Consider the following 72,089-nt stretch of genomic DNA (forward strand, 5'->3'; position numbering starts at 1 on the left):
GGAGAACGACACCCCCCACGCGCGCGCCTTCACTACAATGACGAGCGCCCTCTAGCGCTCCCTCTTCGCTCCAGCGCCCACTCCATTATAGTACCCTCCCGTCTCCAGTTTGGCGCTCTCCTCCCGCTCCCATTGGCTGTCCTCGCCTTGGCGCCCAACACAAGTTCATGTCGGGCTGAACCAATTCCTACGAGGCGGGGGGAGGAAACGCGTTATTAGCTCGCGGGCCTACCTCTCCGACTCCTAAAATGCTGACGCGAAAACCGCCGATAGAACAGCACCTTCAAGACGTGAGAAGGGACGTGCTCTTCCTCCGCTACCTCTTGGTGCTTTCCTTTCCCGGGTGTCCTCCCAACCCTCCTATTTCCAGAGATTAAGTGGTGCGTTCCGCGGCGAACGGGATCGGGGAGGCTTCGCCGCCATTTTGTCCGTGGTTTGCGAGCGGGGCGGGCTCAGCGCTGAGGAGAGGCCGCCGCCAACATGTATATCAAGCAGGTAAACGGAGTGATGGGGCCCCTTTTTGTGATGAGGTGGCTCCGCTGCCGCGGGGGAGGGTAGCTTCATTAAAGTATCTGGCCGATGAGGCCTGGTTTGGAGGGGCGATGCTGGCAACGATGTTTCGCTGGGGGTTGGGAGAGCTGGTTTGGGAAGGGAGAAGAGGGGCTTCGGCAGCTTTTTGCTCGGGAGGCTTTTTCTCCTCACGGAGGGAGGGGGGCGGCCGGAACTGTCATCGCCGAAAGGGCCTTTCTGACGGATCCCACTTTCGAATGAGGGGCGGGGGGTCCTCTTTCTCAGACTGGCGGGGGGAGGAGGAGGTGGTGGTTTCGCCCATGGCCTGCGTATTGCAGTGAATGGCGGGGAGAGATGTAAACACTGGAGAGACCATCTGGAGCGGACGTTCAGAATACTGTACCGTATTGGTAGCGGTGTGTCCTTGCAGGGGTGGACTTGTCTCCTCAAATTCCGGAAGGATCCAGTTAAAAGACAGGATTATGTGAATGCTAGAAATCAGAAATGCTTTTCTTTCTTTCTTTTTAAAGTATGTATTCCCTTCTCAGGCCTCTCTGAGTTTGTTAAAGGAAGGCCCCTGCCTTGTGCTTAAAAACAATCGTCTTCCCAACAGGTAGTAGGTGAGGGGGGCAAACCTGGATTGCAACACTTCAGATTGCAGGTGGGCTTGCATGGTTGGATAGTCCCCCCTCCACCACAGAAGAAAGGCCCCATGCACGTAGTTGTGCATCTGTCTCAGGGAGAGTGAAGTCAAATGGTTGGAAGGTTGCAGCGCCTGCTGTGGCTGTAGAGACCAGTAGGGGAGAGACATGTTTTGTTGCCGCTAGGGCAGATGAAGGCATCCAGTTGTACTGCTGCAGATGCACCATGGCATTTCTTCTCTTGGTGCTGTCATTCCTCCTATGGTCACTGCTGTGGATGCACAGCCAGACTGTTTTGTCTCCAGGCACTGCATTTGTCTGCAAAGGACATCCCACATGGTGGGGTTGATGTTGCCAGCCTTCATGTCATGTTTGCAAACATCTTTGTATTACAAGAGCTGGTCTGCCAATCGGCTGGTGCTGGAAGCCCACTACCCATAGAGCACATCCTTGGGGATCCTGCCATCTTCCATTCTGTGGACATGACCAAGCCAACATAGATTTTGCTGAGACAAAAGTTCAAATGTGCTGGGAATGTGGGCTTGGGGAGAGCACATCTTTGTTTGAAACTCCGTCCTGCCATGTGATGCCCAAAATCCTCCTAATGCAGCACATGTGAAAGGCATTGAGGCAGTGCTCCTGACAGTTGTACATAGGACAGCTCTCTGCCTGCCTGCCTGCCTGCCTATTGTGAAAAGCTGCATCTCCCAAGGGCACTTTGAGTCTCTGATTTGCATTCTCCTTGGAGCTAAGAGAGATAAAAACATAATAATCTAACTGGTTTAAAAACCTAGCCAAAGCTCAACTTTTAACTTTACCTTCAGCCCACTCTTCAGCTTATCAGTTAAACATTGCAACTGAAATGTGAAACTTACACTTAACTTAAGCTGAAAGCTAAACCTGCAATATTGAATTTAAAGATGACCTCTCAACTTTCTCAATCTGCACCATATGGAACTACTCTTGCAAACTGTGGGGTTTTGTTTTTTGTTTCTGCATTTTATTGACCCTTGACTTATTCTAGCTACCGGTAGGTGTTCATGGTTTCTTTCAAACCACAAGCTGGGTGCACACAACACAATGCTAGCACATCAAGAAAAAGCAGGGGTAGCTCATTCATGTTGAACCATAGTTCAAAACAAAATAGGGTTTAGCATCATGTGTGAATGTGGCCATTTGGACGGTAACATGCATCACTGTCAAAAACCAGCACAAAAAGAGATGCAAGGAACCATTTTTCAGCTTACAACTCTCTGTCTAATTTTCAAAGGACGTGGACATTTTATACCCTATTGTGCAGTTTCTTCAGATTTCTTATCAAAACTCTATTTTGAATCTTCTCTGGATGCTATCCACAGATCTTTCCTATATGGGTTCCTTCTCTCCCCACTACCCCTGGGTAATTTTTTTTTTTTTAAATGCAGACAGTTTATACAGGCAGTGTATTTTCCCATCATGAAAGCTATTCATACATACCTTTCCTGTGTGGATTTGCTTCAGTGTTTTCCACTGTTTGGGGAGGCATGGCCTGTCTACAAAGTTTGTGATATAGGGGTTTTCAAGGTTTAGCATGATTTTGTTGGTGTCATATGTGGACTTTCTGATAGATCAAAAGATGTCCGTACTGACTAAAACATTTCTTACACTCGGGACATTTATATGGTTTTTCTCTTGTGTGCAAGCTGCAATGAGTCCTGAGGTGTGTTCTCAGACTGATACATTTCCCACACTCAAAGGCACTTGTGAGGTTTTTCTCCAGTACTGTATGCACTCTTTGATGACTAGCAAGGAGGGATATGTAAGAAAAATATTTCCCACACTGTAGGCATATGCACTTTTTTTGTCCAGAGTGGGTCGTCTGGTGACTTCTGAGTATGTCATTTCCCACAATCTGGATGTTCATAAGGTTTCTCTCCTGTGTGCATTCTTGTGCATTCTTAGGTGTGAGTGCTGAGTGAGGTATTTCACACACTTCAAACATTGATAGGCTTTCTCCTCTGTGCGGATTCTCTTTAAGTGCTGAAAATGTGGCTGTCAAGCAAAACTTTCCCCACATTCCAAGCATTGATAAGGCTTCACTCCTGTGTGGCTTCTTTGCAGGCTGAACTCATGTACTTAAATTACTGAGTTGGGTGTGAAATCTTTTTTTTTTTAATTATTGTATTAGCAGAATTGCAAACATTATATATATGATGCTAGCTGTTTAGTAATTAGTGGTATTGTTTCATGTTTACATGTCACACTGGCAAGATCTGGCTTTTTAAAGAGTTTATTGATTTAATATGATTTGGCTAAATGTAAAAAAGTAAAAGCATGTCTTAATCACCTATAGAATTTGGGTTGAAGGGCCAAAAGTGAGAGGGCCAGTGCAATGCCATGTAAAGGGTATGATTTGATGCAGCAAAACCAGGTTTTATTTTCTGCATACCTTTGATGAGATTGATTTGGGGTAACTTTATAGGATTGTAATAATTAGGAACTGTATAAATTAACATTATTAATAATAATTAATATTTGCAAAGTTTTCTTGATGGTATAAAAAGTTTGTAAAAAAGAAAACCCTGGAGAGATGATAATAGACAATGTCTTTTTTAGGGCATTGGATGTTGCTGCTTCTGCTGTTCTAGCTGCTCATCCATTAATGCTTCCTAGTGACTATAGTTCCAGCAGACTGGAGGAGGGCAAATGTTGTCCCTATTTTCAAAAAGGGGAAAAGAGAGGACCCAAACAATTACCGCCCAGTCAGCCTGACATCAATACCAGGAAAGATTCTAGAGCAGATCATTAAGCAAACAGTCTGTGAGCACCTAGAAAGAAACTCTGTGATCACTAAAAGTCAGCATGGGTTCCTGAAAAATAAGTCATGTCAGACTAATCTGATCTCATTTTTTGACAGAATTACAAGCCTGGTAGATGAAGGGAACGCTGTGGATGTAGCCTATCTTGATTTCAGCAAGGCCTTTGACAAAGTGCCCCATGGTATTCTTGTAAAGAAGCTGGTAAAATGTGGGCTAGACAATGCTACCATTCAGTGGATTTGTAGCTGGCTTACTGACCGAACCCAAAGGGTGCTCATCAATGGCTCCTCCTCATCCTGGAGAGTAGTGACTAGTGGGGTGCCACAGGGTTCTGTCTTGGGCCCAGTCTTGTTCAACATCTTTATCAATGACTTGGATGATGGGCTTGAGGGAATCCTGAGCAAGTTTGCAGATGACACCAAATTGGGAGGGGTGGCTAACACCCCAGAGGACAGGATCACACTTCAGAATGACCTTAACAGATTAGACAACTGGGCCAAAGCAAACAAGATGAATTTTAACAAGGAGAAATGTAAAGTACTACACTTGGGCAAAAAAAATGAAAGGCACAAATACAGGATGGGAGACACCTGGCTTGAGAGCAGTACATGTGAAAAGGATCTAGGAGTTTTGGTTGACCACAAACTTGACATGAGTCAGCAGTGTGATGCAGCAGCTAAAAAAGCCAATGCAATTCTGGGCTGCATCAATAGGAGTATAGCATCTAGATCAAGGGAAGTAATATTACCACTGTATTCTGCTCTGGTCAGACCTCACCTGGAGTATTGTGTCCAGTTCTGGGCACCACAGTTCAAGAAGGATACTGATAAGCTGGAACGTGTCCAGAAGAGGGCAACCAAAATGGTCAAAGGCCTGGAAACGATGCCTTATGAGGAACGGCTTAGGGAGCTGGGTATGTTTAGCCTGGAGAAGAGAAGGTTAAGGGGTGATATGATAACCATGTTCAAATATATAAAAGGATGTCATATAGAGGAGGGAGAACGGTTGTTTTCTGCTGCTCCAGAGAAGCGGACACGGAGCAACGGATTCAAACTACAAGAAAGAAAATTCCACCTAAACATTAGGAAGAACTTCCTGACAGTAAGAGCTGTTCGGCAGTGGAATTTGCTGCCAAGGAGTGTGGTGGAGTCTCCTTCTTTGGAGGTCTTTAAGCAGAGGCTTGACAGCCATCTGTCAGGAATGCTTTGATGGTGTTTCCTGCTTGGCAGGGGGTTGGACTGGATGGCCCTTGTGGTCTCTTCCAACTCTATGATTCTATGATTCTATGATTCTATGATTCTATAGAGAATAGTCCTTCCCCAAGTATGCTTCCTGCTAATTCTCAAATAACTTGTAGCTTAGAAAGTACAACAATGAATACTGTAGCTTTTAAAGATGTTATTCTCTTTTAAAACGTGTACAGTAGTTATAAAAGGTGCAGGTGATAGCAAATAATGATGGTATTGTTGGTCACTTTAAAAACTTACTTGTTTATTTCAGGTGATCATCCAGGGGTTCCGAAGCTACCGAGATCAGACTATAGTAGATCCCTTCAGTTCAAAGCATAATGTCATTGGTAAGTTTTTCTAGGACAATGACTATAATATTAAATGTGTATCGTTTAAGTGAGCCTTTTCATGGAGGTGATAGAAATATTATTTGTTCTTCATAGTGAGGTGGTTGCTATTCCTTGAGTGTATATATAGTTTTTCCCTGAAGGGCTTGAAGGTTTCTGCATTGCCCCGTAAGTTTCAAAAGGGGATTCCTTCTAATAAACACAGGTTTCTTCACAAATATTGTTGCAAGGAAAATGGAACCTTTTCACAGCATAACCTAGAAAGAGATAACATTTCTTCTTGCCTCTTTTATCTGTCAGTTACTAGTTCAGAATGTTCTTGTATCTTGACCAGAATTTATGCCATGCCAAGAGAGAGAAATACCACATAATTAAGAAAGCAATCCAGAACTGTATCGAAAGGTTATTCACCAGTGGTGAACTGAGGAGACCAGATTCAAGTTACTATGGATGTTACTGGAAGATCCCATTAGGAGTCAGTGTTTCTCAGGTTGTTGTGCTAGTAAAATGTAGGTGAGTGGGAGAGCACTATGTTAGTATAAACTCTTAGGAAGAAAGTAACAAAATAAAAACCCATCTCAAACTTGAAACCATCCATTCATATGACCAAGTCATGGAATAGTTCTCTTCTGGAGAGGGAAGAAGTCCCTATTATAGCTTATCCTAGTTCAGTTCTTTTCCATTCACCCACAAGCAGGGCTTTAGCCTTCCCACATGACTCCCTCTGTCATGGCCAGAATCCAAAACTGCAGTGGAAGCTCACACAAAAACTTTGTTAGTATATGACCTAGGAAGGACAGGCTATTTCTTTTAAAAGAATTTCTCTCACCAGGAGAATGAAAAGAACCAAAATGCTCACAGTCTGGCCTCTAGTCCTTAGGGGATTCTGTGAGCCCGCTAGGTAAAAGGATTCCCTGCGGTCGGAGGTTTGAAAGAAATCAGGCTAGACCAAGGCAAAACTTAAAGCAAAGTGGCTAAGAAGCCTGACCTTTATTTGTATAAGCAAAACTGCTATAGCAGGGTCCATACTCCTCTTGCAAAGAGAAGAGTCAAACCCCTCCCAGAGGGCGCTCCCAACTTTTATTAGTTCCCCCACTTTCCAGTCCCCCTTCTATTTTTCATCATCACCCACGTCATCTCTACATCATCAGAGGGGAGGTGTGTGGGCAGTACCTGGGTGTTAGGTAGCCATCCTTCCCACCTTTTACCCATCACCTGACACCCAATAATACAATACAATAAACTATTAAACACTTCCTGACCCAACTGGTCAAGTTGCTCCTGATCCTCGGGAGTCAGAATCCATTCCTGGGCTGCCTTTCTTTGTGATCTTGATGGCTACCTGTCTGGCAATTGAGTTAAGTGTCACCTCTGGGGTGAGGTGTTTTCTGCCTACCTGACTCTATGCTTTTTGGTAAATGGCTGTCTACTCTTTAGTGGATTCCTAAGGCTCTGCACAGTGCATCTTTATACAGTGACTTAGACAGGATACAATTACTTCTAGGCTAGACACATAGTGACATTATAATGGCTGGGATGATAGCTGTCAATTGAAGGGGAAACATTTCAGATGGCTGCAGTACCAGTGTTTCATACTCTAGATGGCGCTGTTAGATAACATTCATTAGCTGGAGCGCAACACGTTATTAAATACCTACAGTACAGACAGTTCCTGCTGATCAGATCTGCCCCAAGCCATGGGGGTCTTCTGGAGTTGGGCATATGCATGCATAATTGCTGGCTAATCTGTCAGCTCTTTCCCCCAACAGGAACAGCTTTGCTAAAAGAATGTAACAGCTACTTGACTCAGGACATCTATGGATGTCCGCTGGAATGTTTGTGGCCTCTTGGAGTCTCATCTCCTCATGCACATTCCCTTGTAGTCTCAATGTTTGCATCTAATGAATAAACTGTGAATCTATTGTCAGTTACCTAGCCTGGTGTAATTTCTTTCACTGAATGTGTGAGGTATGTCAGTGTAGTGTATCAGGAGGCCTGTGGAGTCACCTTTTTGCAATTGTTGCTTTTTTCAGGAATAAAGTACAGTTCATGATGTACAGGATTCCCTCATAGTAATATCTCATATAACATACAAGGTTGCCCCCCCCCCCATTCACTGCGTTTAGCACAAGAACATTGCAAGATATGATTAGCAGTAGAATGATTAGCTATTCTCCTGTATAATCTTAGGGGACTGCTGAAAATTTGGTGACAAGTAGTCAAACTCTTGAAAGTTAGAGAATGTCATCATACAGATTGTTTTTATTGAAAATTGGCTAGTTTTCATAAACCATAATAACTATTGGGATTATTTTTTACTTATTATGTTCATAGTTCACCTTTCCTTTCCATCAGAAAAGATGGCTAACAAAAGAAATATAAAATACAGTACTAAAAATAGGCAAATGAATTGGTCTCCTCCTTCTCGCTCTCCCTTGCAGAGTGACTGGCTATATGTTAAAGAGTCTTTCTTACTCTGCTGAGCTGCAAAGTTGATAACACACAATGGAGTTCCATGGGGATGGGTCAGGTGGCAGTTCGGCCAGCCTTATAATTTATTTTCATTGATCTTCCACTCTTTACATACATTTGTCTATCTGTTTTACAGCTTGTCTATAATCCTCAATTTAAAAACATTTAGTTACTGAAAATACGCAATTTAACCTGACTGTTATGTGCAACTTACTTTTTTCTTTTTAGTGGGCAGAAATGGTTCTGGAAAAAGCAACTTTTTCTATGGTAAGTGAAAGCTTATGTATAATAGTCAAAAATGTATTCTCCAATTCCTTCCATATCCCTATGTGCCTTGCCTGAGAAGTGCATTGCTTGGGGAATGTTAATTGCAAGACAGATGAGTTTATTTTAATCCCCTTCTCTTGCAATCTCCTTCACTTGCTGAGTGGGTGGCATGTTTAGTGGTTGATATCCATGGCCGGAAGCTGGCTAATGCCTGGCAGTGGACCTAGTGGAGTGTGTGTTTTGCGGGGAGAGGGTAGATGAAAGCAGGAAATTGTCTCTCTCCCAGCGTTGTTATTATTATTTAGTTGGTCACTGTGGGGCAGGCATCTGGGTTCTGCTTCAGACTGAAGTAACTGAAAAATTCCTGAAGAGATCCTTGCTTTAACATTTGTCCAAATTTTGCAACACATTGAATGCAACCTATGCTGTTATTTATAAGAGATTCATAAAAACTGTTGATTGTTTTGAATACTTCTGAACAGAATCCTACCAATTAGCATCTTACTTTATTTTCTTCATTATAGCAATTCAGTTCGTTCTCAGTGATGAATTCAGTCATCTTCGTCCTGAGCAAAGGTTGGCTTTGTTGCACGTAAGTGAAGATAAGAGTTACATGTGAACATGTTATTGTTGTAAAATAGTTAGCTGGAATAATGGTGCATGTTACTTGCATTTGTTGAAATGATAAGTAGGGGATGCTATTATTTATACTTTTTGGGTTTAATCTTGATCTTTCTATCCCCTATCTTGGGCACTCTTTGAGGGGAAAGATGGAATAAAATTCACTCAATAAACAGTAGGCATTCCACTGTTTGGAAAAGGTTTACTTGCTTAGCGATGCAGATGTACACTTAGAACAAGAGGCCTTGAACATAGACAGATATTCCCCCCCCCCCTGAGAATCTGAAGTTAGCTTAGTTTCATACTTAAATTTATTAGTGGTTTCCCACCAAAAGGCTTGATTAGAGCAGTCTAATTTAGAAAACAAAAGAAAAAAGTTGTTACATAAGCTGTTAAATAACTGAAAATGGGCATGGCATGGGGGAGATTGTATATACACACTTTAAAATGTGGATTAATATGATCTTTCTTAGGAAGGCACAGGTCCTCGTGTTATTTCTGCTTTTGTGGAAATTATCTTTGACAACTCGGACAACAGGTTACCAGTAAGTTAAAAATAGTGTACATCAGCTTGTTTTCTTTCGTTTATATTAAGAGGCATAGTTTGCAATATCTGCCCTTCTATTTTGTTAAGATTGATAAAGAAGAAGTATCTCTTCGCAGAGTCATTGGCGCTAAAAAGGACCAGTATTTCCTAGACAAGAAAATGGTGACGTAAGCGCAGTTCCTTTTTTCTTTTAAACCAAATCTGGCTTAAATGTACACCATAACAGGGTTTTTTTGGGGGGGGGGATGTTTTATTGTTAAACTTGACAATCATTTTAAAAATCATGTATGTAAGTCAACTAGAGACGTTTTATATTTAGTTGACAAATGAATAGGAGGAATCCAGGATGAATGAAAAGTATGTGATGTTTGCTTGCTCAGGGCTTGCTCATAGCTTCTGATGCCTGCAAGTTCATTTTGGAACCTAGAAAATCTCAGTCTTCAGTTTTTCTCAAAAACAGTTTTGATTACTGTTTCAGTCTTCATGTTGGTTGGGGGGTGGGGTGGGCTTGAAACATTGTAGGTGGAATTCAACGGTGTGCTCTTCCAATCTTTGTGTCTCTCCAAGATGTTGCAGAAAGTTGCACCTTGTCTGCACACCTGCCGCTTGCTGTTCTGGGGGTATTATTCCATATTGGGGAGAGAGGTTTGGAAGAGACAGCCCAACTCTGGTATTTGCTCCAAGCACAGTAAAGCTTTGTTAGATTTGTATCTGCCTTCATCCACCTTTAAATTAACACTCCCCGTGGAAGTACGTGTTAGAATAAATCACACACATTTATTTTTGCAAATAAGTGAATGTGTAACTCACAGAGTTTTCAGCAAACAAGTATTCATCTTCTGGCAGTAAATTAAAGAAGAAAAGGGGTTCCAAACTGCCACCTTCTATTTGGCAAGACACAAACTATTTAAAGGAAAAGTTATTGGTTTGCTTACAAAAAGGATCCTACAGTCTTTGGGCTAACAAATATGCAGGCTTGCAAATATGCAAGCTTGCCTGGAACAGTTTCTTGAAAATGATCCTAGGCAGTGGTGGAGCTTCATGCTCCGCCACCGGGGGCGGAGAGCAGGCACGCTGCCCCCAGTGACATGGCGCACGTTTTGGGGGCGTGGTGGGGTGCACGTTTTGGCGGCGGGGCGCACCGTGTGCAGTGACGCACACATTTTGGGGTGGGACACGCCGTGCGCAGTGACGGGGCGCGCGTTTGGGGGGCGGGGCGGGCAGCGGCGATGGTGCCCCTGGGATCACGTTGCTCGGGGCGCACCGCCCCCTCCGCCCCTATCTTTCTATGCCCCTGATCCTAAGGTAGATGTTTCAAATAATTGGTTTAACTTTATGCTGGAGTCTTTTGCATTAAAAAAGAATTGTCTTCTCCTATGATGGTCATGTCTCAAATTAATGCCTATTGGAAACAGTAAGGGAAAGAATATGGAAGGTCAGGGCACCAAGTATTTCACACTCCTGTTGGACGTATTCATTTGTCTAAATAAGAATCCATGCCAACCTAAACAGTACCTCCCAACAAGTATATCACCTAAATTGTGATATACTTATTGGCAGTAGCAAAATTAGCCCTAGAATATATTTGGAGGACAAGGCAGAGTTTGTGCCAATGAATTGCAAAAGTTTGGTGCCAAAAATTGGGGGGAAAGGGGTAATGATATTTCAGTAGCAAGTATTCTGCCATCTATGTTTGACCTGTTACTTCCCATGTAGAAGGAGGACTGAGCAGCAAGCACTTAAATGAAACAGAAGAAATTTTCATGTCTGAGTCTAATGGAAGCAAGCCAATTGTTATTTTTGTCCTGTATTATTTAGCTCATTCTAAACTGATCCACTGAAAGCTTTACTGTTTGAAAACTTGCTTCCAGGAAAAATGATGTGATGAACCTTCTTGAAAGTGCTGGATTTTCTCGCAGCAACCCCTACTATATTGTCAAGCAAGGAAAGGTATGATGATTACTATCCTTTGAACAAAAAACAATGGTAACTTTAATGTGAAAAATAAGTAGTTCTCAAATAAGTAGGCATATTATTTTACATTCTATTTTCATTGATGTATATTTCCTTAATCATTGGATGTGTTCATAATAATTTGAAAAATCCCATGATATGTGACTGTAGCTGCTGTCTGGTTAGCATGCTTCAATTCTTGCGGTATTCTTTCTGTCAATTACGTTTTTATGGCGCTGGAGTGTAGCAGTAGCATAATCATAGTGACAATTTAAATTGAATATTTGAGCAGTGATAAATTAATTATACCAAATTATTTTTTCCCCTATAGAATCCCCTAGACAGTCTTATTTTCAGATGAGAAAATTGCATATAACTGTATGCTTAGATAGACCTGACAGTATCAGTTTTAGGCATATAGAATGGGTTGAGTTTTCAACAAACATTTGTTAGCACTAGTTACAAAATGCACAAGTCTTTTCCTGACTTAAATGCTTAGTATTGTGCTGACAGTGACATCTGCTCAGCATTGCTAATCCTGCTGAAGCAGTGTCATTGGAGCTTGTGTTGCAAGAATTTTTCGTCTAAAAAAGCATTTATGAAAAACTTTATAGTTACTTGTTGCCTTTTCAAAATGTTACTGTCAGGGGACCTCCCTACAGGGAGCCTCCCCCTATCATCCTGACCAGCACTTCACCCAGAGAGAGCAGCAGCAGCGGGTCTGGGGGGAGGAAATGAGGATGGGAGCGGAGTGGAGGAGGCATGGCTCAGCGATGTATCAGAGTCCCTGCACCACTCCAGCCAACAAGTAGGAGAGGGAGCACAGCTGCTTCCAGCACCCGAATTGAGGCGCGCGCCCAAACGCAAGGTTAGATGGCGGCATTTCGAGGTGCCCAAGCTATTATGATGGTCCCGGAGCAGAAGGGCGCCATTGCCGGATTCTGAGAGTGACTAGGAGGTCATGTTTTCCGCTATCTCTGCACTGTAAATATTATGCACAATAAAATTGTTAAAGACAGAACGGACTTGGGCGTGTTTACTTGGGAGTAGCCGCATCAATCCCCTGACAGCTACATTATTCTTATTCTTTTTTTTTAGATCAACCAGATGGCCACAGCTCCTGACTCTCAGAGATTAAAACTTTTAAGAGAAGTAGCTGGCACTAGGGTATATGATGAACGTAAAGAAGAGAGTATCTCCTTAATGAAAGAAACAGGTAAAAATTATCATTCAGTAGCGTTTCAAAATATTTTCATGTCATGTTACTTTGATATATTTAGTGTATTTTCTGGCTTGCTGAGAATGCACTTAAAACAGTGGATATGAAACAATGAGGTAAGACTTGGACACAATCTGGAAATTATTGTTAGGGTGTAGAATTCTAAGATGCATCCATTATAGTCCAACTGCATATTTGCATGTTTCTACCAGTGTTGTGCATATTTAACCCCATAAAGCAGGGGGAAGGAACCCTAGGCCCAGGGGCCAAATACAGCCTATCAGGCCTCTGAGGAGCTTTTGAGGCTAACACCTCGTCTCCTTAGGCCACACACCCCACCAGCTCTACTGTATGCCCACCTTGAATGTTTTTGCTTACCTGAAGTGTGTCCTTGAACTCTGATAATGACTCCTGCTTGTCCAGATGGAGGAGAGAGGGGTGTGCTTGTAAAACTAGTGTACTGTAAAATAGTAAAATTAACATTCATTGCTCCACCCACTTTTCCTTCTTGGCTCTCCCACCACTAGCATGTAGCCCCCAGATTGTTGTCCAGAAGGGTTCATGGTCCTTGGCTAGAAAAAGGGTTCCCTGCCATAAATCGGTCATCTTGATTCGTTGTTAAAGGTGCATGTGACTTGGCTAAATCCAGCTACTCTCCCAAATAGCTTTCTGGAGTTATTGGTGATTTTCCTGAGAGAGCAGTGTACTGAATCAGACTGGGAACTTCACACTTATCCCTAGTTGCGGTGTAGCTGTTTGCTACATGCCTTCATGTTATGAGGAGTCTCTTTCAATTAATCTCTTTATTTTTCCTTTAAATTAAATCATTAATGATGTTGTATGTGGTTAACTCTACTTTATCATTTGGTTATTTTAAACAAGAAAAAATATGAATAATTGATTTTGAGATATAATTTAAATAATGAAATCATAGGCAACTTTTTATCATAACCATTGAGAATATAAGCTATTATGCTTAGTGGATTTCCCCCAGATAGGTCATGTTGTTTAAAAGGCATTTCTGCCATGTAGTTGGTTTTGTTGTTCCGTTTAATGACAGATTCCTGATACTTATTGTCTGCACTAACTTAGTCTTCTAAACTCTTTCTTAAATCATTTTTAAAGAGGGAAAAAGGGAGAAAATAAATGAGCTGCTGAAATATATAGAAGAGCGATTACATACTTTGGAAGAGGAGAAAGAAGAGCTTGCTCAATATCAAAAGTGGGATAAAATGAGAAGAGCACTGGAATACACCATTTATAATCAGGAACTTAACGAAACCAGGGCTAAACTTGATGAGGTAAGCCATTTTTAATCTATTTATTATTATTTTCGTTATCAGCGTTTGTTTTTCAACATACGTAGTTTTTTTAAAATATAGCTATGTTGTACATGTTAATCCACAACTGATGTTTTTTCAGCTTTCTGCCAAAAGGGAAACAAGCGGAGAAAAATCAAGGCAGTTAAGAGATGCACAGCAGGATGCTCGAGATAAAATGGAGGTGAGGTCTTCATTGTGTTGATTAGAACTGTTGTGATCTAAATAACTGTTTTTAAACAAATAATATTTATTTGTGTAGCCAAAGCCATTACAAAAAAACAAACTACATAAATACCTTTAATGTGAAAACAGAATAAAAAAATTACACAGTTTAAATAATTATTAAAACAAGGCATTCTGTTAGATAAGAATTTGCTCCCCTGAAGAATTTAACTTTTCATACCCACAAACTTTTCTCCTTAAAATTGCTATTATAAAGGCAGAACAGGTAATTTTTTCACTAATAAAAGTTAATCAAATACTCAGTAGATCTCTCAACTGGGAGATTTAAATCTTTGAACAAGGCTGCTCTTAAGTCCTCATAGATTGCGCACATGAGTAAGTAGTTGCTTCTCTTTTACAGTTGCCTTAACCCATAGACAGTAACAAGCAACAGAGACTCTGGATGGGGTGTAAAAAAAAGGCAGAATTGCATGTTTTCATCCATATGATAGTGCATTTGGTGACATGTCACACTACCGGTATATGTGCATCTCCCTGGCAAGACCAATCATTATGAGAATAGTTTTAGTTTTAAAATTATGTAACCTCTTGTACTTTCCCAATCTTCTGTTGATGTGTTGTGTTTGTAGGAAATTGAACGGCAGGTCCGAGAACTTAAAACCAAGATTTCGGCTATGAAGGAAGAAAAGGAGCAGCTCAGTGCTGAAAGACAGGAACAGATTAAACAGAGGACCAAACTAGAGCTTAAAACGAAAGACTTGCAAGATGAACTGGCTGGAAATAGTGAACAACGGGTAAGGGCTGGAGGCTTAGTTGTAGGATAACCTGTCAAGTTGTAGGATAACCTGCAGGATAACCTGTTATTTTGTCTTTTGAAACTCTCCCATTAGAATGTAAAAACTGCAGGGCAAATAATGCTTCTGTTTCATAAAAGGACAGCTGGGGTACGATGACAGTTGTTCTCTGTTACCTGGTTATCTGGACTGCCATAGTGAAAAAAGAGTACCTGTCTTTCTAATTATAACACAGCAAGGTCATTCTTTTTCTCTATTTGGTTCAAAACTGGTTGGGGGGGGTTAACACATTAAAGTACAATATTTCATAAGAAACAACAGTAGATATACCACTGACTTTGTTTATATACCACTTTTGAAGCCAGAGTAAACAGAGGTCTGTGCATAGTCTACGGTTGGTACATATTGAGAAAATCTATAAGAGCAGCCAATTTCAGATTTGAACTATATCAAGCTTTTGTGCTGTCCATATAAAATCCTTATTGAAGTGCTCATTTAATAGCATTCCACAAGAAGAGCTTGTTCACAAATTACTGTTCTTGTTAAAGGCACCAGTCCGTGATAGCTTATTGCTAAGTAGCTCTATTAAAATTGGGGATGCACAGATGCTGCTTTGAAGTTTGGTAGGCTGTAAGCTGGACCAAAGCTTTTCTGAACATATAATTTCTAGTGCTTCTGTAGCTACTGATTCTTTCACACCCAAAAACATTCTGATAAATGACTTCCCTTACTTACTATTGACCTTCATATTGTCTGTTTTTCCAGAAAAGACTCTTGAAAGAGAGGCAGAAACTTCTTGAGAAAATTGAAGAAAAACAGAAAGAACTAGCAGAAACAGAACCAAAGTTCAATAGTGTAAAAGAAAAAGAGGAACGAGGAATTGCCAGGTCTGTGTTCTGATTAGCAGTGGTATGAAAGGGATATATTTAGCATGTGCAATGAGGAATACTTCTGCATATACAAGCTCTTCTTTTGTGAAGGAATTGGAAAGGTGCTAGTATAGATCATGCGATGAGCAAGAAAATAATTTGGAACACATTTGGCATGGTTAACTCGGTTAGAGCATGGTGATGATAATGCCAAGTTTGCAGGTTCAATCGCCATAAGGGACAGCTGCATATGCCTGCATTGCTGGGAGTTGATTATATGATTCTCAGGGTCCCTTCCAACTCTATGATTCTATGATCTTTGAACTTCCCTGTAAGAGAGAGAAGACACATACTAGTAGAATGGATGGATCTGTCCTCTGTAAGAGGTAGTGGCACAGGAGTGAGTAGAAGAGCTTAGTGTTTTCCTTCTGCCACTTGAAAACAAAATGTTTTCTGTCAACAGAGAGAGGCTTGGGATTTTTATCTTTGAAAGTGCTGACCAATCTGGGCCTAACAGTGCAGTCCTAGAGATGTCTGTTCAGAAGTATATCCCATTGCATTCCTGAGTAAATGTGTTGATTGTTGGAGTTAAATGAGAGTGCTTGATAAAATAGCTATTTGAGCAAAACACAGTATAAAATAAAGGAAATAAAAATTCAAAGCTTTCTCCCTCTCTCCCTCCCTCTCCCTCCCTCTCTCTCTGCTTTATGAGACCTGTTGAAATAGAAGATGATTGAGTAGAAAGTGATAAAACAAGTTTAAAAGAGAAGAAATTGTTAAATAACAAAATTGAAAGAAAAGAACACAAGTGTTTCTTGAAATTACTTCTTTCAGTTCCCTGCTACAGTTTAATTCAAATTTGATGTGTCATGTTAAATATGAAGAACATGCTTCTCTGTAAGGTTTATAGCATTATAATTTTTTTTAAAGGTTTCAGTTATGTTTCTCTCTTCCAACAGACTGGCACAGGCCACCCAGGAAAGAACAGATCTTTATGCAAAGCAAGGTCGAGGAAGTCAGTTTACATCAAAAGAAGAGAGAGATAAATGGATTAAAAAAGAACTGAAATCCTTAGATCAAGCCATCAATGACAAGAAACGGCAGATTGCTGCTATACATAAAGATTTAGAAGACACGGAGGCTAACAAAGAGAAGAATCTGGAGCAGTATAGTGTAAGGTTTGAGTTTGGTGGTATAGAAATATTTGAATCAGGGTAAATTATAAGTACTGTATATAATATCGTAGATTTCAGCTTGGCATTCAATACCATTCTACCATGACGTCTGATAACTAAATTGGGAAATCTGGGGCTCCCGCTATCACTCTGTGGGTGGATACTGGACTTTCTTTCAGATCGCTCCCAGAGGGTCCGGTTGGGCCCTTATATGTCTAACATGCTTGGGACTAACACAGGAACACCACAAGGATGTGTGCTTAGTCTGCTCCTTTATACTCTTTATACGTATGATTGTGTCGCTGCCCACCCTAGAAATAGGGTTGTCAAATTTGCAGATGACACAACCGTGATCGGGCTCATCTCTGATAAGGAGGGTGAAACGGACTATAGAGATGAGGTGGAGCGGCTGACAGAGTGGTGCAGAGTTAATAACTTGCTCGTAAATACCGTACAAAGAAAAAAAAGGAGCTTGTGGTGGACTTTAGGAGACAGAAGAACGAGGTCCAGCCACTTTTGATTGACAGAATTTGTGTGGAGAGGGTAACAACGTTTAGATTTCTAGGCATTGAGTTACAGGAGGATCTGTCCTGGAGTGTTAATACAAGGGGGCTTGTATTAACAGAGACTGTATCAGCAGAGACTGTATTTTTTGAGAATTTTAAGGAAAAACCATCTTCCACAAAAGCTGCTGCTTGCCTTCTATCACTATGCCATACAGAGCGTGCTCACGTATGGTTTATGTGTGTGGTACGGAAGCTGTACTTCTCAGGATAGAGCAGGGCTGTGTAGAATTATTAAAACAGCAGAGAGCATTATTGGCTGCTCACTCTTCACCTTAGAACAAGTCTACACCACCAGGTGCCATAGAAAAGCACTAGACATATCAAGAGATCCAACACACCCTGGTCACCATTTCTTTGAGCTCCTGCCATCGGGACAGAGATATAGAACAATGCAGGCAAGAACGAGCCGTCTCAGGAACAGTTTCTTCTCTACAGCAATTCTGGCCTTAAATTGAAAGCCTGGACTTTGAAGTCATCTTATTTTACTTGTTATTTTGTAGTATATTTACTGTTTTTAATTAGGTTTTGTAATTTTGGATTATGCGGAATGCTTTATCTGAGTGGATGTAGCAACCGAGTAATTTCGTTGTTCCCGCAAGGGGACAATGACAATAAAGATATATTAATCAGGGTTTCTGTATGTAGGGTGTGGCTTCATATGCACTGGGTTGCATTCAGCACCATGCTGGCACAGTGGAAATTCTTTGCTCCCTCTCCCATAAATACTCTTGAGGTTCAGGGAACCCTTGAGAAACATCTGGAATGTGAGGAGGAGGCATTAGGAGACGTTCTTGTGGTGTTTCCCTACAAAGGAGGGTAGAATAAAAACTCTGACCCTTCAGCCAAAAGAAGACAAACTCAGCACGTGGAAAGAGTTCATATTTGTTGCTGCAGCATAAATCTAGAGGCCCCAGTAGATATCTCCGAAAAGCTGGGACCCCAAACAAAGGGTGCAGAAAACTTTAATAATATTATAGAAAGTGCATTTATGACAGAAGCTTAAGCCATCCTAATTGGCAATCTCTAGGCATGCTCAGGACATGCTCCTATGTACTGCGCAATACCATAGTTTTAAGCAAAGAATATAAATTTATTATTGACTCATACAAATGTTGCATTCTATGCTGCCAACCTTTCTGCTGTTACATGAAGCCTAATCTGGGTAAGAAGAATGTACTGCTTCTCTTCTTTGAAGATCTACCAAGGTTAGCTTGCTTTTCTCTGCTTTGGAAGCTGATAAGAGAGACATTGCTTGTTAGCAAAAATACAAAAATGCAGCTTCTATTCACAGATGGGGGTTGCAGGGAAAATTAGCAAGCTGTCCAAGCTTCAAGGCCAAGACAGCACTGAATTCCTTGCAAAATAAGCAGGCAGGAGAGAGATGGCTATATTTCCAGTACATTTCCAATACAGGACAGTTGTGGATGTGGATGTGATAACGTGTTTAAGCAGACTCAGCACTTAGCAAGCTGAGGTCAGTTGTGTACAGTATCAGAGATGTGTTCTGTGAGCATAGGTGTGCTTGCTATGGGTGCTGACATACATACTAGGGCACAACATCCACCTGGGTCCCAGGTCATGACACCTAGGAATCGGTGGGGAGGAGGCATACCACCGGTGACTAATCAAAGGCATCTCCAAAAAAGATACCTTTGACACGATCTGGTCTCCCCTTTTCTGTTTTATTGAAGAAGAACAGGACATTTTAATGCTACCACCATCACAGAGGTGTCTGTGGAGGGGATGTGTTTATTGAAATTGCTCAGTTGTAGCTTTAGTTTCTTATCAATGTTCTCTACAAGCTGTAAATATGATCTTTTAGTTTATTCTGAACATAATTCTGCTGCTTAAGGGAACAAAATGTATTGGAGTCAATTAAAATCATGAGATGTTGAATTTTAAAATACCTCCTTTCATGCATTAGAAACTGGATCAGGATCTTAATGAAGTGAAAGCTCGTGTTGAAGAACTGGACAGAAAATACTATGAAGTGAAGAACAAAAAAGATGAACTACAGAGTGAGAGAAAGTTAGTAATTTTTTTAAGGGTTGACATGACCTATGTTGTGTGAATATGTACACTGATGTATATAAATATTGATTACTCAGACATTAATAAATATGGTTTCATTGTTTAACTATAATCAGTATAGGGTACAATCCATTGGGCGACCTCACACTCAGGATACATTGGATACAGGACACACTCAGGATACAAAAGGAGGAAACATTGTATTACTGATGACTCCTGCAATCCCCATGCCACCTTCGACATTGTTCTGAAGGGTCTCTCAACTTTCTGGAGCTGGTTTTAGCAGGTTACTGAGAGTTGCAGAAGGGAAGAGGGACTGAAAAAATCCACTCATCCTCTAATGTTAGTGCACACAACTTATGAATCAAAATTCCTTCTGTCAGTGGAAGGGGACCAGTTGGATTTATCCATGTAACAGAAGAGTGCACTGTACCTGGAAGCAAGGATTGAACTGTTATACTCCAGCCCATGGAGTTGTATCATAAAATCTGTGTAAAGATAGAAAACAATTATGGAGTGGAATATAGCTTCTTGAGAATCTGAGCTTTCATATTTTCCAGAGATTATAGCCATGATAGTTCTGGAGAAATGTTCGAGAATGTGTAAGCACTGTTTTACTATCAGAGGGAACCTGATTCATGGATTCTAGCAATTAGGGCCTGGTTTTTAACTCTGTTTAATTCCAGGTTCCTACATATGATGGCTGTTCTCCAGCTTTCCCTTGCACTTCTTTTAGTACTCCAGCTATTTCAAAAATATTCTAAATTTCCCAAAATGTGAAACCTGGAGGCAGGGGGCTTGCATGAAGTACTGTCTATCTGATTTTTTGTTCTCCAACCTTGGTGGCAAGGATTTTTGTTGTGTTAGAAAAAAAGAATGATACTTTAAGAGATATATTACACATTGTCTCTTCTTGTTAGGGAATAGTAAATCAGTTTGAGGAGCTATACACTGTAGAAGAGATTTAACAAAAGAGTTAATAGCGTAAAAAAATGCTTGCAGAAATGACAGGCATAGGCAAACTCGGCCCGCCAGATGTTTTAGGACTACAGCTCCCATCATCCTTGCTAACAGGACAAGTGGTCAGGGATTTTGAGAATTGTAGTCCCAAAACATCTGGAGGGCCGAGTTTGCCGAGGCCTGGATTAGGACAAGGTTATTAGAGACCTTGTAATACCACTACCCTTATCTGGTATTTTATTCTGTTTTTCCTTGAAAATACGTTTTGTAATATGGAAGTGTTCTATTTTTCCAGTTACTTGTGGAGAGAAGAGAATGCAGAACAGCAAGCTCTTGCTGCAAAACGGGAGGACTTGGAAAAGAAACAGCAGCTTCTTAGAGCAGCAACAGGAAAGGTGAGATTCATAGCATGTTGTCATAATTATGATAGAGATTTTCAGAAACCAGTATTGCAAATGCTATAGTTCTTTTTCCTTCTGAAGAATTTTGTGGGGAATGGTCAGGCCAAAAGTAAAAATCAAAACTGTCTAAAGACAAATAAAAAGGTAAAGGGACCCCTGACCATTAGATCCAGTCATGACCGACTCTGGGGTTGCAGCGCTCATCTCGCGTTATTGGCTGAGGGAGCCAGCGTAAAGCTTCCAGGTCATGTGGCCAGCATGACAAAGCCGCTTCTGGCGAACCAGAGCAGCGCACGGAAACGCTGTTTACCTTCCCGCTGTAGCGGTACCTATTTATCTACTTGTGCTTTCAAACTGCTAGGTTGGCAGGAGCTGGGACTGAGCAACGGGAGCTCACCCTGTCACAGGGATTCGAACCGCTGACCTTCTGATTAGCAAGCCCTAGGCTCTGTGGTTTAACCCACAGCGCCACCTGCGTCCCTTTCTAAATACAAATACATTTCTAAATACATTTATTTCTAATGACAAATACATTTGTATTAAAACAACTGTTTGTGACTTACCAAGCTTTGGAAATACAAACCAAACTTTGGTTTTTTAAATTAGCTTCTGTGATCACCAATCACTTGCTTAAGTGCATGCATTTGCCCTATACTTAAACTTCAGTAGCTGTGTATATTAACTTTTCTGAACAAATAATGGATTCAGTGTTGTGTGCATTATAATGATCACTGCATAATTTTGTCCTGTTGGTATAAAACTGATAATAACTAAAAGTGGAGGAAATCCTTAGAGAGAGGAAAAAATATTGATGGGGTTTACACTATTTCCTCAAAGTATAGGAAGCTCAAGTAATTCTGCTTTATTATGACAGGCTATTCTAAATGGCATTGACAGCATAAACAAAGTCTTGGAGCATTTCCGTCGCAAAGGCATTAACCAACATGTTCAGAATGGCTATCATGGAATAGTAATGAATAACTTTGAGTGTGAGCCTGCTTTCTACACCTGTGTTGAAGTTACTGCAGGAAACAGGTATAGTTCTGATTAGTAGGCTTTTTTCCTGCAGAAATGTTCGATGTGAACATACTAACTTTAAACCATTGTCTGCTGGCACTTAAATTGGTGAATTGGGCTTTTTTTCCTAATAAATATTAGTGCATAAAACTTTTTCGTTCCATAGGATTTTTTTCTTGGTAGTGCTTGATGGCATGTAGGAGGGGAGAGAATGCTGTTTTAATTTAAGATAAAACATTACATTCATTCATTCATTCAACTTTGTTCTCTCTCTTTTCATGTTAGGCTTTTTTATCATATTGTAGATTCTGATGAAGTTAGTACTAAGATATTAATGGAGTTCAATAAAATGAATCTACCTGGAGAAGTAACTTTTCTGCCTCTGAACAAGCTGGATGTTAGAGATACTGCATACCCTGAAACCAATGTGAGTGCCCTCATCGTCTTCTTTAAATAGCAAATTGGCCTGCTAGGCCTACATACTTGTAATCATTTCAGTGCTATTCTGGCCACAAATAAAATGATTGCAAAGGTGGATGCAACCTGTATTTCATATGTTATGTCCCCGCATGTTCCCATTCTAAAGCTGTCTTTTAGCCAGGTTATTTTCCTTTAATTTAAGGGAATCATTGTGTTATTTTACTTACATTCTAGATTATTATATTCTACATTTCAATTATTTGTATTTTTGGTACCAGGTTGGCTTTTTTATCGTATACATTTTGTACGTGAAAATAAATGCAGTACTCTTGTACTTCTTATTTAACTGTTTAATATTCTTACTTTCAGGATGCTATTCCTATGATCAGTAAACTAAGATACAATCCAAGATTTGATAAAGCCTTCAAGCATGTTTTTGGAAAGACTCTTATTTGTCGTAGTATGGAAGTGTCTACCCAGCTGGCCAGAGCTTTTACCATGGATTGTATTACTCTGGAAGGTATGACTTAGGTTCAATTTTATTTGCAAAGGAAAGGGATTTCACAGTTTACTTGGGTCTTTGTCAACTATTCAACAGAGCATATATAATTCATTGTGTTCTGATAAGCTGAATTTGTTGTGTACTAGTTCTTTCCCAAACTCTGTTCTGGCAATATATTGAAAGGGCCAGTTCATACAAATGTAATTGCTTGATTTTTAGAATAACTTAGGTAGAGCTGTAAATGTTTTTCATTAAGTGTTAATAATAATTTTAAAGTAGCAGAAGGGGAATCTCCAGCCCATAGGCCTTACTAGTTCTTCTAAGCCAGGCATGTCAAACCTGCAGCCCTCCAGATGTTTTGGACTACAATTCCCATCTTCCACAACCACTGGTCCTGCTAGCTAGAGATCATGGGAGTTGTAGGCCAAAACATCTGGAGGGCCACAGGTTTGACATGCCTGTTCTAAGCCTTTCAATTTGGCCAACAAGGCCATTTCAACCAATTCACACTCACCTGCCCTACATCAGATTAGCATCTATTCTTAACAAATATATTCCCCACCCCCAGGTGATCAAGTCAGCCACCGAGGAGCTTTGACTGGGGGTTATTATGACACAAGAAAGTCTCGACTTGAACTGCAGAAAGATGTAAGAAAGGTGGAAGAAGAACTAGGAGAACTTGAAGCAAAGCTCAATGAAAACCTGCGAAGAAACATTGAAAATATCCTTCATAGTGCTTGTTCACATGTGGAGGATGTTGTTGGTGGATTGCTTATTTGCCTGTTTCTCAGTAAAATAACTGCATTTTGTGTAAGAGAATGGATGACTGAGGTACAAATAGTGTGTGAATGCTGTTGGTAGTTTTGTATGTCTCTCAGTGTACATGCATTTGTCTTCTGCATAAAGGCGAGTAAGAGATGACATAATAGAAGTTTATAAAATTAACCCTGGCATGGAGAAAGTAGATAGAGAAAAGTGTTTTGTTGATGTTGTTTTTCTGTTTCATAACACTAGAACTCATGAACAACAAATGAAGCAGTGTTGGAAGATTCAAGATGGGTAAAAGAAACTACTTCTTCATGCAACACATGGTTAAACTGTGGAACTCACTCCCACAGGAGGCAGTGATGGCCATGAACTTGGGTGGCTTTAAGAGCAGTGGCCAAATTCATGAAGGAAAGGGCTATCAATGGTTCCTGGCCATGATGGCTATGCGCTTCCTCCACAGTTGGAGGCAGCAGTTGCTGGAAACCACAGGAGGGGAGAGTGCTCTTGTGCTCGAATCCTGCTTGCTGGTTTCTGACAGGCAACCATTCAGCCACTGTAAGAACAGGTTGCTGGACTAGATGGGCCATTGGCCTGATCCAGCAGGCTCTTCTTCTGTTCTTATGCTTTGGTCACTGTTCGGGAAACTCAGAAGTGCTGGTTGCTGTTAAGAAAAAGTAGTGTAGGTGTAGTCTGTTGCTGAGAATCTGTCAAGATTTGCTCAGCCTAGAAGAACAGAAAAAGGGGCCCTAACAGGATATTTGCAGAGAGTAACTCTTCACCAGTAGTGTTATAGAAACTGAACAAATATGCCAGGAGCTTTGCTCAAAAAGTGCATATGAGATTGTTTTTGCTGGGTTTGTTTGTGGTCAAGTCTGATAGGTGATTAGCTTGTAAGTACAATTTTCAGCCACATTGTAACTTGCATTGCATTTGTTTATGGAAGGTTGTGGCATGTAGTATTTCTGTCCATGTTAATATCCTATGATTTGTAAACAGCCTTTATTGCTGTAAAAGGATTCAATTTTTTAAGACCAACAACATACTGATTTTATATCATTCATAATATTCACGATGATCAGAATTTTTCCTTAGCACACTGCATGGATTAATAATGAAATTGACCAGCTAATGAATCAGATGCAGCAGATTGAAACCCAACAAAGAAAATTCAAAGCTTCCAGAGACAGCATCTTATCAGAGATGAAAATGCTGAAAGAGAAGAGACAGCAGTCAGAGAAAACATTTATGCCTAAGGTATGGGATCTTAGATTTGTAGAGTTGGAAGGGACCATGAGAGTCATCTAGCCCAACTCCCTGCAATACAGGAATATTTTGCTCAATGTGGGGCTCGAACTCACAGCCCCGAGATTAAGAGTCTATTGCTCTACTGATTGAGCTATCAACAGTTGACTCGCAGTGGCTGGTTTAATGGACTAGAGCAGCCACTGGTGCATCCACAGCCCAGTCACTTGTGCCAGTCATGGCGGCAGCAGGGGAAAACACCCCTTTGCTAGGCCAGTTCCCTGGCTGCATCAGGCTAATTGCCATCATAAGACAGCAGTAGGGCCGGCTCAGAATCCAGCAGAGCCTGTGATTACAAGTGGGCATCCCCCCGATGGAGCTTCCCCAGCAGCAGAGTCTAGTAAAGGGCCACCTCCGCTCCATCCAAACCCCCTCCAGCATGACAGTTCAAGGGCTTTGATTGCTCTTCCTGCACAGCAGGTTATACTTTCATTATACTGAGTGATCAGTGTGCTATCCAGTTGGTTAACTGGTTTAAAAAAGAAAGAAAAGGAATCAAGTGAAAGAATAGTAATGTTTAGGATTATTTCTCAATCCAGTTTCATATTCCCTGAGAGTCCCTAAGGCTGCAGAGTAGGATTTTACTTCTGAGTAGGTACATATATGAGTGAGATCACTTATTGCGTTTAAGCCTTTTTTATATGGCATTTGCTGCTAGGTCACATAATTAGATAAATTGGAAGGCATCTTTCATGATACTCACATTTAATTTTTTTTTCTTTAGCAACGCAGCTTACAAAGTTTGGAGGCAAGTTTACATGCCATGGAATCAACCCGGGAGTCTTTAAAAGCAGAACTGGGAACAGACCTGTTGTCGCAGCTCAGTTTGGAGGACCAGAAGCGAGTTGATGCACTTAATGATGAGATCCGACAGCTACAGCAAGTAAGGACACTTAAAATGAAAAATAAAATTGCTGTGATTAAGAATGTTTGGAAATTATTTACAAAAGCCTGTTCCAAAAGTCTATTCCTTCCGCACTTAAGTGGTAAGAGGAGAATTAAAACCTAATTCAGTTGGTTGGTTCGCGTCCTTTTTCAGTTGGTAGCAAAAATAGTGTGATACCAACGTTCGTCATGCATAGAGCTGACCCACTGAAATCAATGGATGCCCATAGATTTCAGTGGGGTGGCTAGAATGTACTTATAAAATATGTATGTAAATAGTGGAGAGCATAAAGCATTTAATGAAATACCAGTAAACTGTTTTAGCTGATAATTTTATTTTTGTAAACTACTTTGAGGTTTTATTAACATCAAGTGATATATAAATACTGTGAAATAAAGTTATTTTTTTAAACAACCAGCCAACAATATTTACCGGTAGTGGTTTTTGTATATCCATATGTATTTCTTGGTTTATAGGAAAACAGACAGCTTTTGAATGAAAGAATCAAACTTGAGGGGATAATCACACGAGTCGAGACTTATCTCAATGAGAATTTGAGAAAGCGCTTAGACCAAGTTGAACAAGTAAGATATTTTATTTTGATCCACTCCATTCTTAACATTAAAAAAAAACTATTTTAAAATCATCAAAGTGACTCGGTATTTACTGGTGTGTCTCTTAATTAGTGGATGCTCACATAATATTTATTGAACTGCCAACATTCAACAAATTTTGGAGAATCCAATGACACAAATATAAATTTTCTTTATGCAATTTTTGGTATGAAGCTGCAATCTATATATTTCTAATCAATTATAAAAATGAGCTATTCAATAATAATATACAGTGGTACCTCAGGTTAAGTACTTAATTGGTTCTGGAAGTCTGTACTTAACCTGAAGTGTACTTAACCTGAAGTGAATTTTCCCATGGAAAGTGGATTAATCCGTTCCAGACAGGTCTGTGGAGTACTTAAATTGAAAATACTCAACCTGAAGCGTACTTAACCTGAGGTATGACTGTAATTGTTTCTGGAAGTCCGTACTTAACCTGAAGCATACTTAACCTGAAGCGAACTTTCCCATTGAAAGTAATGGAAAGTGGATTAATCCGTTCCAGATGGGTCTGCAGAGTACTTAACTTGAAAGTACTCACTTGAAGCATACTCAACCCGAGGTATGACTGTATTGTAAACCATGAAAAGTAACCTCTTCTATGTAGTATAGTCTATAGTTTACTTATAGCTGAACTTGCATGCTGTTAACATTTTGCATTTTTAGGAGCTGAATGAGCTGAGAGAGACAGAAGGTGGCACTGTTCTTACAGCAACAACATCAGAGCTTGAGGCTATCAACAAACGAGTGAAAGATACTCTGGCACGCTCAGAAGGTTGGTAATCAAGAGAAGGTGTCATCTAGTATATTTTATTAAAATATTCTAAAATACAGTTAACTTTAAAAAAGTATTCCAAGAACAATTAACTTATCAAAGATTATAACATTGAAAGAGTATATAGTACAAATAGTACAAAGAAGGATGAAGAATAACTAGAACTGGTACCACAAGCTTGGACACATTAGCTGTGCTTCCCATTAAGCCCTCCAAAATGATACAAACTATAAAAGCATATTGTACTCCCTTAGTGCAACGGATTCCATGGCTGCTTTCTGAAGCTGCTGCTAGAAGTTGTAGTAGATGCTGTGCTTGACATAATCCTAACATACCTTCATTTCTTTATACTGGCACATCTGGATTTTCTTGTCTTGTTCTTCATCACCTTTGGGAGTTTATTAACAACATTCCAGAGTACATTCCCTTCCCACCCCGGTTATATTTTAAAATAATAAATATTATTAATAACGATTTATCAATGTTCTGCATTTTCTTTGAATATCATGTTGTAAGGCTCAATTTCAACTATACGTTTTTATACTATTCTTTGATTTGATATACTAGATCTGGACAATTCAATTGATAAAACAGAAGCAGGAATAAAAGAACTCCAAAAGAGCATGGAGCGCTGGAAGAACATGGAGAAAGAGCACATGGATGCTATTAATCATGACACAAAAGAGCTTGAAAAAATGACCAACCGGCAAGGCATGCTTCTGAAGAAGAAGGAGGAATGTATGAAGAAAATCAGGGAATTGGGATCACTTCCCCAGGAAGCGTTTGAAAAATACCAGACTTTGAGCCTGAAGCAGGTAACAAAAGTGTTAAGTGTTCATCTCCAGAGCATAGCTGCCAAGTTCTCCCTTTTTTAAAGGGAATTTCCATTATGCTGAATAGGCTTCCTCGCGAGAAAAGGGAAAACTTGGCAGCTATGCTCCAGAGACAGTGAGCGGTGGTTCATACCGTGCTCTGATGGATTGTCTCAACTCTTTTTGCAGCTATTTCGCAAACTGGAACAATGCAACACAGAACTGAAAAAATACAGTCATGTCAATAAAAAAGCTCTAGATCAGTTTGTGAACTTCTCAGAGCAGAAGGAGAAGTTGATAAAACGTCAAGAAGAGTTGGACAGGGGCTACAAGTCAATCATGGAGTTGATGAATGTCCTTGAACTCAGAAAATATGAAGCTATCCAGCTGACTTTCAAACAGGTATTATTTGGCACCCATTGTGAGTGGCAAGGCTGTTTGACATGCTTTGAATTGCATGTTGGAAACAATTGTATAATGTATTTTGCATGTGTTCATATTTGTAAAGTTCATAAATTGTCAACTTATTTTTACAAGCAAACTGAGGTTACTGAAATCTTAGCAAGAACTTATTCACTCTATGAAAAGGTCCTAACAGAGGCATATGTCTCAGACTAGATTCTAACCAGATTGAATTTGTAGGTGCTAGAATTTTTTTATACTGTACTACGTTTACCACAATTGCTATGAGTTTGATACAGGATAAACCTGCCTTGATCTCACCAAACACAGTATTGGAGACTCTGTTTGCATATCAATGCTCTACACAAGAGAAGGGATCCTGAGCCAATCCAGATTCTCTACCCCCCCCCCCCCCGTGGACATGTGGAGGAGCTTTATGTACATATGTTGTTGCAAACATAGGGTCCCTTATACACACAGGGTATATGGAGCCAGCCCATACAGTCCCGTCTTTTGTCACTCAAGTTTTTTCTTTTGCTACAAGCACCAGTGGCAAGCACCAGTTTGTGCTACTTTATTGTGTTTAGTGCACTTTGGAAATACTGAATCAGCAATTATTAGAGTAATTCTTTAATTGGGTGATGTGATTTTCTAGGATGAACTCTTGTGGCGATACTTTACCAAAGTAGCTTTTGGAATCCTTTTAAATTACTTTTACAAATATTTGTCTGTCAGAAAAAGCCTTCGGGTTATTTGTGCAAAGATTAATGTGGTTGAATTACACTTTCTCAAGGTCTCAAAGAACTTCAGTGAAGTCTTTCAGAAGCTGGTGCCTGGGGGGAAAGCTACACTCGTGATGAAGAAAGGTGATGTGGAAGGCAGCCAATCTCAAGATGAAGGTGAAGGTGGTGCTGAGAGTGAAAAGGGATCAGGATCTCAAAGTAGTGTTCCTTCTGTAGACCAGTTCACTGGAGTTGGGATTAGGGTAATGGAATATTTTAACTTAAGATCTCATGACCACAAATTATATTATGGTAATGCTTACGAATTAGCAGTAACTAACCTTTCGTTGTTCCTGCAGGTGTCATTTACTGGCAAACAAGGTGAAATGAGAGAGATGCAGCAGCTTTCTGGTGGACAGAAGTCGCTTGTGGCTCTAGCCTTAATTTTTGCTATCCAGAAATGTGACCCAGCGCCGTTTTACCTCTTTGATGAAATCGATCAAGCCCTAGATGCCCAGCATAGAAAGGCAGTTTCAGGTAGAGTCTTGGGTATTTTATTGTTCAACACAATGCTACATATTACTTCTCTATCTAATTGCAGTTACAAAGAAAGTTTCTCATAAGAAAAATAATTGGGATTATAGTTTCAGTATAGCTGCTTAATGTGGCATATGTGCATCTTGTAGCTGTCCTTCTCCGGGCTACAGAAGTGAACTGTTATGCTTTTTGGGAACATGGCTGTTTCACTGTAGCTGAAGGAAGGAACACAGAGAGATAATTTGCCACTTCAAGTTGACCAGTTTCCTAGCTCTGTGGATTCCCCAGATATGTCTGGGTCTCACTGATGGTAATGGCATTGTAATAGTAAGGCAGAGTATGACTTCTAGAAGGTAATCTGGCTTTACTAAGATGTGTAAACTGTGTAAACCATATCAACTGACCTGGGCTCTGCATTTGGGGCCCTTCTTCGTGTGCCTCCTCTACATGACATCCAGAGGACGGCAACATGCGAATGGGCCTTTTCTTCCAAGTATTTGTAGAATACTCTCCCCAGGGAGATTAGTCTGGTGCCTTCCTTTTATATTTTTAGATACCAGGCAAAAACATTCTTCTTCAACCAGGCCTTATTGCTACTGCTTCCATCAACCTTGGAAAAGTTTTCATAGTGGCAGCCCCAGTCCTGCTCTGGCACATTTTCTGGAAAGACAAAAGAGCAGTGCAGCAGCCAGTAAGATGGAGTTACCCCTTGATTTCTTGACTGGTAGATTCCCAATTATATATTTCTTCCAAGTCCTTCCACATTTATTCCATACATGATGAATCAAATGCTGACCAAATCAAGCTCCTATGACAGTTTGCAGGATAGCCATGTGATGCCCACTCAAGCAAATTGCTGAAATTTGGTTGCATTTTAATATCACACTTTAATATTTTGTTATGTACCAGAACTTGCTGCATTTTATTACTTACCCACTTAAGAAATGTCTGGAAAATTATTTCAATGGTCATTGATAAATTTGTTTTACTTCCCCAGATATGATCATGGAATTGGCAGAACATGCTCAGTTTATTACCACAACTTTCAGGCCGGAACTGCTTGAGTCTGCTGATAAATTTTATGGTGTAAAATTCAGAAATAAGGTATGCAATTATAAAATGTGTTAAATAAATTATTGTAGGCAATGGCTGAAGTCCCTCCGAAGCATGATGGGGCACTCTGTTACCATAAATAATAAATCTGGAACTTGCTTATAAATCACTTTATTAACAATGCAGGCACATGTCAAAGGCTGTGATGGCCTCTGACCCATTTCTAGTGACTTGATTTCTAGTGTTTGCATAGATTTCAGCTTCATTTGACTGACTGAAGGCAAGGGTAGTACTGCACAGATGTCTAGATACACAGACATTTTGGAACATATGACTGGAGGGTTTTTATTTTTTACCTTTATTATTTTTAGTACAAAGTACGTGCTGTCCTTCTTCTAGGCAGCTTTCTGTAGATGACAGTCTAAAAGTAGGAGAGTATGCACTCCATTCTATTAAAGATCCTGTGCTAAGAGTTTGAATTGTGCTGTTGGTGTAAAATACGTAACTCTGTCATTTAGAGTGCAGACCAAAGCCGTGATATGTCACACTTGCAAGTGGTGTGTGTGGATGGGATGGTCACCCTCCACCAGCCCAGAACAGCCCCACTGACTGTGAAGTGTAGCTCTATTAACTTGGAGCTCCCCTTTTCTTCCACTGAATGTGCAGGCTAGCAGAAGAACCACTGGCATGAAGGTTCAAAACAGGGTGTTTGAGCGCTGCCCCGCTGGCCTCACTTGATGGCCTGTACCCACCCCTGGGAGGGACAAGCTTGTGGACACAATGGTTGCTTTGCCACTTCATTGTTTTGCACTGCTGCCCAGCCAGGGTTTGAATTGCTCTGGCTGATTATTTTGCTCTGCCTTTGCTGCTCATAGGTGGTGGGATCAGGTAAGCTCTGACTAATGGAAATCTTGTTCTGACACTCACCACTCCTGTTTCTGAGACATCACAAGGCAGTGCCCATCCACTTTCAAATACAGGCATCTCCCCGCTTATGCTGGGGTTACATTCCAGGGCCCTGAAAATATTTTGTAAGTGGGGCTAAAAAGCCTCCAAATGCCCGTTTCCCCCTGCTGTCTAGCAATCTCTCTCTCCACACCTAGAGTTAAAGTTCTGGGGCCGGCTGGAGAGTGGAGGTTACACAGAGAAGTGGCTGCTGTGCTACTCTGCACGTCAGTTGCTGGGTGGGGAGAATGAGCAGGCTAAACAAAGCCCTGCTGTATCTCTGATCTCTTTGGGGCTTCCTCCACCCTAACTGGGCTCTGGGGAGGGTCTCCTCACTGGCCACACAAGGACTCTCCAGCTGTCTCCTGCCATTTCCTGGTTTTAATCTCTTTATTTCCTGGCACCGTGCATATTTGTGGTCACGTGCAAGTTGATTGTGTGTAAGTGGGAGGATGCCTGTACATATTTGCAAGCATAAAGGTTAGAAATGGAAGCTGGATTTAGGACTCAATATTGCATTGCCGAGCTTTTCCTGCACATTTTCAAAATGTAAGAGTAGAATGATTTTGTCTGGCTCATACATTAATTACAGTGTTACAAATTTTATGTTGAGGGAGAGTGTTTCATAAACACCATGGAGCTGTTATGTTGGCTGGAATCTTCATTGATTGTCATGCTGTATTTTTTTTCTGATTTAGGTCAGTCATATTGATGTGATCACAGCAGAGATGGCCAAAGACTTTGTGGAAGATGATACTACTCATGGCTAAGTGGCAGAGAGCATTCAGCCTGTTGGGAAAGTCTGTAAAATATTTGTTTCTACACTGGGCAGCTGTGTAAAATCTGAAATACATTGTGACTGTTCAAAAGCTATTTTAACATAGGTTAATGGAGCATCTGAATATTATGACTTCTGTATACATTGGATTCCATTTTACATATGTGCTGTTAAATTCTTTTATAAAATACCTGTTAATTTTACCTTCATACTATACCTGCAGCTTGGAAAATGTATTTTAATGTGTCTTTTTTGCTGTTTTAACTTTTTGGAGTTTTAAATGTCAGTTCTTCCTTCGCAGTGACAATTTTAATGTTTATACTGCCTCACATGGTTTTTTAAAATAGCTTCAATAAAATAATTGTTTTTAATGCTGTAATTTAGATACATGTTCTTGATACTGGGAACTGCTATACTGTCTACTATCACTTCATGTACAATGCAGTTTGTTTATGTGTATGGAGATCAATATTTGGCAATAGAGCTGAGATGAATTTACTCCTGGCTTGTAGGTCACTGGCTTTTTAGATGCCATGAAAGGTTACAGAGATTGGTTGTAGATCTTTATGTAAGCTTCTGCTTGTCATTTATGGGCTTCAGTGCCTCACAATCAGATAGGTTTTGTATTCTGTCATCTTTACTCTTTTTATAGCTTAGGAATTCATGCAACTCTGAACACCTATCCTGCTCCACTTCAAGTTAGTTATAATGCACAGCATCTTCTGGTTAAATGAAACAACTCACATTTCTACCGTTTTGATTGCTAGACAGCATGGGATGGAAAAATTTGATTCTACATAATTTGATGTATTAGTGCAACATACTTACTCTACAGATGTTTTACAACAGGTGTGGGGAAACTTTGGCCTTCCAGTTATTATTGAATTACAACTCCCATCAGTGCTAGCGAAGTTGTCCAACGGCCAGGGATTATGAAAGTTGTAGTTCAGCAGCAACTGGGTCATTCATATAGATTCTCCCACAAATTATATCTAAGATTAAAATCATGAGTTATCCCAATCTATGAGTGACTCCACAAGTATGTCACCTCCTTTCAGGTTTCAGTATAGCCATGTCAAAGAGAGATAAGTTTACATCCTTCACACATGATATCATTGCAGAAGTGGAGCACTCTGGAGAACAAGACTTATGTGAGAATTTACCGTACCTCAAAGTACCTTCCTTGATAATCTTCAATTGTGCAAAGCAAGCAAGCAAACAAAAACAAAAACCCATTCAGATGCATTAGCTGTGCTGCATTAGCAGGAAAAAGATATTAGTTTGGTTTAATACTGACCCCCTCCCCTAGTAATTTCGGATTGTAGCCAAGAAATGTAGGATTAGTTCCATGTTTATGTCTGACTAGATTCAGATGGGGATCCAAAATATATTATTTGCTATTGGCAGAGCCAAACTAGCAGCTGGTGGCATTGTAAAATAAAACTTTTAGAATGCCAAGCCAGGGATGCAAGCCAAGGCTTCATTTAGTGTTGCTCAAGTAAACAATCTCTTAATACTTCAAAGTGTTTTTAAAATCTGCATAGGTTTACTTTCTTTTTTACAAAATACAGCTTTTAAGGAGCAGTAAATACTTTTTTAAAAATAAATTGCATTGTTGAAGCTGTTGCACGATAAAAACATTTTCCCTTAGTGTCACTATTGTATCAGATTCAGATTAGGCATTAGCACGCGGCATTCTTGGCAGGTGAGCAGCCACCCCACCCCACCTGCTCAACATGTTTTAATTTGTTTTAAACTGTTTTTCATGTTGTATTTTAAATTGTTGTAACCTGCCCTCATCCTTATAGGTGAAAAAATTTATTATTAATAATAATAAAAAATAAAAGTCAGAAAGCTGTGTTTGGGCTTTGTAAGATAACAGCATTACAGTTAGGTCCTTTCCAAAGAACACGAAACAAGGGTAAGCACTGCAATTCTGGAATTTCTTACTTCTTGGAATATAGTGAGGTGAGCCCAATAGTATTTTCAAATCTTCTCCATTCTTTTGTGAAACAGGGGGCAGGGGACATTCCTATTATCAGGAGCAGATAATATATAATAACTTCACCTCAACTCAGAATCTGTGGATTCTGCTCGAAAATTCTCCAGGTTTTTACATGTTCTCTGAATATTTGATAATGAGCTGGTTCCCCCATACTAGTACAGTATTTGGTTAATACACAATGGATGGTTTTTAGTATTGACAAGTGTTAGTTGTTACACAATGGTTTATCATCCTTGTTTTCAGTCTCTTGGTCATCAGGGATTCATTTCCACATCTGCCAAGGATTCCCTGCATATCTGGTCACAGAAGTCTTGTACACCACACAGACTTCTAGTGCATGCCTTAGGAGAGGTGCAGGGGAACTTGTAGCCCTCCAGATTGGTTGGATTACAACTACCATTCCTGTCAATTGGCTGTGCTGATTGGGGCTGATGGGAGCTGGAGTGGGCACAGATTCTATATCCAAGTTCTAGAAGTACTGATTGTGGAGCAGAACACATCCAATTTTAATGTTGGTGGACAAACTAATTTCAGACATGAGATTAATTGAACCTGGCAGGCATAAAGTGTGCATTCTACCACTGAGCTGTGGCCCCTATCCTCCTGGTAGGCTTAATTAGTTATAGAATCTGATTTCAATGCCAGGGCTGAATCCTAGAATGGATGTGCAGAACTTCTCGACACTTGATTATGGATAGGCAAATCTCTCAATCTTTGTTTCTCTCTGTTTTCTCATTTTTCAAAGCTTAAATTCCATTCTCCACATTTCCACTTTACTGTGTGAATCTTATTCAAAACCCTCATGAAAACCCATCATTTTAGCATGATACTTGATTGTATCCAGTTTTCCCTAATACATTTTTGTAAAGCAATTTCCCATAATAAATACATTTTAAAGCACACTTTACCCCCAGAAGATGCATTTTTGCAACATTACAGACCTGCATTGCAAAATTCAGAGGTCAAATTTGAAGGATGGCTGTGTTTTGGTTCTTTTATTGTTTTTGAAAGTGTGAATTTGCTGAATTCTCCTTTAAATGCAAACAATCAAATCCCCCACCCCATCTCTACGACTAACCAATTTAGTGTTTTGTTTTATTTTGTTCTGAAAAAAAGCATGCTAAACTGCATCCCTTCCTCATCTAATTGATTGGCTGAGAAGTGTGTGGTAACAGCATATTTCAGCATCATTGGGGAGTTCTCAGTGTAGCTTCTAGTTTCCTTTTTGATGCCATATCCACTCCTCAAGTACGGTATCCTGGATTCAGTATCTTCAGATCCCACCCTGGACCGGGGAAGAATATAATTTTCCATCAGTCAGCTCCTGCTACTCCCAAATTCCAAGCAACCACCAACACAACAGGCTCTATTTTGTGAAGTGGGCTGCTGGAGCACAAGGAGGAGGAGATCAGTTGGAGTGGGTGTTATTTTAATGGAAAGACAGTGGGCCCTGGTACCATTCTTGGGCTTAGCTTGTGTCCAGAGGTCCCCCGTTTCTCAGTTCTGTGGCCCTGCCTATTGGACTTGATCAGGCAAGGCCTTCTTCCACCTGCCTTGCCCCACCCTCCAGTCTCTGCTGCTCAATTTGTATTGTATTATTTTATGCACTGTGGCATGCCGTTGTTTTATTGATTGTAGTTTCGAAATTATAATCGTTAAGAGTGGGTTTCTGTTTATTTTTTATATGCTGATATTATTCTATACTATACTATTCTAATGATTGTTGAATGTTACTTTATTTGATGTAGATTGCTTATTTTAAAGCTGTTTTATTATTTGTATTGCATTAGATCATTATAAGGTGTACATTCAGCTTGTAAACCGCCTTGAGTATTGTAAGATAGAAAGATGGTATACAAACTAAAAGTGGTGATGATGGTGATGATACTAAGAATTTTTGGCAGCATTTTTGTACAGCCCTACACTTACATTCCTAGAGTGGTTTACAAGAAGAATAAAAACATTTTTGCATTTGCATTTTAATATTTTTTAATAGTAAGAGGAAACCCACAAAACAACAAAAAGCATAAAGCAGCAGGATTAAAAAAATGTATCTAAAAAGATATAAAAGTTCATTTTATCTCTTGGCATAATATGAAGAATCAAAGTGTTACTGCTTTGTCGCTTTTGACCAGGGCTCTACCAGTCATTTGTAGCGTTTGTTAGTAGAATCGTATGATCTCTAGTATGTTTGTCTTGGCTAACTGGCCTCTGAACCTGTTCTGTGTATAATGGATTGTGAGGTTCTAGTTTTGAAAAAGAATACCCACACTAAATTATGCAAACCTGAAGCCTGCCTACCCTTGCCCTGAAAGCAGGGCTGGAGGGACTTATGACCCTCCAGATTCTGTCAGACTCTGGCCTAATCAGCATGGCCAATAGTCAGAAATCATGGGAGTTGTAGTGCAGCAACATCTGGAGGGCCAGAGGTTCCTCAGCCCTGCCCTAGAGTGCATTCCTATCATCAGAGAGTAACAGGGAGCCTCAACACAGCAGGAATGAGGCTTTCTGTGTCAGAGGGCAGGGCTTCCAGACAGTTTTTTTAAAAAAAATAAGGGTAAAGGGACCCCTGACCATTAGGTCCAGTCGTGACCGACTCTGGGGTTGCGCGCTCATCTCGCATTATTGGCCGAGGGAGCCGGCGTATAGCTTCCAGGTCATGTGGCCAGCATGACAAAGCCGCTTCTGGCAAACCAGAGCAGCACATGGAAACGGTGTTTACCTTCCCGCTATAGTGGTTCCTATTTATCTACTTGCATTTTGACATGCTTTCGAACTGTTAGGTTGGCAGGAGCTGGGACCAAGCAACGGGAGCTCACCCCGTCACAGGGATTCGAACCGCCGACCTTCTGATCAGCAAGCCCTAGGCTCAGTGGTTTAACCACAGCGCCACCTGGGTCCCTTTTTTTAAAAAAATACCTGATAGTATTTGGTAGATAAATGTAGATGTTATTTGCTGATGATCGAAGCTTGACAAAATCAGAACAATCAAGAGTCAAGAATATGCATTTTAACTGTTTTACTTTCAAGTGTCCAATTCAAAATGCAAATTAAAACTTGCTTGAAATTTTCTCCTAAGAAAAATTAATGCGGAAAAATGGAAAACTGCCATTTTAAACATTTATGGGGATTCCTTTTAGCTCTGCTTGCCAGATGTGTTTACAGCCGCCAGGTGGTGTCTCTAACCCGATATCGCATGGCCAAGCCCATGTTTTTCTTTAATTTGCCAGCTGTTTCATATTAGTAAAATAGCAATGTGCAACTTCAAAGTGTTGTTGCCTTCAGGTTCCATTCTTCGTAAGGTTAATGGACAAAGTGTGAAGTAGTTTATGTTTCTTGAAGCAAGCAGTTGCTTTTAGCGTGCCTACTTATAAGCACAGCGGGTGAGCATCAATTTTCAGTGCTACTGGAAGCTTGACGCAGCTGTTTCAAATTACATTTCATGCACTGGCAATTATCTGCTTTGTTTGTTCCAAAAATTGCTGCATTCCTTCCTTCCTTCCTTCGACTCAATTTTTAAAACTAATTCACTCCCGTAGTACATGGCAATATTAGTATATCCTGGAAAGGGGGGACCCAGCCTGATGGAAATATGATGGAATAAATTGCAAAGTGAGTCTCGATACTTGAGACACTGAGACGCCCAACCATTCCTTGCTTAATAGACGTGTGATCATTTTAGCTCAGGAAGCATCGCCATCAGGAATCCGGGTATTACTGTTACATAAGTATGTGAACCTCAGTATTCAATTTGTGTTCAAACCTTAAAATAATGTTTTAAAGGTATTTCACAGATTTTATCCTGCTTTTAAAAATAATGTTCTATTCAAAGCCGACCACCAATAAGTAACTATATAAAACACATTCAACTATTCTTTAACAGTTTTTTTAAATTAATTTTTTTAATAACTTCATTATAAACCATCAGAAAGGAAATAAGAACTTCACATCTTTATGATTTATGGACCTTCCTTTGTGCCAATTAATGATTTAATGAGTTTGTGCCGATTAACGATTATGAACATTGACTACAATCCTATGTATATCTCCTTTGAAAGGAGTCTCACTGCATGAAATGGGCCTTACTCTCAGGCAAAAATTGCATACACAAAGTCACAATGCCAAAGCTCTTCACTATTGGTACATCTTTACCCAATTAGATTATTAAAGGGGTGAACTGTGGAGAGAAAAGTTTTCTCAATTGTTAATCTGACTTGGATTGTTTCCTAATAATAAAATTCCACACAAGCAAAAAGAATTCTTCTAAACTTACAATTTCTAGTTGTATAGTTGCTGTTTGATCCAGTGTGTACCTTTGGTCACATGTTGTTTCTTATTAGAGTGAGTGGAGGGTTTTGCTTTCCACACTAATGCAGGGTTGTGCCTGAACAGGGAAAAGTTTGATGGGTGTGATCACACCTCTAACATACTATCATGTTCCTTCAGTCTGTAAATGTCTGAGCTATGAGCATGTGCATCGGGATAGCCCTTTTGTGGCTTTGTAGGCCGGGTATTTGTATTAAATGTCTAGACTAGTATTCCAGAATTCTAACCTTGCCGGAGAATAGGATATTCAAGAGAAACTATATGTCTCCCATAGCTATTATTCAGCTGGTTATGGTGGTAACATTTTGCCTGTAGCTAATGAGTGCTGTCATGGGCAGTACTTGACTCAGCATCATCATCTTTATTTGCTACATCTCTCATCTAAACTGAGCTTGCAAACTGACAGTTCACACCAATCAGTAGGAAATGGCTTGAAACAGATGTCTCCCAAACCTTGCCCACTGACTCCTCCACAAGGTGATGCTTGTACAAATGTCAAACAAATGAAAAATATCGAGGATCTGTTCTGGATCTTTCACAAAAGCTGGGGGTTTTTATGGTAGGAGAAAAAGGTGGTTTTTCTAGTACATTATTCCAAAATGCTTGCTGAATATTGATGATATCATGTAGCAGCATGCAAAAAAAATTATAAAAAATCCACCCCACCCCAGAACTATACCACTGTAAATGGGAAGTTTGGAAAGGCGCTTACTTTAGTGCTGTCATCTAAGCAGCAGGAATTTAAACAGAACTGTATCAGAGGATGTATATGAGCAATTATTTCTTTTCCATCCAACATACCATACATCAGGCATAGGCAACCTTTAGCCCTCCAGATGTTTTGGCCTACAACTCCCATGATCCCTAGCTAACAGGACCAGTGGTCAGGGATGATGGGAATTGTAGTTCAAAACACCTGGAGAGCTGAAGGTTGCCTATGCCTGCCATACATCATACACCACTGCTTCCTTAGATTCAGGCTTATCCATACTTACTTTCGCCCTGCTGCTTTCTCCTGGGGAAAGCCACTCTTTAGCACTCAATCAGAGCAAACAACAATTCAGGTTTCCTCTGGACCAGTGCTTTCTAGGCATGGGACAAGCAGAAGTGTGGACAAGCCCTCCGTTTTGTGGATTGATCTTCCCACTTTTGATCTAATTGATTTACTCAACATCGCATGTTAGGATTGTAGCCTTAGAGGCTGTACATGCTTATTTTGAGAAGCATATCTCACCCAGCAGTAGTAAAAACAGTACAAGCTCCTTTATACAGGAATGTTTGTAGCAGTCTAATAAGCTTACCTCATTTATTTCTAAATTCTGTTATCTGCAGTGCAACTTTAGCAATATGGCAAAAGTTTCATCTCTCTACCAGTTCAGATAAGATCCACATCCCAAATGTCCTAGGAAGAAAAAAAAAAGTTAAGTCAATTTGAGCCATGGCATTAAGATGCTGTTTGCAACATTTCTGGGCATTTATCAGTTTAAAAAGTCCTTTGTTTATTGTGATAAAATTCCAGAAAAGCTGCAGCAGAAGGCTAGTATTCCATGCCAACAATGTAGTCATTGCGGGAATGCCTTTCTACTCCATTCATGCTGTTTGTAATACAAGCAGGCTCCTCCAGAAATAAGACTGAATGTTTGGAATTAAATTAAGGCTGCAATCCTGTGCACCCTTAACTGTGAGTTAAGTCCCATTGAGCTGTTGAATTTCTTTCTCAAAAAAACATGCATTAGACCAGTAGTTAGAATGTTCTGCTGTGCAGAGTTCAGAATCAATAATAGAGCTTGTTCCAGTGTCTCAACAGTTTGCACGTAATATTCTTGCTCCTACAGAAGCAACAGCTTCACTGCTTCACTATTCATTTTAATACAGAGGTTTGGCAGCACCCAACATTGCAGGGCAGCGGACACATTCAATGTAAACCCTGAATAGTTTATTAAATCTGAACGCAGTTAATAACACAATCCATTCCATGTTTATTCAGAAGTAATTTCCATTGTCATATGCACACACAAAAGAAATTGACAAAAAAACTAACCACACACTGAATATAAATGGGTCATGTGATTTGGCCGTGTTTTCTGTTTCATTCCTACTTCAAACTTACTTGCTCTGTCAAATAGCCACCCCACTCCCTACCGCATCTACTTCTGAATATAAAAAGAGTCCTGCTATTCCAGCAGAATGTTTGTCTGCTAAAAGAGAAACCTAGTCATATAAGGTAAAAGCCAGGGTGGGGGGGAGAGAAGGGCGGGAGAGGTCTTTTGATTCACAGGTCTAATTCCTAATCAGAAGGAATGATTTTGCCAGGGTTCTCCAATTACAGTGCTTTGGGGAAAGGGATGTTGATATGATATATCACCTTTTTGTCTGTCCTGTGATATTCAGCAGTGGTGCTTGCTTGGAAACTGCTGGACATTCCAGTTTCTTTTTTGCCTCTGTGCCACATGCCCACACATTCACTCCTGTCAAGCACTTAGTTTCTCTGACTTTTGATGCAAACTGAGCAGAACACAAGCCTGAAGCTGGTTTTTTTCATTCATCTTAAGTCTTTATCTTCCACACTGATCCTTCTTAAATGCTGCAGGTTACTCAGGGACAGTTTTATTACATGCACCATTATCGTAATAAAATCATTGGTCAAAACTACAGGGAGGTGGTAAAAAAAATCCCTTTGAGCTCACTCCTCTCCAAATCAACATTAGAGATCACTAGCATAAAAAACAAACAAACCCTGGACTTATTTCTCTGTAATTCTCACCTAGTGGTATCTCTTTAATGTTTTCTGTTTTCATACACAGGACCCATAAAACAGGGAGATTAAGTGCATCCTTTTTCAACCACTCTAGAACAGTAAAGCCTGCTCTTCCAGGAAAACCACTGCAGCCATCCTTCTGGAATTGTGAAAGGTCATCCAATTCTGTCAAAAATTATATATATATATATATATATATATATATATATATATATATATATATATATATATATATATATATATATTTAAAAGCCTTTCCTTTTTAAATTGTGCCCTGAACAAAAATCCCTGCAAATCTCATAAAATTCTAACAAAAGGAATTCTGGGGAGAGCATTCCACAAAACGGGAGCCACTTCAGAAAAGCTCCCCAAACTGCATACCCACTCCTTTAGCGGCAGTGTAACCCACCTATCAGATAACTCCATCAACCTCTCATCCACCAAGTCTAGGGAACCACCCACTAATAGTGTCCCAGTCTAATCTGGACTGAGCTTGAGTTTATTGGATCTCATCCAGACCATTACTGAAGCAAGACAATGGTCCAGCACATCCACTGCCTCACCTGCAGACGTAAAGGAGACGTAGAGCTGTGTGTCATCAGCATATTGCTGACAACGTACTCCAAACATCCAGGTAACCCCACTCAGCAGTTTAATGTAGATGTTAAATCATGCTTTGTATCATGAGCCGCATTAGAACAGCCTCAAAAGCATTTCAACTTTTGCTGTTTTCCAATGTGCTATATATCAAGATCTGAACTGAAACTTGTATTTGGTGTGCACCCTTAGTATCCGGTGCATAATAACTGAGGCAGGCTCTACCTTCCCAGGACAGGGTCACAGTTGGCAAACCAGCTGAAGATGGTAAAATGCACAGTTAGCTACCAGGGCCATTACTATTGATGTTTTGGTTACAGAGCAGCTAGGCATATTGCTAAGTGCAGTGTCAAGGCACCCTATATACATTTAATACAGAATTGTATTATGGGCCTGTGCCCTGAGTCTTTAAACTGCCTAGCAATCCTTCTGATAAACAATGATGTTAACTGGGCGCCTGAAAATATGAAATGAAATTTTACCATTCCACAAAAACGGAAGGCATATATATATATATATATATATATATATATATATATATACACACACACACACACACACCCCTTATCAAAGGCTGCAGGCATAAATGCCTCTCCCTTTCCACTCAGAAACAAATGGGCTGTTTAAAATCAGCCACCTGGCATCCTTCCTGTCAAATACGGTAATATATTTCAGGGGATTTGAAAGATTTGGACTCTGTAAGTAATTAGGGACTGGACACTGTGGGTAATTAGGAATCCACCACTTCTGTTTTTTAATTTATTTTTTATTAATGAAATAAAACTAGAGTCCTATTTTTGTAGACTACATTTGTCAGTCAAGCGTTAATAACTTTGCAGAAAGGGGAAAAAAACCCCAAATCTGAATTGTCTAAGATAGTAGCAAGTGAACAAGACTGGCACTAGCAGTGTCCTTAACCTCCACCCCAGATCACTGACTTGGCAGGCGTTGATGACTTGTGATCTAGTTGTACAAAGGGGGGGGGGGAAATCCAACTATAATTTGCAGGAAATTGCCATTTCTGTGCCTTGCAAGTATCCCATACAAAATTTCAAAGTTAAATAATCCCTCCTTTAATGTGGTGGTCATCCATTCTGCAAGCTGCAGACTAGAAGGATCAAAGTATCAACAAAATGAAAATGTAGCAACTTCTGTAAAATCATAGTACAGATGGATTGCTCTTATTTATTACTGAAGATAGTTAAATGTGAAGTTTAAAGATAAATTGTTTTTAAAGAGCACAGCACTGCTAAAGTAAATCTGCTATGGTGTAAATAAATATTTCTGTTTGGGGAATACATTCCTGGAACTAAGATTAAAAATAGCATGAAAATTATGGAGTAAGTGACTGCCCTTATGAAGACTTAACACAAAATTAATTTCCTAGACGGGAATAATTTCTGTATAATCTGTTGCATTTTCCTATCTTTACACTGTCACAAGTGATGACTGTGACATGCGGTATGTCTGTTCTGCGGCAGGTAATACAATGAAAAACAGGCTCATTCTTCCACACAACAAAACAAATATGTGTGCATTTGCTACATATGCAATTGTGTATGGAAGGCACATGCGTTCCACTGAGAAGGGATATCCATGTACTAATATGGTCTAAAGTTCTTAAACTAAATGTATTTTCAGCAAATAATAGACAAATCATTTTCTCTCTCCCTCTCTTGCCAGTACTTGCTCAATATCCCATGAAGAAATAAACATGGACAACGGGGATGTCCAGTCCTTTCTGAGCAAAGTTGAATTAGGGGAAGGACCATGGCACAGTGGCAAGGAGGATGAGTTATGGACATCAGTTCCTGGCATCTCCTGTTAAGAAATAATCAGGTAACAGATGATAGGAAAGGCCTGTTCCTGAGACTGGGTAGAAAATACTGGGCCTTATAGACAAACAAACTGACCCAGTATGAAAAAGATTGAGTATTACAAAGCACTTATTGCAAAATGAAATATGATAGACATGCAAAGAATTTACAACATACAAGTGGATAGAGGGTTCAGAAAATAATGGAAAATTCAAACTGATGAACATAGCTGTAAAGTTCTCCCCTTTTAAAAGGGAAATTCCCTCATGCGGAATAGGCTTGCGCGAGAGAAAAGGGAAAACTTGACAACTATGCTGATGAAACAAATTACATCATACTGCAGAGATCACATGTCAGCTTTTTAATTAGTAATTTGCAACATATGGAATCGTAAGATGAAGCTCCCCTAATTATGCCCCGTGCTGCTTCAAAGAAAACTGATAATTTCTACATACAGAAATGCCATACTGTTCATACTTCGAATTTTTATGTCTTTGATCTTCTGCCAACATATAGATATGAATCCTAGACTCTATTGTAAATCCCTCTATACTTTAATGCCTGAAATGTCTTTCTGGCACTTGTTAGTGCAGTGATGATCCAAATATATTCCATAGCCAATTTCCAGTTGTTTACCATCTCCTATCTTGAAACTGATTCTGTTTTCCCACTTGAGATAAGCCCAGACATTGACTGGCCCAGCCGTTCGACAGACTGAAGTAGCTGCCTCAGGTAACAGATACTAGGGGACAATGTTAAGGTGCTGAAGGACAGAGGTCTGGGAGTTGCATGGCCTGGGCTGTACATCCTAACCTCTTTGCTGGCCTCAGGCATGATAAAGGATGCTGCCCCATCAATAGTGTTGGTCTTTGCTTCAGGCAACATAATACAATAACTTGTTCTCTGCCAGTGGAAAAGTGGGTAGTGTGAGTAACTGTATTATTTTTATGATATAACACATTGATTACAACACAAACTCTTGAACTACAAACACTGCAACTAGGAAAGGGAGGAATTCAGGAAATGGGAGGGACGAGGGTCCATAGCAGCATTCCCCAACTGAGTGCCCTCCAGATGTTTTGGACTCCAACTCCCATCAGCCCCATCCAGTATGGCATCTGGATCCAAGGGCAGATAGTGGTCAGCTGGGAACAGAAACACAATTCAATCCTCTGATGCACACTCACCATTTGCAAGCAGAAGCATATTGCATTAGTTTTAACATAGTTCTTTTATGTTTGTGTATCATGATCCAATGCAGATCTATGCAGAAATAATAGTGGTTACACTTACACACACACCAAAAACATACTGCACAAACTTTGATTAATGGATTGTGTTAAGTATTGGCAACAGGGTGGTTCTAGTTCCTAATGCTTACTGGGAAACAACTCCTATTTCCTCAAGAGCTACAGCGAGGGCCCATTCACATGGATAGGTAAGTCTGGAGAGTCTGAGTAGACAATACTAATTTTTTAAAATCCACATTGCTTGCCAGCACTAGCTGGAGCTGTTTCTGCTTTTTACATACCATCACATTTAGTTTTTCATATGTGGGAGACCTTGAATCCAGACTCAACTCAGTGTATAGTGGATACAGCACCAGGCAACTTTCATGTGACTGGTTTAACTCCTGGCAGTGCTGGTGAAAACCTCTGCAGCCTGACTAAAAAAACAACAACCCCACATCACTGCCACAGCTTCAAATGGTCTGTGAATGAGTCAAGCCCAAATTTGTCAATTTCATCATGGGGCTCCCAAGCACAGAAGTTCTGTCCAAGTGAACAACTCACAACTCTAAAGTTCTCTCTTTCTAAAGTTAGGGATGATATAGGTGGCTCCTGTGTCTGGTAAAAGTAACAAGAGCAAAATGTTTTTATCAATTCCCCATAGATGATTATTGGGAATTACTGAGCTAACATAAAATTGCAGTTGTCACAATTAAATCAATCTTCTGTGAAATTTCCAAATACAGTAAGTGTTAGCCTCTTCTCCACCCAACCTGTTTCTGTTATGTGAAAACTCTGTGCCTATTTAAACATTTAGTTGTGTGTAGGAAACAGATTATCCTGTTTGCCTTTATTATGATACATGTCAGTCTCTGATCCTTTTCATGATTTGTCAATTCTTTGGATTATTTAACAGCTCCACAGTGAAGTTTTAAAAGGTGACCTCAGGACTCTGCCATTATTTCCCCAACAGACAGAAAAGGACAGGGACCTTGGTGTGAGCCCTTGACCTTAGCTGACAGCCCAGCGGCGCCGACAACATGCCAGCAGGGGAGTGCTGGGGGCGGACATAAAAGACAGATGGCCCAATTCATCATACACTAGGAATAAATAAAAGCAGCTTCAAGCATTGCTAGTGCAGTGATGACTGCACAGTCCACAAATATGGAAGCCTGCCAAACAATTATAAACACAAAGGATAGAATGGCTGATGCAGAGTGAGCCTAAGAAAGAAGAGGAGGTGGAAGAGTGTGATCATGTGCACCTTCCTAAATAAGTATTTCAATGAATCTGATTTACACTAGCACAACATATGCACGTAGGTCTACTTTTTCTGTCCTGAAAAAAAATTAAATATCACAGCCAGAAGCTAACATTAACTGTCAGGATAAGGCTGCACAGTTAACATGGGAGTAAGCCTCAGTGAACTGAATAAGACTTTTGAGTAGGCAGGCATAGGAGTTCACTATTGATGACTGAACTTTCACATTTGTGTTAGCAAAAGGCACTTCAACACAGATGGAGTCCAGAGAGAAAAGAAACTGATAATACTTTACTGCAGTGTTTCCCAACCTTTTTCTGACTGTGGCCCCCTTCCGACCTTGATTCCTTCCTGTGCCCACCTTCCTGCCCCCCCTTTTACACTAAGTAAAAATCAAAACAAATCAAAACAAATCTGAGGTTCTGCCCCCCCACCAAAGCCTGCCCCCCCAAAAGCCTGGCTATGCCCATGTCCTACTGGTAGAAACATAGCTATTTTAATGTTTTCTTTATAAATAGAACATGTTTTATTTATAATTTTGATAATTTATACAAAGTATAATTACATAAAATGATAGGAACACAATGAAACATTGTTGAAGCAGAGAAACATATAGAGCTGGAAGGGACCCTAAGGGCAATTTTTCTAGTGCAACCCCCTGCAGCATAGGAATCTCAGCTAAAACATCTATGGCAGATGGACATCCAACCTCTAATTAGAAACCTCCAAGGAAGGAGAGTCCAGAACCTCCCGAGGAGATCCATCTCTTCCATGTATTATAAAAAGTAAACAACACTTATTTGACCCCAGTTATTTGACACACGGGGGAAACCTACAGATACAATCCAAAAGGCACACAGGGAGTTCTATATATATATGGGAGAATTTAAAAAAGCAGTGGTCCTCACTGACCTAGTGCAAAAAGATCTTGTCATCCGGAGGAGCCCTAGCTGCCTAGATAAAACACTATAGCACCACATACCTTTCCCTGGGAGTAAGGCCCACTGAATGCAGTGAGGCTTTGTTCTGAGTAGAGACTTAGTTATTTACTAGATGTAGGTCAGCAACACCAGATGACCGCACTCGGCTAGGCGCTGGGGTAGATTTCATCCCGCACCTTGCAGAGCCGGGCTGCCGCTGCTGACACCCCTTGGCAACATCTGAAAGCACCAATCCGCTAGGTGCTGGTGTGGATTGCATCCTGTGCCTTGTCAGAGTTAGCCCAGGCTGCCACTGGGCCCAACACCGGTGGCAGCAACAAGCAGCTCTGGCTCATCCAGTCCTACCCATTGCCACCCCACAACTGATAAGCGGGTTCTGGGTTGCGGGCTCTACTGGCCAAAATGGGAGCCACAGCAATCACCCTCTCCAGGACTGCACCAAAAAAATGTGTATGGCAAAAAGGAGCACTAGGCCCTGGTGGCCTGCCCCTTTCTTATTTCAAGCTGCTTGTGATTGGCCAAGCGGATAGCCAGTTAATCAGGATTTAAAAACAAACAAACAAACTTCTCCTTTCCCTCTGTGGCCCCTGTTTACATGATTTTCACCTGTAGTTCCCTTAGGGATATCATGGGGTCCCCCAGGTTGGGAAACAATACTTTACTGGGTAAATTGAACAAGAACACTGTATAACTTGAAGAGCAATAAACAGAGGGCTTTTTTTCTTTTTATGTCAGGCCTTGTTCACATCAGGAAGACATTCAACAGCTAAACATATGGGGCTGAAACTAACACAGAACTGTGCAGTCATTCAGGGCACGAATTAGCTCAGTAAGGGTCATGCGGTTCTGACTCATTGTTGCTAGGCAATACCTTCAACTTCACCCACCCCGGGTGGCTAACTATCAACAGAATTAACCCTTTGGTTACTAAGTGAATGATCCCTGCTATTGCACTTCCAACTATTTGTATCCTCCCTTTTTTTCCAGAGCTTAGGGCGGCATACATTGGAATGTCTTATTTTATCATCTCAACAAACCTGTGAAGTAGGGTAAGCCACAGTCGCACAGTGAGCTGCATGACTGAACATAGATATTTAACTTATGACTGGTCCAAGTATTACAGTACACTCAGAGTAGGCAGACTTCCATCTTGCATAATCTACTTTAATTTTACTAGCCCTCAAGGTCCAGTAATGGAAGCTAAGGGCAAAAGATACACAAAATTAAGAAAGACATGAACTCTTGAGCACATCCACAGCCCCAGAACCATTTTATTATCACAACTGAGCTCAGTCTTTTTACACAAAAATCTGCTCCCGTTACCTTCCAACAAGCTTTCTTTGTACAGCAGCCTAATTCAAACATTTTGTTGTTGCTCTTGTGAAATAAATGGGAATCTGAAACTGTTGTATATGTACTGCAAACCAGTGTTCTACCAGTAGATCCCAGTCTCTTACATAAATGTTACAAAATTTCCTTTACAGAATCATTCAAAACTAAATCAGGGGCCACATGCAAAGAATAGTATGTCTGATAGATAAAATGTCAACACGTAAAGCTTTCCCCATAATTGTATTCCCATGCTAGAAAAAGGCTTATCCTGTTTAATTTGTGCTAGCCACACAGCTGGCACAAGGCAACATTCTTTTTGTTCCTGGACCTAGACTTCTTGCTGCGAGCTCTTCCTGTTGGAAGAGAATAAAACTCCTCAGAAGGGAAATTACAAGAAATGCCTCACATGCCTTCCTCCGATTGCTTAACAACAGTGCTGCATTATTAACAACAGCAGCACTTCCATATCTACCCTAATGAGCCTCAGAACATTGGCTCACTGTTTTGCTTTCTAACTTTCTTTATATATGTCAAAAATGACTTTTTAAAAAATGGGGGTAGCAGGGTTGGATGAACATGAACTAGAAAATATTCAGAGTTCTACTCTCAAATGAACTTAATTCACCTTTCATTCATCTGGCAGTTATGGGAACTACTTTCAGGTGTAGTTCAGAGAGTTTTGAACTAGTTCAGTGAACTTCATTCAATTGAACTAGTTCGTTCTAAGAACGGAAAGTCCCTATCCACACACTACTGATGATGATGATTTAATAAATGTCTATACTGCCCTTCATCCGAGGATCACAGGGCAGTTTACAATATAAAAACACAAAAATACATAATATAGTAACAAACAAACAAAATACCCACCCACACTGCCTATGGAAATATGTGATAGTAGTAAAGAATATATGCAAGATAATGTACATCAAGTACACATGCAATGCAGACTCCATGATGAGAGCTTGCACTTCATGCAACACTACAGTCCTAACTCCATTTACCTGGGAGTGAGCCCCATGTAATTCACTAGGACTTACTTCTGAGACTGTGAATCTACATAATTATGATCTGTGCCTGTCTGTACAGGCATGCAATTAGGATTAGACAAATCAGCCTATCAGGATGTGATTTTTATGTATAAATGAGCAATCATTCTTTATTACCAGTTGGTAGTATTTTCCCCACACTATGGAAACCACAACTTCATCAAATATACTTAATCAAAGGTAACAGTTGCTATAGGAACTTTACCTTCAGGCACAAACAGGAATTCTGTTTCTGGCGTTTCCCTTTTTATAAGCTAACAAAAAAGCCAGACATTAAATGTGGCTTCCTTTTTGCAAACATAGTTGTTGCTGCTGTTAGCACTACCACAGACTCATGGGGCTCCTCAATTTGTTTTTACTATAATTGTTTTACTCTAACAGGTGCTCAGTAACACCTGTGTTTCTGTGGTTTTACCATTCAGCTAGTAGATGTTTGAAAGCTATTTGGAAAGCAGACAGAGATGAAGTATGTCTCTAATGAAGCAGTAACTCAATGGATAGTGTATTTCTGGAGGATTATCTGAGGCCTCAGACACGTTGTAAGACATGAGGCTGAAGGCCAAGTACTTCCAACCCCCTGCAAATGCAATAATCCACCAGAAATGCTTTGACTGGTTTGTACCATCTTACTGAAGGCTCTGAAGCAACAATAATTAAAGAGAGTGATGGGTTAAAACAAGTGTGCTGCCTCACTTAATGGGGATTATCAGTATTCAGTTAGGAAGTGTGGCTTGCTCTTACAACTATAAAATAGGTTTCATTTCTTAAATCAACTTTTTAAAAAAAAGTCACATGAGACTTTCCGGACCGCACATTGCAATAAAACTTTTACAAGCCAAGCAATCCACAAATCATTTTGACTGATGTGTCCATGACAGAGCTGTATTTGTTGGCAAGCATTTTCACCGTTCATCCTTTCTAAGGAAGTGCCTTAATTAAGTCTCTGCAGTTGCTTTGGCAGCCACACCCTAGGTAAAAATATTCACAGGGCTGTGCTGTGTGTATTAGTTAACATCTTGGTGATGTCCTGGAATACCACAGGATGGCTAGTTTCAAAATCACTACTTGCTGACTTCCCCAAATACAGCATTCTAGTTTTATGACTAACACTGTTTGCATATCAGAAAACATGCCAAAATTATTCTAAGTGTCTTCACATGAAACCAATATCCACTCTGTTTGGAAACCATATCTAAGCTATACGCATAGAGTTGGAGACAGTCTGTTAATCTGTACTCAGTCTGTTAATCTGTACTCAGAAGTAAGCCTCATTGAGTTCAATGGGACTTACTCCCAGATGTGTATAGGTTTGCAACCTAAATTTATTGAATTTAGCTCTCATAGAAATCCATGGAATTTAGGTAATGACTAACTCATCCCATTGATTTCAATAGGATCTAAGTTGAACTTTCTTAGATCAAGCCTGTAATGTGTATTAATTGATGTTCCCCTGGAGTTTAAAATGAATAATAGCAGTTATAAATGCTGAGCTCCATCTTAAATTAATCTGGATATGGCAACAGCTTCACCTTTACTCAAAAAGAAAAGTCTGACATCTTCTGAACTGATTTAGAACACTAATCCCCTTAAAATAAGATGACTGTTATCACTAGCAGAGTCTGATAATAATGCATGTGACAGGAGTCAACTGCTTTTAGTTTTGTAAAACTAGCATGCAAACTTTCTTCCATTCCATTGTTTCATATGAAAATGAAATGTCAAGGTATCTTTCATTTACTTTTGATCTTCTCTAGAATCATGCTTTGGTACAATAAGCTTCCCTGTATGATTGTGTGTGCATGTATCACACACACACACATTTTGTGCTGTTTGGCCTATTAGGTGTGTGTGTGGGACTACAAACAGCAACACACAGCATTGAAAAGATTGTTGTCTGCATTAATCTTTTCAAAAGGGGTTTATCCCTGTGTACTGGGAATTATGACATGAAATACTCCACTGTTGAAATTCGGTGTGAGGATTATCATCAGACTCATGTTTTGTTAACCTACAGCAGTTCCAGGCTCCTGTTGGCACACTAATAGTCTGAGGCTCTTGTTGCAAAGTTTTTGAAGCATTAGCGCTTAGTACTAGGGAATGAAAATAAGAAACATTTCAACATCATGGCCATGCAGTCTGCTAATGACTGCTCAGTGATACCTTTTGTGTTTATGTCTTCAAACCCATATATGGTTCTTACAAAAATGAAAGCAGATGGATCTGCAACAGCAAAAGTATCCAAAGCCTAGCTCAGAAGCAAATGTACATGGACTTCAGGGAAGGTTAGATTCACTGCTGAATTTTGCATCTAGATTTTCAAATAACTAGATTTTCCTGTGGTAAAATATTTCCAATGCATGTCCCCCCCCCAGTGGCGTAGGAAGGGGGGTGCAGTGGGTGTGGACTGCCTGGGTGTCATCCCTGAAGGGGCTGACAAAAGGGCTATGGGCTATGTGACACAGTGGCTCGGGCACCTGCAGGCTCCACGCTGCCCAAAACGGCAGCGTGGGGCTTACAGCTGCCCGCCGCCTCTCCCTCAGCCACCCTACAGCTGGGGGGGGGGCACGGTGGTGAGGCTTGATGCAGTGCGCCTTGCCCCAACTCATCCCACCCAGTCGGTGGCTTGGCCTGCACACATGACACTCCAGGGGCCTGAACTATGCCGCTGCATGTGTGTGTGTGTGGGGGGGGGAACCAGCTACAGATTGCAAACAACAGGAGCAAAGCATAGCAAACAGGTCTGCAACCAACTACCCCTCTAAGAAGGCTTCAGCTGGGCAATTTGGAATGGGCAACAAGCAGAGGGGTGCCGTGGTCTCAGGCCCAATTTTGAGAGGGGTCGCAAATAGGCGCCCCCACAGCAGGCTCCTTCATCGGAGCCTGACTCCACACCAGAAGGAGCTGCTCTTCAGCTGCGGTGCTTGTGCCTGGCACAGCTCCGCAGGGCCCAGGTCACGCCTGACCCTGGAAAGGAGCAGGTGAGATCTCGCCTCTGCAGCAGCTCTACCACCAAGTCACTTCTGACCTGGCAGTGGAGAGAAGGAAAGTCAGCTGCTATGTCAGACTGAAGCAGGAGGAGAGTGGGCAGTGCAGCTTTCCCACCCCTCTCCTAACCCTGAACTGTGCCCCACGGAGGGTGTCCTCTGCACCCGCCCCCTTGGGGGCGTGCCCTACGTGCCCGTCCCAGGCAGCACGGGCATACCCTCCGCTGCTGCCCCCCCTCAATAATAACGGATGAATTAATAGAAGTCAGCTACAATAGAATTGTCGAAGTTCCTAGAGATATGTGGATTGCAGATTCAGCACCTTGGCCTCATATGTTTATTTATTCATTTTATATAGGCACTCGTCTATAGCACGGATGGTTTCAAACATAACAGTACTAAAAATGTTAAATAACAAGTAGCAATAAAATATACATATTTCACCTGTTTCTGGGCACAATTCAAAGTGCTGGTTATCACCTATAACACCCTACATGACATAGGTCCAAGCTACCTGAAACACCATATTCCTGCACATGAACCTGCCCAGGTTTTGAGATCTTCAGGGATGCCCTTCTCAGTCCCACTACCCTCACAGGCCTGCTTGGTGCAGACGTGGGAGAGGGTCTTCTCAGTGGCTGCTCCCAAACTCTGGAACTGCCTCTCTGGAGAAGCTAGATTGGCTCCCTCCTAGCTGTCCTTCAACTGGCAGCTGAAAACTTTCTTTTCCAAAAGCTCTTTGGGAACTGACTGCTGTGCTGTTTTTATGTAATTATTTGTATTTTTTAAACACTATACTGAATATATGTACATAGTTTTAATTCTGTCAATGTTTAATTGTATTTTAATGACTGATTTTTCTATTTTATTAGTGGGTTTTATCTGTAAACTGATCTGAGTTTTGTCAGGAAAAAAGGTGAAGTATAAACAAGTATATAACAACAACAAAGAAAGAAAGAAAGAAAGAAAGAAAGAAAGAAAGAAAGAAAGAAAGAAAGAAAGAAAGAAAGAAAGAAAGAAAATAAGTAAATAAAACAATTTCTTTCCCAGATGTTTCTGGCTGGAGGTAGGCATTGGTTACATGTTCCCAGTTCAGTAGCCCATGGAATGATAATGGACAAAGCATTTGCATTTGAAGAGGTTACCAGTCTGCATTCTAGACTGGGATTACCTCACCAAAACAATGTTTAGAAGGTGGTTTAAAGTAAGTTAGCTCCAGAGTGTGGGCAGAGTGTAAATCCCAAGCTTGTAAGCAACAATGAGAAACTTTCTTCCAATTATACCTAGCACTAAAACCCTATGCTTGAAGCCAATGAGGTTGAACCTAAGGTAAGGGTGCATAGGATTGCAGCCTTTATTTTTAGTGCAATCTAACAGGGCTCTTCCTCTGTTCTTATTCCCTTAAAAATAGACATACCCAAGCTAAATCGGAGGTAAATATGTTCCAATATGCTTCTTCTAGTTAAATATTTAGACCTTTATGGTGGCAGTGCAAGATTTAGGAAAGATATACCACAGAATCCATGAGTCTTCCGCTGAACCTGCTGGTTATTTTGCAATCAAATACTCTACTGTCACTTATACATGCAAAAAAGCTGACTTACCTGATGGCCCGAGTTATGGCAACTTATTCCTTTATTGACAGTATGCATACTTTACTATTACATTTTGGTGAAGGCTGCTACTGGTGTGCAATCTTTATAACCAATTGTTGCTATTTTAATTGTAATTTTGCATCCACGAGCTGCAGAATTTGAAAGCGACATTTTTGTTTTGATACGCAGCGCTTGTTATTTCAAGTGACTTACACAAATCCGCATGCACCGTAATTAAAATTCTGCCCTAATCATCAAAGGAAAGTGAAGGCCAAGGCAATGCATGTCATGCGTATCTTGTTTCTCCACTGATCATCCGGTAAAAATAAATCACAATGGATGCCACATAACCTCTCCTTTCATTGTTTAAACAGCTAGAAAGGCTAATGTGCAAAACCCATTCTAGGAATCCCATATGAGTATGAAGATATGCTATGCAATAAAAATTAAACATTTCTATAATAAATTCAATACTTTTTATTATTATAAATAATGTTACAGCCTAGTTAGTACAAGAGTGATTCTACCTGCCTCACCTTTGCTGCTGAAGGGGCTTAGGTACAGGAGATGTGCATGTCCAATGCCCTCTACCAGGAGGGGGGCTTTGTGGGGGCTCTTTCTGCAATCACATAAATTGCAGTCAATAGGACGACTGGTGGTAGCAAACAAAGGGACTCAAAGCAGATTGTTATGAACTGGGAGTGGAGCAGAGCCAGCCATGGATCTGCTGGTTCCAAAGCTGATCTGTTCCTTAGAGCTGGTGTAACAAGCAAAAGATTATCTCCTCATTCCCTTGCAAAAGTCTCTTTTGAATCGATCTGTCTGTCCTGTATAGTACTTTCCCCACTTCCTCTGTTGTTCCACTGTGAATTTTTAGATTGTGGATTTCTCAGGGCTAGACCCTCTTGAACCATGAACGTCACCATGCACATTGATGCTGCTATATGAGTAGTCAATAAAAACATGGCTATCTTACAGCACAAAGAGAAATGAAAATTAGTTTATATCTCAGAGTGCTACTGTACAATGGTAATACAGTCATACCTCGGTTTAAGTACACTTCGGTTTGAGTACTTTCAGTTTAAGTACTCTGTGGTCCCGTCTGGAATGGATTAATCCACTTTCCATTACTTTCAATGGGAAAGTTCACTTCAGGTTAAGTACGCTTCAGGTTAAGTATGGACTTCCAGAACCAACTGTGTACTTAAACCGAGGTACCATTGTATGTAAATGTTTTAGAATAAAGGTGAGGAAACTAACGTTTGGATTCTGGGACGCGGGTGGCGCTGTGGGTTAAACCACAGAGCCTAGGGCTTGCCAATCAGAAGATTGGCAGTTCAAATCCCCACAATGGGGTGAGCTCCTGTTGCTCGGTCCCTGCTCCTGTGCCAGTTTGAAAGCACAAAGTGCAAGTAGATAAATAGGTACCGCTTCGGTGGGAAAGTAAACGGCGTTTCCACGCCCTGCTCTGGTTTGGCAGAAGCGGCTTAGTCATGCTGGCCACATGACCCGGAAGCTGCATGCCGGCTCTCTCGGCCAATAAAGCGAGATGAGCACCACAACCTCAGAGTCATCCGCAACTGGACCTAATGGTCAGGGGTCCCTTTACCTTTACCTTTACATTTAACATTTGGGTTAGTTTTTTCTGCCTGTAGGAGAGCAGCAAGTGGCACCTACAAGATACATGGCACCCAAGGTCAGTCAAGTTATCTTGGTGCCTGAGGCAGAAACCGCACACAAGCAGCTCTCTCCCTCCCTGGCAGTAAAAATACAAATCAATAATGTATTGCCCTTTCATGACACCCCAAATCAGCTGCCTGCAGTAGTCATCTCACTCTGTCTAATGGTAGGGCCTGCCCAGGACTCGTGATAATTAAGTTCTATTAATTTCTTCATAATTGCATGGAGAAGCATAAACTGGTTATGTGGTTACAAACATACAATTCAGATGTGAAGGAATATAAAAATGAGGGGAAAGTGTTTTCTGGGCTGAGAGTCACAGAAATAAAGCCAGTGGTTAATGGTTAATACCAAGTGCCAGCATGGTTAATACCAAGTGCCAGCAGCTTATTCAAAAAGCTCCTCTCTCCAACTATAATAAAACAAGCACTTGAAAAGATTATACTATTCCAATCAAAGTTACAACAGTGAGAATTTAAAGTTGGATTGAAACCCTAAAATTGTGGTTATGCGTTATCAAGACTCAAGCAGGTGAAGATTTACAGTGGAGTAAAATGATATTTTACAGAGACAGGGAAATCACACAAACTTCCACAGATTCCACATTTGTCCAGGTTATCATGTGATAGCTGGAACTTTCCAACAGAGAGGCTTAGTCAGCTGATGAAAGCCACACACTGTAACTGTCTCCTCCTTGTTCAAGAAAGCATTTGCTAAAGTAATATTGTCTTTTGCACATATAGTGAAGGGATATTACTGCCTTACCCACCAGCTAAAGCTGGTGACAGCATAATCCTTGATCTACATTCTGAAAGTTTAGAAAAGACTGGAGTGTGCAACTGATCATACCTTTGATGCTTATACACGCTTTTGGATCCCAAAATACTGCCCCATGTAATGAGTGACTATTTTCTGTTCCCTTCTTAATTCTGAAACAGCAACTATTCATCACTAAAGCTAACAGAAAAGAAACTGAGCAAAACATAATATGCCCCTAATTCACAATTATTACTTTAAAAAAATTTTAATTGGGTGTTCTATATATGTATTTCAATTATCAATATAGAACACAAAATATGCACATCCTTCAATTGTCATAAAATATAACCATAAACTGTGATCAAGGCCTCATTAAAGGGTATTCAATATACAAATAATAAAATATCAAGCAAAGAGTGGGGTCAGAAAATCAGTCATGTTTCTTGTTCATTCTCAAAGCTTTTAATGAGGGTGAACTGCTAAAGGAAATGTGACACATCCATTGTTAGCCAAAACAAATAGGTAGATGTCCCAGCAAGCCTTCGAAGAAAGCCCATTCCTCCCCTTTCTTCTCAGAATAAGGCTTTACTGTGCACAAATCTTGTGAGATTTGTGGGGCCAAACAGGAATGTTATAGCAAAACAAGCAACATTCAGATCAGTGGGCTAGTTGCTCACCCAAGCCCACGTCCATAAGCAGAACTTGTAGTCAATGAAGTTTACTCAGAGTAGGCCCACTGAAATTAATGAACATGACTAAGTTAGGTCCATTGATTTAAATGGGCCTATTCTGCATAAAACTTAGTTAAATACCACCCAGAGATATTTGCATTTTTCATCTGTGACGTCATCTGTGACGTGCTCACTCAAGACGTTTCAGAGACAGGAGGGAGGAGCAAAGCCCTATAATAATCAGGGCCATTAATCCCTGGGAGTCAGTGCTGTTTATAACACTTGCATGCTCAAACTATAAGTAAATGAAAAAGTGAGTAAATATCTATTCACAAGTATCTCAGAATTTTCATTGTCAATTGTTGCATCTGGAGGGCAGGAAACTACCGGTACTTTTGGAAAGGAGTATGAACTACCCTCATTTACAGTAAGTTACAAAATACAGCAACAACTGAAGTTTGCATAGCCCCAGGGGGCAAGAATGGTTAAACCTCCTAACTATTTTGTCTGTTGAGTGTGAACTTGCAAGAAATCGAGATGATGTTTTTGTAATTAAAAATAAACTTTAAAAGAATTGATCTGTTTATGAAATGTTTGGTGCTGTGTTAGTAAACTAGAATAATAAATAAATAAAAACAGTGAAAGGATATTAATTTTATGAATACCAGTCAAAAAGTTACTAAATAGCAGAATGCTTCTTCAAGCTGGTTGTTACGTTAAACAAAAGTAGCAAAAAGGAAATGTGTGTTTGGGGGGCATGGTAGAAAAATCCCAGTGTGGATCAGAGTGTAATTTCAAACCTATGTTAAATGCAATTTCAGAATTAGAACATAAACCTTTATTGCATGAGTTGTGATACTGTATTAATAGCATGGGGCTGTGGTATGTGTGGTGGAGGGGGCCTGTCTTGGATGGTTGTACTGGGCCCTTAAATTTAGAGCATTAAATAGCAGTTTAACATATTAACAAACTGACACGCAAGTTCTGTTATAGTATAAGCTGATTATTCAGAAAGCATAACCTGAATAGTTTGAAACTTTTAAAATGAATTGGAAAATTGCCTAAAAACACAATTGAAGAAAAACTTTGAATTAAAGTAATTATTTAGAAGAGCTAGTGGTAAAGGTTCTGTGAGTGGCTATATTTTGCTGTTCTTTTCTTCCATTGTTTTTGCATGTGGCAAAATCATTTTCACTTCAGCCAAGTGGATGTAAACTGTGTGTAATTGGAATTTTCCACTTATTCAGAGTGGTTATTGTATTTTTACAGCCGCTGTACACACTTCTTGTACAGGTGTGAATGTCTATACGAGACAGGGCAGTTGGAGAATCATATTTCACAAAAGAGTAGACATTTTAAAATCTGAGAATAAACTGAAGTCTAAAATACATTTTTCCTTACTATGACACACGGCAATAATATAGGATTGGGTTGTGCAGCCTTGGTTCTTTGTTGCTCCGTCTCTTCCAAGCTCCCATTTTTCATAGCAACACGGCTGGCATTTAAGGAATCAAAAGCATTTGAATAATTCAGACCTTTCCTTTTCATCTCAAAGCCCAATATGGATTGCCAGGTTCAAAAGCAAAAATTGGGAAAAGATTTCACCTGCTTAAAAACTGCTTAAACTGGACGTTTTCCGTTTTCTGAAACCCTTGGAATGATAGGTTTTGTATAGGGTGCTGTATGGGAGGAGCCTATTGTTCTCTAACTATATGGTAATGGTTCTCAGAGGGCAAAGTGTGGGAGCACAAAGTTGGACGTTGTGTATGTGTATGCGTAATCTTGCACCATTTTTTAATATATAGAAGATCCCAAGGTTTTCCTAACTGATCTCCAGTGCAGGTAATTTACCTCTTGTTCCCTCAGAAACAGGGGAAAATATCCTAAGGCTGGAAAAACATACAGAAAAAAAGAGCAATTGATTTGAAACTTTAGAACCAGGAATAGTCTGGGACAGGATACTATTTTGCTACCTTGTTTTTGCTCCTTAACCTTGAAACTGTTACATTTTCATAAAGCCTTTCACTTTCAACTATCTATGGCCTTTTTGTGTGGATAGGATGTTTAAACCAGTTTTTTAAAAAATAAAACTGTCTTCTATATTGTTTAGATTGTTGGTTTTTTACTGCTGGTTTTAATGTATGTATGTGTATGCTTGCTTGTTTTGCTTAAAATATTTTAAGTCTCTTTGAGTTGCCATGGCAAAAAAGCAACAAATAAAAAAAAAATACCATGAAATTACAGACACTTCTGAGACTTTCTAGTCCTATCTCTAACAGATAATTCTCAGAAGTCTCACCAAACTAAAATTCCTAATATTTTTAATGGGAATCCATGGGAGTACAATTAGTACAAACCAATATTCATAAGTCTGTAGTATATATGCGGTCTTGATGAGAAGGAAGCATAGTTTCATGGAATGGGCCAAAAGTATAAAGAAAACTTGTAAAGCAAAATGGAAGTTGATGAAAGGGAACACTACATACCTGAGTTTGGAACTGTAAAAACATTTCTGAGTTCAAGAGGCGACGAACAGCACAGGCAGATGTAAAAGTGATAAAAGAGGTGTAAATCCTTACTGTATTAGTACGGTAGTAAGGCTAATGAAATTAGAAGATGGGAAAGCGCACCTGGAGTAAATGCAATAGTAAATCAGGCATAGTTTGGGATCACACATTGCAGTCTGACTACTCTCATTTTATTGTTGTGAAATTGTTCTTCCTAGTTTCCCACCCTCCATTCATTTTGTGTAACATACACTAAATCACCACTTAGCCTGAATATGAACAAAATTATAATTTAAAGACAATCCCCTGCCAACTGAACTGCTTTTTTTGTTTAATGCCACCTAAATAGTATTCACATAAATATTATTTTCCCGTAGTGTTTAGTTTTAACTACTGAATATGGCTGACTTTTAAAGGTCCTTTATCTTGTTTCACTTTCAGATATATTATTCCTTGATATAAAATGTTGTCCCATATACACTTTACCCTCATGTCTTCCATTTGCATAGATACTGGGGATTAAATTGGTAATATTGTTACAAAATTAAACTCCATTATCGTAGCTATTATTTTCCTTCCTTTTCTACCAAGAAACTTGCGTAGAAAACATTGCCTGTTCAGGAAATTACAGACATATGTATGCACATAGAAAAAGTGTAAGCTTAAGGCACAATGTGAACAAATCAAAGATTAACCTTCTGTAAGGCCAACTTAATTTTTCCGAATCTTTATGCTTTATGGAAAATCAATTAGCTTCAGAGGCTGAAGCAGGTAGGCAGCTGCTGAGCCTCAAGAGAGCCGCCTCATATGGGTCACACCAATCTGTCCAGCTGCCATTGAGGAAAAACAGACACTGCTGTTGAGAGGGTCCCATGGGAGACTTAGATCTACTTTGGTGATCCTCTCTCTGTGCTAAAACAGTACATCCTGCAGCAGCCCCTCCTTCCATTCCATCCCAATCAAGTAACTGAGCGACAGTTCAAGAGAACAGCTACCTCCACTTGCTTTCCTATTCCTACCTGTTCCTGCTGCATTGATACTGGGGATTGGGCCCAACACTGCCACTCAGATTGGTAAATGAACAGATGAGTGATGGTGGCAAGGGGCAACCACCACCTCTGCACTGTGGAAGCTCAGATGCCACACTCTCCACAGACTCACATTCCCTCTGGGTAATGCAGCGAGCTCTGCCCAGAGATTATGACCACAGGTGGTAGCAATTGCCATGGCAAGCAGCAGAAGCTGCCTCCTCCCATACTTTATCCCTCTAGGTGGCACAGTAGGTCTTCTGGGTCCAACTGCACCCACTGCACCACCCAGAAAGAATGAAAGCAGCAACAGCTGCTCCTTGCAGGTGCCTGCATAGGTGAGCAAGCAGTGAGCTGCAACCGGCTGCTGCCTCCTGCTTCTTGCTACTCTCAATCGCCCTCTGAGTGGTGGTGATGGGTTCCTACGGGAGTGAGGCAGAGAAGCAAAGGAAGATGAGACCCGCCAAGGCCATGTTGCTGAGGAAATTCCAGAAAAATGACCTACCTGTGCCGACCATGTGACAGTCAAATACACTTTGTGGCATGACTATTAACTGGGAATTTTCTCAGTGCATCTGTAAGAAATGCATGGATGTGCAATCATCCAATGTGGCAATCTACTCGCAGGTTTCACTGTATATGGAAGGGGTGTTGGCTTTTTTTGTCAAAGGGTCCTTTCAGATGGAATCCTATGTGAAAATAGTGACAATCACATATTGGCAAAATCAGGTTGCCCAATGGAATTTGATCTGGTGCTCTTGCTCAACAAACCTGCTTCTTCAGAAAAACACAAATCTTTTGCAATAAGGTAAGGAAAGTGGCAGGGAAATGCACTCTACTGACTTTTCTCAGCAACAGTTGCTTCAAAAGTTTACTGAGCATTTGTCTTGATTTGTTCACACTAAGATTGTGAGGAGCTTATATGCTGTTTATTGAACACTCATAGTGATCTGTCGAGCAATTGTTAACGTTCCCCTTTCCTTGTGGAAAAAAACCATGGAGTGGGGAAGGGGAGATTTGCTGTGCAAGAGCAGCACATAAACTTTATTTGTGCAACCTGAATTTGCTGGTATTTGATTGAATTCCACCCTAAATTAAGGACAATCCGAGGACAGGAGAAAGAGTAAGGGAACGAAATGCCAGAGGCAAGGTAGACAAGCTCCCAGGGAACAGATCGGAATGAACGACCAGCAAACAGGTCGTCTGGAAGTCACCCAAGAAACATAACTGGGCGAAAAGTCTCCTGAATCACTTTGGCTGCAATGTGGGGTTTTAGGGGTCCTGTGAAGGGCTGAAACACACGACGTCTTGAGGAGGCGAAACAACGCTGCTTGAGGCGCGAGTAAAAGACCACCTTATTGCCACAGGCGGCCACGCGAGCGAACCTCTCGCGAACCACAGGAGGGCGACGCGAGTGGGCCAGGCGCCACGTGCGCGAGAGAAAGGCTGCGCGCGCCAAAAAACACCTGTGGCGGGTGCAGGCGCGAGGCGGGGAATGGCGCCAAAAGGGCCTGAGGGGAGAAGGAAAACAACATGTCGCTGCGCCCCCCGAAGGCCGCTCGGGGGGGGGGACCAAGTCGAGACGCTGTTGGCGGACACGGGAGATTTCTCGGTCCGCGCGTCCCAGGAGGAAATGATGGAAGTCTCCCCTGCCCGTTATTGGAGACTTACTACGACTATCCTAGGTCATGGGTGCCCCGTCGCCTCACTGCAGCGCCCCTTCCCCATCAGCAAAACCCTCGCCATGGCCGGGGCTCCAGAAGCCTCCGTCCTGGCGTAGGAGGGAGCCCCTCCTCCCTCCATTGGCTCCGCTGCACCAGGCATCGCCATAAATGCCTCTCCGCAGCCTCCCGCTGCCCCCTCAGCGCAGACACCTTCCAGAAGGGCGAGCGGCCGCGAGGGGCACTTGCCGCCGCCGCCGCCGCCTGCGGCGAGTTTCTGCTGCACACGCTGCCCGGCCGGGGTCGGGTGTCTGGCGCTCTCCCCGCGGCTTCCCAGGGAGGCTCGGGTGGTGCTGGCTGACCCGCCGCCAGCTGCCTGAATGGTCCCCGCGGCTGCCATGAACCAGGCCCCGGACCCCAATGGCCCCGAGCAGCCTGAGAGCAGAGATGCCCGCGACTCGGCCCCTCTCCAAGCCGGAGCCGGAGCCGGAGGCGGCGGCCCCTCCAGGGGGATGCCGCCAGCGCCGAACCTGCCCCAACTCATCCAGAAGTAAGAGCCGCGCCGGGACGTTGGTTGGGGCGATGAGGGAGGAGGGTGGCGGGGGGGAGAGAGAGAGAGACGGCGGAGAGGGGGGGGGGGTCTCCGGGCTTCCCTTTCGACTCGGTGGCGCTTTCTCTCCTCCCTCTTCAGCGTAGGGCCAGCGAGGTTTGTTTGCATATAGGCTTCCCTCAGGGATTGTTTAATAACTTTAGCGGTCTTTCCCCCTCCTTTCCCTGGAGTATCTCCGCGTGGGCACAGGGCACATACAAAAAAAGGGATCCCCATTTTATTCTCCAGGGATTTTTTTTAAAAAAATCTTTCTGACCTTCCGCGGCAGCCGTGAGAATTCCTTTGATATATAAAATACTATGGATGCGGCTCAATTTTGTTCCTCCGCTTTGGGCGCCCGCTGCGTTTTCTTTTAGGCAGAAAGTCTCGCTCATCCTATGTTTACAAGCATGAGGGTGCTTCTTCTACACTCTTCTTGTTCACATATTAATGTTGCAGCTTTCGCATTTCTTGCCCACTTTTTAAAGGCTCCTCTTGCTAAGGCCTAGATGAGAATTAGATGTGCGGGCGGGGATGCAAATCCAGTACAAGTTGCTGCTGTACGTAAACAGAAACAACCCCAGTGCGTGAAAAGGGCTTGATTTTTTTTCAATCTTAGCGGTCGTAAAAACACGAAGTGTGCATGCACACGAAAGCTCATACCAGTGACAAACTTAGTTGGTCTCTAAGGTGCTACTGGAAGGAATTTTTTTATTTTGTTTCGACTTATAAGAAAGTTTGCATAATTACAGCAGGCTGATCTATTTCAATTTCCACATACCGGTATATCTATCATGGAGGAAAATTGGTATGTTAATCTGCCCATAGGCTCTATGTATTTCCTTCTTAATTAAATGAAACTCCTGAAGATTAGTTGAAATTAAAATAACACTGTGTAACAGATACCATTGGCCTGAAGGAAAATGGTTATATGTATTGTATTCAAAGGTCTCTCCCCCCCCAAAAAAAAATCTGGCTAGAACATTATTATAAAATAAATCCTGGCTAAATTTTAAATAAATCAGAAAGTGGTTACAATAGCGGACGTTGCTATAAGAGTCATAGTTTGCCTTGATGACTAAAAAAGACATGGTGGAGCGACAATTTTGCATGTGGTAAAAAGTCAGTTTTAATATCATTGCCTAGAGGTCCCAGAGAAAGTAGTTCTTTCTGTTGATTCATCAAATTTGCTGTATGAAGAAGAAAGGCTGTGGTGCTTTGTGGAGTAATCCTAGCTTTCTTAATATCTGCATACTTGTAAAGCTGCTTCCCATTGAGAAAGATGATCTAGGCCTTCAAAATATGGTATGGTGCTGTAGACCTTACTTATACATTATTTTGGGGGGTTCCACAACCACAAAATTTGATGGAAGCATATTTCAATATTATTTTCTGATTGTTCTTCTATCCATGCAATCCTTTGCATATTTTCTCAAAACTAACTATTTTCTCACTGAACCATTGAGTTCAGTGGGGCTTATTTCTTCGCGTTTTCGATTGCAGCCTAAGCATTATGAGAAATTATAGTGGTCTAAAACAATATATTTTTCAGAAACATTTTTGTTGGTTAATGCTGAAATACACAACCTGCTATCATTATGTATCTTAAAAATGGAATTAAAGAAGATAGTTCCAGCCATTCTTTATCATGGCAGCATGGCGTAAAATTGCAAATGTCAAACTCCCATCTATGGTAGTGGAACTTGATCGCGGTATTTGTAACTGCGTTGCATAATTTAATCTCTTCTTGCATCTTGACATAATTAATATGCTTCAATATTAACTGTAGTAAACAGAAAATGATTAGATATATGTTGTTATTGGGTTTATTTTCTGAACTACTTATTTGAAACAGCTGGAAAATAATATAGACAGTGATTGGCATAAGAATTTTGAAAAGTGTTTTGCGAACTGAGCACGTTATTAAATTAAAACAGCTATTAGAAGAACAACTCAGAGGAGGCCTTCAAATTATTTTGACTGTTAATTATTTTCTATTACTTTTACACATGTAGACAAGTTCCGAAAATTGCTTTGCTCATAAGTTCTTAATTGTCATCACATACATTTTTGTTTTGCTGTATTTATTTTCATATTGCTAAAGCAGAAGTGAACTGCGTTTTACAAGATTCACCAGTATTCTAATATTCCTACTCATAAAATGATTAAAAATTGATATTATTGTAAAAATATGTAAAATGGCAGGTAAAATGTTTATTATTTTATAGTAAAACAAATTAAATGGCAGTCTTAACTCTTTATAGGAAAGAACTTGATTAAACTCTGAGCTATTCAGTCCAATACTGTATACTGGTAAGGAAGTATTCTGTGCTTTCTGGACAGAAATATTTTTCACAGGTGTAATTACTGTATAAGCATCATACATTGAAAGTTATATATTCATTTATAAAACAACCATTGACTAAATCTCACAATTATAAGGTTTTAGCTAATAACTTTACATTTATGATTATAGAAAGGGTACAATTTCAGATGGAATATAGGTAGGTAGCCGTGTTGGTCTGGATCGAAGTAAAATAAAAAAATTCCTTCAGTAGCACCTTAAAGACCAACTAAGTTTTTATTTTGGTATGAGCTTTCGTGTGCATGCACACTTCTTCAGATACCTAATTTTCCATTTCATGGAAAATTAGGTATCTGAAGAAGTGGAATATAGTAATTTTTGCTGTGGGGTGTGGTTTTTAGTCTGGAAAAATACGGTTTTGTGTGGTGGGGAAATTGCAAGGAAGAGAAGGAGTAAGAATGCAGCATCCTGTATCCTAAATTCATATAGAAGTTCAAATCTTCCAACAAATCAAATTATAAAATATTAAAAGTAATTTAAAACATGATGAGAAATACTGAGCGCTGTGTTTATGGGAGACTCTTCAAATCTCCGCTCAGATATTGAATTTGTGAAGCTCATTGGGTGGCCTTGGGCAAGGCAGCATCTTCCTGCAGACTTCACATGGTTGTTGCAAAGACAAAATACATGGAAATCTTATTAAGGTCTGAACTGTGGTAGGCTGAATAATGTTAACTCTTTATCCCCCATGTCCTGAAGTTCACATAAAAACACTTTGTAGATTTGTATTCCAGTGTTTCAAATATAATATCAGTTTTGGTTAGGAAAGGCACCTGCGATATACTGATTACATTATTTCACCTGTTCTTTGTTTGAGTGGGAATGCATAAATGCCACCTGATTTAGGATTTTTAAACTGGGACATCTGACTTCCTAGGGGGTGGAGGATTAGCACAGAGCCAAGGTCTCAGATGGGGAAAGCAGCCGCTCCTTAAGAATGTGGAATCTGGATGAAATTATATGGGCATGTTTAGGCAATGTTACAGACATGAAAAGGATTTGGCTGTATTCTGGCTGGGTGAGCGGAGTTCTGAAGAGAGAGCAGAAGGCTGTGGCAGCGTGATGTTTGAGAGCTTGCAATCAAAACCAATAGATCTTGGATATCTACGGTATGGTGCATTTACCGTGGTGGTACATGATTGGAAAAAAAATTATTGAAATAACACTGATGGGAAACAAACAGCATCAGAAGAGACTGGATGAAACAAATTTTAGAGGCAGCAATCCACTTCAAGTTTACTCAGACTTAAATTGAAATCCTCTATGTGCCTACTCAGAAGTAAGCCATATTGAGCATAGTGGGAATTGCACCCAAGTAAATGTGTGCATAGGATTCCAGACTTAAAAGTATGATTGAGGAATGTGTGTGCACATCCTTGATGACATCCACAGTCCTGCGTAGAGGTTAGTTCTGGGAGAATTCTGTTCTCAGACCAGTGGGAAGAAGAAAGGAAGACTGCAGCAAGAGGCTGGATTGTCCCTTATAATCCTGCCATCAACATGATTTAAGCATATCTGGCTTTTTCCCAATTTCTAGCCGCTATAAATTTGGGAAAAAAATATGACAAAGCTGTGTGAATAAATCCTTCAAGGGAATGTCAGGATTTAGTCTGTGCCTTTTCATGGATTGCAGATTTTAAGATGAGTTCTATACTTGACTAATGTGCCCCCTACCCCTTGTACACAGTGTGACGTACTTCTGAGAAGACCTGTATAGAGTTGTACTGTAATATATGAACAATGATGATACAAGTTCTATACTCCCATTTCTTCCAAATGAGCATGCTTAGGACCACATGCTGTTAGTGTTTTTGTTTTACATATGTTGATATTAAGATTTCCTATCAACAATTCCCTAAAAACAAACACTTTGGGGGAAAGTAAGTACTGAAAGAGTTGTGGGGAAGCTCACTTAATGAAATACAGTACAAGAATAGATGTGGCCTTTCACACCTTATGTCCCAAAACAGGTTTGGTTTCCAGTTAAGAAAAGAAACTCTTGAAATAATCTAATTTAGTTGCTCTTTCTGACATAGTATTTAAGACATACCCGTAGTAGTGTAAGATTTGCTTATTGAATTTCAGTGGAGTTATTTAAAATGGATGTAGTTTGTTTTCTGTTGGCCGGTGTGAGGTATCAAGATGTAGGATTAGTCTTTGTAACAAAAAAAAAGCTTTTGATATAGTTTGTTTATAATTATTTTTCTAGCGGTTTGACTATCCAAATGAGTTTCGTATTATCATTCCTTTGTCGGTGTTTTTTTATGTATTTGAAAGTTTCATATAAATAACAAATAAGTTTCTCCGTTTTGGGATTTTGACTTCCACTGCCTTAGCCCACCCCTCAGTCTACATGGAGGACACTTCAGATAAACTTTTCCCTTCCTGTCTTGCCACTTTTGTAAAAATAAACAGGAAGTAAATTGATGTTCACCCGTATTAAGAAACAGCAAAAAGAACTAATCAGAAGCTTATTAAGCTACATTTTTCTTTATGTTGAGTTCCACATCGAATTACTTTTACCACATGTTGTGTCTAAATATGTTAGTTTTGTCTTAAACATACGGTATCACATAAGACATTGTATACCTAATGAACTACTTCTTTGACAGTGATTAATAAGATAGTCATAGGGACGCGGGTGGCGCTGTGGTCTAAACCACAGAGCCTAGGGCTTGCCGTTTGGAAGGTCGGCAGTTCGAATCCCTATGATGGGGTGAGCGCCTGTTGTTCAGTTCCAGCTCCTGTCAACCTAGCAGTTCGAAAGCACGTCAAAGTGCAAGCGGCTTAGTCATGCTGGCCACATGACCCGGAAAAACTGGCTGCGGACAAACATTGGCTCCCTCGGCCAATAAAGCGAGATGAGTGTCACAACCCCAGAGTCGTTCGTGACTGGACTTAACTGTCAGGGGTCCTTTACCTTTACCTTTAATAAGATAGTCATCCAGAACTAAGAGTTCTTAAAATCCAGTGGTAAGCATGGTAATCCAAACTGAAAGATGTTGGCGTTTTAGAGAAATAGGAGATTCAGGGGGAAATGAAGGTCCACCATAATTTTATGGTTCTTTCATAATTTATTTCTCCTGTTGCTGTTTAGTGTACATGGGGAAATGGACTATGTGTATATCAGCTGCTGGCTAATGCACAAAATGGAATATAGAAACAGACTAGTTGCTGTTTAATATCTCATAAGTATACAAACTTTTTTCAGTTTCCCTGTGGGATATGAAATGTAACATTTGGACAACTTTTGTTGTGAGATTTATGCAGCATGGGAAAAAGCTTTTGAAGCCTTTTAGAGAAAGTTCTGAGGTAGATAAAGTGTAATATTAAGTGGAAATGCTTTCCTTTCAAAGATTGCGGACTCCCCTTCTGATTAGAGATTTCCCTTCTTATCTGTGTTTCATTGTTAGTTCCAGTCATTAGCCATCTGTAGAACATGGTGATTTTGTAGGCTGTAAAGGGGAAAGGACCACTGATTTCCACAGAACATGGATTGGAATTGCAACAATGCCTGTAAATTCCATGATGTGTATTATTCTCAATAGAATAATGAGAATTTATCTAACAGGAGGAACAAACCACAGAAAAATATTTCAGTTAGTATATTTTTTCTTTAAATTCATAAAAACTATTCATTAGGAATTTTAAGGGAGTAAATTCTCACAATTGTAGATAATGGAGAATAATTTTGGAATTCTTCACAGTCATTATTTTAAATTGTAGTTTTTAAAAATGTTTGTGACAGCATTTTATTCTGATTAACTGTTTGCAGCTAAAGTTTGTGATTCAGTTATGAATTTTTCCTTTTATTACTTTAATTATTCCCTTTATGGGGTTTGTGGCAAGTTCTTATTTATAAATATGTGATCAGTCTGTTGTCCTGTGCCCCTTTAAGTTGATTAACTGTCAATTACAAGCTGTTGTTTTAAATCCGTAATAAGATCTAGCAAAGCTCCACTTGCATTGTAAAAATGTTAATGCCTTCATTGTTTTGGCAACTCATTCATAATTACTGTCATAGCTATTTCACGTCCGTTGATGGGATGCAATGGACAACGGTTGTGCTTACATGAAGACAGGGTGCGTATGTGTTCTAGGGAGCCTCATGCTCACATGCTGTTCCCCCTTCCATGCAACCAAGAGGAGGAGCTTGCATATCTAATTATTGGAGTGGTTTGGCAGTAGCTGTCATGTCTGGAGTTCTAAGGTGAAGCAGCTGAAAACATCTGAAACAATTCTGGGATAGGAAGTTTTCCTAATAGTCTCTTTCTAATATATGTTCTAGAGGGACCCAGGTGGCGCTGTGGTTAAACCACTGAGCCTATCACTGAGCTGATCAGAAGGTTGGCGGTTCGAATCCCTGTGACGGGGTGAGCTCCCGTTGCTTGGTCCCAGCTCCTGCCAACCTAGCAGTTCGAAAGCACGTCAAAATGCAAGTAGATAAATAGGAACCGCTACAGTGGGAAGGTAAACAGCATTTCCATGTGCTGCTCTGGTTTGCCAGAAGCAGCTTTGTCATGCTGGCCACATGACCTGGAAGCTATACACCCTTGGCCAATAATGCGAGATGAGCGCGCAACCCCAGAGTCGGTCACGACTGGACCTAATGGTCAGGGGTCCCTTTACCCTTTACTAATATATGTTCTGAGACAAGGCTGTTTGCACGAGGTACCGGTACTTTGTTTTTATATGAGTGCTCTTTTTCAATAGTTCCTCTTTGTGTGTTCTAAGTGTGCATGCTGTGAGGTCAGCGTTTGCGAGATATAGCTGTGTGCCCCTGAAATGCGGGCTCCTTGTCTAGGGTTCATATACAGTACTGCTCTTTATGCACTATGATGGGCTGAAATCCGTATTCTGTTGTGATGATGTGGGCAAGGCAGGATGAGGGAGGATTTTTTTTTTTTGATTGGCTCTTCGTTGTTTCAACAGATAAGTTTTTGCTTGCATTAGATTTATAGTCAGTGTAGAATTATACTAACATTGTAGGTGGGATCAGGATCTGAGTGGCATATGTCCACTCTTTATCCTGTCACACCCTTTCCCCTAGTTTTCCCCTCCCATCAGGTATTCATTAAATTTGAAAATATTTTGCCGAGAGATTTAACACAAGAATTCACATGAAGTTGCAATGCATGTACTCCCCATGGTTTCCAGGGGGGACCACAGGTAGTGAAACTTCTGTTGTTTTTGTTTCTCGGGGTATTTTAATTTATTCACAATTTTAATTCAATCTGAACAGTTTTTTCTTGGCTAAGTGATTTTATGCTGCCTTTATATGTCCATCCTACATTCTAATTATGATTGAGCCCTTTGAGCACTGTTGCTTATGAAACCAAAGTGAACAACAGGGAGATATTAGTAGACTTGGAAAAACACAAAGCTTTGCAGAAGTATACAAATAAGGAAAAAAGAACTCTGAGAGGGTATCTTGACAAAACAGTCCAATGAAGACCAAGTGTGTTGAGTGCCATTGGAATTGTTTCGAGGAAAACTAACATATGGTAGATGGAGTCCAGTGGAGTGGCCGGGAAAAGAGGATGGAGGAAGAGCCACATATAATCATGGAATCATACAATTGTAGAAAAGTTAGACGAAACTGGTTAGCTTATTTCCAGGTTCACACTGATAAGCTATATTTAAATGTATGTAAGGAGCACAAGTGAGAGCTGCCCATAGAAATAAAGAGCTACCCATTGAGGAATCCAATATTTTAATGCAGGTTGGATTTTGGCACCAGTGCCCACCCATAACCCCCTCCACACAAAAGAACCAACCTAATCCTTATTAGGCTCAGGCATGCTCAGTAAGCATTGAATGCTAGGTGTTGGGGGGAGGGGCAGAAAACTGCAGGGCAGGGTGAACACACTGGAGTAGCTGGAACCCTGAACAAAAGCACACCATGTTGAACATTTTTGTGTGTGCACACACACACACTTCAGTTCCCTTAGTGCCACTGCCTATGCAACTAAGGCTGCATCACTCACTCTCAAGAGAAGAGGTGTCAGCATACTCGGTGTAAGTTGCAGCTTTTAATACAGTGGATTATTAAGTCCTCCTAAAACAGCTTGGGAGTTGCTTTTCTGTGATTTTGCTCATACCTGTCTGTGACTGTTCTGTGTATGTTTGTCAGTGTCGAGTAATACTGCTTTGAGGTTTTTTCTTACAATTCAGTAGTATACAAATTTTATTAAATAAATGACTAAAGTAGCCATATTTTTTTCAGAGTCATTTACTCTCGTATGACATATTTAGGAGTTTAGGATTTTTGGGACTTTGTGTATATATCATGGAGAAAACTTTTTCCACACTATCCCTTATTACAGGGGTCAGCAAACTTTTTCAGCAGGGGGCCAGTCCACTGTCCCTCAGACCTTGTGGGGGGCCGGACTACATTTTGGGGGAAAATATGAACGAATTCCTAGCCCCACAAATAACCCAGAGATGCATTTTAAATAAAAGGACACATTCTACTTATGTAAAAACATGCAGATTCC

At 40.5% G+C, this 72,089-nt stretch overlaps 1 protein-coding gene across 2 annotated transcripts; it reads left to right on the forward strand.

The window, feature by feature from the left end:
* The first annotated feature begins 358 nt into the window (after positions 1–358).
* SMC3 (structural maintenance of chromosomes 3) lies at positions 359–36,106 on the forward strand. 2 transcript variants are annotated; one of them, XM_035132801.2, is made up of 29 exons: positions 359–495; positions 5,450–5,525; positions 8,226–8,264; positions 8,789–8,856; positions 9,359–9,430; positions 9,520–9,599; positions 11,304–11,382; positions 12,484–12,601; positions 13,730–13,905; positions 14,027–14,107; positions 14,739–14,903; positions 15,669–15,790; positions 16,732–16,945; positions 19,438–19,541; positions 20,800–20,899; positions 21,780–21,940; positions 22,208–22,349; positions 22,712–22,862; positions 23,413–23,565; positions 24,715–24,866; positions 25,639–25,797; positions 26,277–26,384; positions 27,081–27,189; positions 27,757–28,004; positions 28,191–28,403; positions 29,197–29,388; positions 29,485–29,662; positions 30,660–30,766; positions 32,359–36,106. In XM_035132801.2, exons 1-29 carry the CDS (start codon positions 481–483, stop codon positions 32,428–32,430), a joined length of 3,654 nt encoding a protein of 1,217 aa, XP_034988692.1. In that variant the 5' UTR covers positions 359–480; the 3' UTR covers positions 32,431–36,106. The 2 variants fall into 2 exon arrangements, with proteins under 2 accessions (XP_034988692.1, XP_060130713.1); XM_060274730.1 differs by lacking the exons at positions 9,359–9,430; positions 9,520–9,599 and having other exon boundaries at positions 430–495.
* The last annotated feature ends 35,983 nt before the right edge of the window (positions 36,107–72,089 follow it).

Source organism: Zootoca vivipara, chromosome 5, assembly GCF_963506605.1.
Source record: "Zootoca vivipara chromosome 5, rZooViv1.1, whole genome shotgun sequence".
In the NCBI taxonomy this organism is placed as follows: domain Eukaryota; kingdom Metazoa; phylum Chordata; class Lepidosauria; order Squamata; family Lacertidae; genus Zootoca; species Zootoca vivipara.

What these genes read in the sequence shown, in the direction of transcription:
- SMC3 (XM_035132801.2), top strand. An exon ending in GAGGAACGAGGAATTGCCAG is followed by an intron (nt 15,791 to 16,731) that starts GTCTGTGTTCTG and finishes CTCTTCCAACAG; the next exon opens with ACTGGCACAGGCCACCCAGG. An exon ending in AGATCCGACAGCTACAGCAA is followed by an intron (nt 25,798 to 26,276) that starts GTAAGGACACTT and finishes CTTGGTTTATAG; the next exon opens with GAAAACAGACAGCTTTTGAA.